This window comes from Cetorhinus maximus, chromosome 8 (genome assembly GCF_964194155.1).
Source record: "Cetorhinus maximus chromosome 8, sCetMax3.hap1.1, whole genome shotgun sequence".
NCBI classification, from domain to species: Eukaryota; Metazoa; Chordata; class Chondrichthyes; order Lamniformes; family Cetorhinidae; genus Cetorhinus; species Cetorhinus maximus.
Window position 1 is genome coordinate 3,504 of NC_135886.1, and position 72,089 is coordinate 75,592.

At 45.8% G+C, this 72,089-nt stretch overlaps 1 protein-coding gene across 2 annotated transcripts; it reads right to left on the reverse strand.

Annotated features, from left to right (window-relative positions):
* Positions 1–8,700: 8,700 nt before the first annotated feature.
* LOC144683350 (acidic mammalian chitinase-like) lies at positions 8,701–44,001 on the reverse strand. 2 transcript variants are annotated; one of them, XM_078546284.1, is made up of 9 exons: positions 43,805–44,001; positions 43,204–43,260; positions 36,811–36,976; positions 34,861–34,985; positions 31,050–31,173; positions 30,740–30,922; positions 25,568–25,684; positions 24,963–25,098; positions 8,701–9,180 (listed from the first exon to the last, which is right to left on the reverse strand). In XM_078546284.1, the coding sequence occupies exons 1-9, from the start codon at positions 43,912–43,914 to the stop codon at positions 8,930–8,932; spliced, it is 1,269 nt and encodes a 422-aa protein (XP_078402410.1). In that variant the 5' UTR covers positions 43,915–44,001; the 3' UTR covers positions 8,701–8,929. The 2 variants fall into 2 exon arrangements, with proteins under 2 accessions (XP_078402410.1, XP_078402411.1); XM_078546285.1 differs by lacking the exon at positions 8,701–9,180 and adding an exon at positions 21,671–21,750.
* Positions 44,002–72,089: the final 28,088 nt, after the last annotated feature.

Genomic DNA, 72,089 nt, shown 5'->3' on the forward strand with positions numbered 1-72,089 from the left:
GCTCTGTTTTGCTCTGTTTGACTCTGTTTGGCTCTGTTTGCCTCTGTTTGGCTCTGTTTGGCTCTGTTGGGCTTTTTTTGACTCTGGTTGCCTCTGTATTGCTCTGTTTGGCTCTGTATGGCTCTGTCTGGCTCTGTTTTGCTCTGTTTTGCTCTGCATGGTTCTGACTGGCTCTATTTAGCCCTGTTTTGCTCTGTTTGGCTCTGTTTGGCTCTGCTGGGCTCTGTTGGGCTCTGTTTTGCTCTGTTTGGCTCTGTTTGGCTCTGTTGTTCTCTGTTTGGCTCTCTCTGGCTCTGTCTGGCTCTGTTTTGCTCTGTTTGACTCTCTTTGGCTGTGTTTGGCTCTCTTTGGCTCTGTTTGGATCTGTTTGGCTCTGTTTTGCTCTGTTTGGCTTTGTTTGGCTCTGTTTGGCTCTGTTTGGCTTTGTTTGGCTGTGTTTTGCTTTCTTCAAGTGATGTTCAACGTAGAGGAACACTGATGCATCAAATGAAGGACGGGTTGAAGGATGAGGTCAAGTCTGTTTCTCCATCTTGTTGGTTCCCTCCCCACTAGCCACAGACCCAGTATAGCAGCTATGTCCTTTAGGACTCGGGCACCTTGGTCAGTGGTGGCACTCCCAAGCCGCACTTGGTGATGGACATTGAAGATCTCACCCAGAGTACTTTCTGCACCTTGCATGATAATCAGCAGGAGGTTTCCTTGCCCATGTTTGACCTGATGCCATGAGCCTTCATGGGGTCTGGAGTCAATGTTGGGGATTCTCAGGGCATCTCCCTCCTGACTGTATGCCACTGTGCTGTCACCTGTGGGACAGGACATACCCAGGGATGGTTATGATGGTGTCTGGGCCTTTATCTGTCAGGTTATGGTTACATGAGTATGACTGTGTCAGGTTGTTGCTTGACTAATTTGTGAGACAGCTCTCCAAAATTGGCACTCGACCCCAGATGTTAGTTAAAAGGACTTTGCAGGGTCAGCAGGACTGAGATTGCCATTGTCGTTGGCCTAGGTCGATGCCAGGTTGTCTGGCCGGTTTGATTCCTTTTCAGGTTTTTAACAGTTTGATACAGCTGAGTGGCTTGTTAGGTCATTTCAGAGGCCATTAAGAATCACCACATTGCTGTGGGCCTGGGGTCACAGGTAGACCAGACCAAGTCAGGATGACAGATTTCCTTCCCTAAAGGGTGTTAGCAAACCAGATGGGATTTTATGGCAATGGTTTCATGGGGCAGAAAATTACGCTCACCGGGCATGCGCGCGCCCGACCCGACTGAGCGTGAAATGGCGTGCGTTAATATCGGCCAAGCGTGCCGACGTCAACGCACAGTCACGTGATAGTTCAATCGGTGGGTGCGCACCAAGGGCGGGAGTGCGCCCTCTGACAATTAAAAGGCCTGTTAAGATTATTAAGTAGTCAACTGAGTTTAATTTATTACTGCCTGTTCAACCTAACAGTTGACGGGCAGGCAAAAAGGCCAAGCGGCCTTTGCATTTTTTTGGATACCTCATCCACGGTCCGGATAAGATTTCCAAAAGCAAATACAAATAAAATAAAAACCTTATTTTTTAATTAAAAACATGTCCCTGCTCATGTGACAGAGTTATAAGAGGGGACATGTTTTATTACATTTTTCTGATGTACAATAATTTTTTCTATCTATTCTTCATATATATTCAGCGCTCTTTTGTACGCATGTGTAAACTGCGTGCTAGGCCTGCTCCCCCTCCTCCCCCTCCTCTCCATGCCCTCACAGTCAGCGCTCAGTGCTGCCGCTCGCATATCATGCTGGGTGGGCCTTATTTGGCCCACCCGCGTAAAATCGTGTTGCGCTGACAATCAAAGGCGGTGGTTGGCTTCCTGACCACCCCAGCCAAGCCCGCACACCAAGGGGAAAATTCTAATGATGGTCAACATTAGACCTTTAATTCCAGATATTTATTTAATTCAAGTTTCACCATCTGCTATGGTGGGATTTGAACCCAGGTCCCCAGAGGATTACCTTGGATTCCAGTGATAAAAGTCACTGCACCACTGCATCCCCACAGCTGTTCTCTCTAATGCCTTCATGCCTTTCCTAAAGTGTGGTGCCCAGGTGGGATGCAACACTCCAGCTAAGGCTGAACAACTGACTTACACAAGTTCAATATAACCTCCTTGCCCTTGTAGTCTATGCCCCTATTAATTAAGCCCAGGGTACTGTGTGCTTTATTCACCATGCTCTCAACTTGTCCTGCTATATTCAATGATTTATGCATATATACTCCTAGATCCCTCTACTCCTGCACCCTTTTTAAAGATGTACTCTTTATTTTATGTTGTCTCTCTATGCTCTTTCTATCAAAATTAATTACTTCACATTTCTGTGCACTGAACCTCGTCTGCCACTTGCCTGCCCATTTCACCAACTTGCCTATGTCCTTTTGAAGTCCTCCACCATCCTCCTAACAGTTCACTATACTTTCAGGTTTTGCATCATCCGCAAACTGATATTGTGCCCTGTACACCAAGGTCTAGGTCATTAATGTATATCAGGAAAAGCAAGGGTCCCGGGCTGATTTCTGGGGAGATCAGTTATATTTGGGGTAGAAACTGCTTGCAAACAAGGATTTGTGAATTATGTGAACCATGTCTTTCAGGCTGAGTGGCTGAAAAAGAGCAACTTTGGAGGAGCTATGGTGTGGGATCTTGCTATGGATGATTTCTCTGATACTTTCTGCAACCAAGGGCCTTATCCTCTCATTAATGCACTGCACAGTAAGCTCGGAATGTCTACAGGTAAATGTCAGGGTTCTTTATGCTCAGAGCTGATTGCTTGTTGCTGCCACAAGGTCAGCATGGACTTCAAGTAATAACTAAAATAACTTAGCAATTATTTGGAGTGCCTAAATGTATTTCAATTTCAATATTGGTAGAGCCACAGAAATCTGACTATTAGAATATTGCTAAATGTCTACAAGCAAAAATTCCTAAAACAGGATGAGCCATACAGTAAAATACCAAAACATGTATATATGGTGTTATGACCCAGGTTGCAGGTGTGAACTCATTCCTGTCTTTATCTCACTCCTAAGTTGGTTATAACAGAGTTTGAATTTAAAAGGGATATACTATTACCAATTTAATATATATTTAACTGTGCATAGCTAAGTGCAAGAAATAAGCCAGCCAGGTTCCTTAAGAAGTAAAGAGTAAAACTCATTGGTAAAACTGACTCAGGTAAAGATGCAGAAATTGCTAACAAAAGGTTTAAAATGAACATACGTACAAATAATCACTAAGGCAAAAACAACACACGCACTGTAGTATTATGTTTGTAATGCTTGACATGTGGGACTGTAAAAAAAGCACTGCCCATAATGATAATGCAAGAGATGTAAGACAAGAGATGACAGTGAGAATTTCCTAGCTTCAGCGAAGTAACACCTAGTTATGTATATCTGTATATAGTTTATCTAAATCTAATAAACCAGTTATTGTTTAGATACACCAATGCCTCAGCAATCATTCCTCAGCCATTCCAACCAAGCTACAACACGCACAATCCAACAACACCCTCCTCCATGCCACAAGCATGAAAATAGGAAGTAAAACTCTTCAGAGTATCATATATTAAAAACTTGGCCAAATCACAAGTCGAGCCAGGGAGAAAAAAAAAATCACAGGTAGACCAGATGCTTGTTTGCAACGGAAGGTTCCTGGTCCACAGTAGCTGATGGTTCCTGGTGTTTTTTTTTTCCTGGAGACAGTGGTTTTGATTCGGAATTGTCCTTTTAGAATGTTTGGTTTGCAGCAATAAGGTCTTCTGGTGGGTTTTTCAAATCTTAAACAGCTCTGCTTTGATGAGAGAGTTTTCAAAAGAAAGAGAGATGGGGTATGGCTGTTTCCCTGAGGCAATCTCTCTTTGTCTATTCAAAATCCAGTATCTTTTCACTGAAGAGCTGGCGTAAGTGGCTTCTTTCTGATATCTCTACGTCTCCATAAAAAGCAACTTGCATCCTTTCTAAATGCAACATAGTAGCTGCTGTAAGCCAGTGTCCTTTGCTTTGAAAAAATACCCTTTCAAAAAAGTTAGATGCAAATAAATGTCCAGCTGATTACATTATAAATTAATGTATTATGTAACACATCTTCAGAACAATATTAATAGGTTTGCATCCAATATGCATTGATAATTAAATACATTGAAGATTTGCAATGCATCAATGTGCCGTTTAAAGGGATAACGTATTGTGATAAAAGTTTACCAAGTTTTTTAACAGGCGGGATTCAATGACACTTGCCACACATTTTGTGTAATTTGACTTAAAATAAAACTATAATTAAATCACACTTAGAAATTTTCTTCCAAAAAATAAAGACTCCAGACAGAATTGGCCATGACACAAGACTTCCTCAGTAGCCCTTATTGAACTGACTTTCCAAGAAGCTTGTTCTGGATACCATAGGGAATTAAGTTTTACCTGAAGATTTTCAATGCAGCAACAGCCTTTGACTTTGCAATGTTTATCTTTGTTTGCTATTAGTTTTGAAGCAAGCAATGAATTAATGAATTTTATTTCCTTCTAGCTTGTGTTCCATCTAAAACAACACAGGCACCAGCTGTTCCTCCTACTCATGCCCCTAACAGTGGCAGCGGCAGTGGCAGCAGTGGCGGCAGTGGCGGCGGCAGTGGCAGCAGTGGCGGTGGCAGTGGCAGCAGTGGCGGCTGCAGTGGCAGCAGTGGCGGCAGCGGCTGCAGTGGCAGCAGTGGCAGCAGCGGTGGCAGTGGCGGTGGCAGTGGCGGCAGTGGCGGTGGCAGTGGCAGCAGTGGCGGCGGCAGTGGCGGCGGCAGTGGCGGCAGTGGTGGTGGCAGTGGCGGCAGTGGCGGTGGCAGTGGCGGCAGTGGCGGTGGCAGTGGTGGCAGTGGCGGTGGCAGTGGTGGCAGTGGCAGCGGCAGTGGCAGCAGTGACGGCAGCAGTGGTGGCAGTGGCGGTGGCAGTGGCGGCTGCAGTGGCAGTGGCGGTGGCAGTGGCAGCAGTGGCAGCGGCAGTGGCAGCAGTGGCGGTGGCAGTGGTGGCAGTGGCGGCTGCAGTGGCAGTGGCGGTGGCAGTGGCAGCAGTGGCGGTGGCAGTGGCAGCAGTGGCGGTGGCAGTGGCAGCAGTGGCGGCAGCAGTGGTGGCAGTGGCGGTGGCAGTGGTGGCTGCAGTGGCAGTGGCAGTGGCAGTGGCAGCAGTGGCAGCGGCAGTGGCAGCAGTGGTGGCAGCAGTGGTGGCAGTGGCGGTGGCAGTGGTGGCAGTGGCAGCGGCAGTGGCAGCAGTGGCGGCGGCAGTGGTGGCAGTAGCAGCAGTGGCGGCAGCGGCGGCGGCATTGGCAGCAGTGGCAGCAGTGGTGGCGGCATTGGTGGCAGTGGCTGCAGTGGCGGCAGTGGCAGCAGCAGTGACAGCAGTGGCATTGGCAGTGGCGGCAGTGGCAGCGGCAGTGGCAGTGCCGGCGGCAGTGGCGGTGGCAGTGGTGGCAGTGGCGGCTGCAGTGGCAGCAGTGGCGGCGGCAGTGGCAGCAGTGGCAGCGGCAGTGGCGGTGGCAGTGGTGGCAGTGGTGGTGGCAGTGGTGGCAGTGGCAGTGGCGGCAGTGGCGGTGGCAGTGGCGGCAGTGGCGGTGGCAGTGGCGGCAGTAGAGGTGGCAGTGGCGGCAGTGGTGGCGGCAGTGGCGGTGGCAGTGGCGGTGGCAGTGGCGGCAGTGGCAGTGGCAGTGGCGGTGGCAGTGGCAGTGGTGGCAGTGGCGGTGGCAGTGGTGTCAGTGGCGATGGCAGTGGCGGCTGCAGTGGCAGTGGCGGTGGCAGTGGCGGCAGTGGCGGTGGCAGTGGCAGCAGTGGTGGCAGTGGCAGTGGCAGCAGTGGCGGTGGCAGTGGCAGTGGCAGCAGTGGCAGTGGCGGAAACGGCTTCTGCGCTGGCAAAGCTAATAGTACATACCCTGATCTGAAAGACAAAAATAAATGTTATGAATGTGCCAATGGAGTGAGCTATGGGGAGCAATGTGCTGCTGGATTAGTCTTTGATCTTTCCTGTACCTGTTGCAACTGGCCCTAATGAGAAAGCAGAAGGTAGGCTTGCTTATTAATCTAAGTAACAGTTCAAAGCAAGCATTCTGTCGAGAATAATAATGTTGAGGTGCTGTAAAATACCAATGTAGCCTTTATTAGGAGTCCTAAAGGAATAAATTAGGAGTTCAAAATATATGGGTAGAATTTAACAAGATTCTGCTCACCAGGTGTGGAACTTCAAACATTCCTAACAATGTGTGTTCCAAACAAATGTAGGTTCATTTTCCCAGTTTCAGGTTGGGTTGAAATGGATGGGATGCTCGCCCACTGGTGTTATTTTTATTTGTTCATGGGATACGAGTCACATGCAATGCAACTTTTTTTGTCCATTCTTATTTACCCTTGATTAACCACCCTCTTGAACCATTGCACTCCCCACGGCAGTCCCCTGGCATCATAGACATCTACAATGACAGCTTCACAACACAAGGGCTGGAATTTTCCAGCCCCCCACCCGCTCGACCACTCCGCAGCCAGGATGGCGAACCATTCCCCTTTCACATCAACAGGACCGGAAAACCCCACCAACATGTGGGGCTGGAAGATTCTGGCCAAGATAACTGAGCTGTAGTTCAGTCCAAGCTGAGTTTACATATATGCCAGAAACTAATGGAATTGGGGAAGCCTTTGCATATAGTCGAGGTCAGTTCTGTTGAGTGCAGATGTGTTATTGAGGGAGAAGAAAGATGAGGAAACAAGAAAGTAATTATAATTAGAAAGAGACCCAAATATCAGTTGTTTATTTTTATGCTGCTGATGTGATATTAAGATATTATTGTTGAATAAGAGAACACTAAAATAGTCTTTATTTTTCCAGCCTGCCATAAATCTTTGTTGGGTACCAGTGAAGCTGTAACTGATCTTCAGTTTAAGTACCCAGGTGACACTACTTTGTGGATAAAGACCATTCCTGTACCACATCAAATTTGTCTCAACTGAAGATATAACATGCAGTTTTAACAGCAAAATAAGAACATTGATTCACTAAGAGTTTATTTTTTTTAATGAATGAAATACAACAATTTCAGTTGAAAGGAATTCAGCTGCATGAATTCATTTCCAACTGTTCAGGGGAGAAACAGATGTTTGAAACTTTGACACAAACTTAAAGCACAGCACTCTAATATCTCCAGTCATTCCAGCACTTCACAGGGAAAGCATTTTGGGTTCAACACAGGAAGGAAAGTGGAGCCAACTGAGTTCTGGTGTCCTGCATCCTACCGACATTTGTTTTCCCAACATAAAATGAAACTAATCATTTATATAGCAGACTAATTCATAGTCTGTGAGGCAGATATGGGGTGATGGAGAAATTTTAATTGGCCGTTCATTTTTGATGGAAAAATGCTGTTTTGAGTTAGATTCCCACCTGCCTGAGGGGGTTACTTTTGTATTTTTTTCTTTCTTTGAATGAGTGTCATTGACAGGGCTACTACTTGTTGCCCATTACTAATTGCCCTTGAGAGAGTGGTGGTGAGCAGCATTCTTGAACTGCTGCAGCCCATGTGGTGGAGGTGCACCCACAGTGCTGTAAGGGAGAGATTCCAGAATTTTGACCTAGTGACAGTGAAGGAATGATGATTTAATTCTAAGTCAGGATGATGTGTGACTTGGAGAGGAACTTGGAGTTAGTGGTGTCCCCATGCATCTGCTGCCCTTGTCCTTCTAGCTGACAGAGGTTGGATGAGTTTGGATGACGCTGTCTAAGGAGGCTGAAGAGTTGCTGTGGTGCATCTTGTAGATGGTATATGTGGCTTCCACTGTGCGCCGATGGCGGAGGGAGTGGATATTATGGTGGCGAATGGGGTGCTGATCAAACGAGCTGTTTTGTCCTGGATTTTTTTGAGCTTCTTGAGTGTTGTGGGGCTTCAACACCACTTTGACGCTGCTTCCTCTTGTGCAGGTGGGACAGAGGCTCAACCTTCAGAGTAGTGCTGCTTGTGCATTCATCACCCCCACAGCTGAACCTTTCTGAGTGATTGCAACTAAGTATGAGACAGGGGGAATTAAATATCCAAAACAAAAGAGCTGAAAATGCCCGATCCAAGACTTTTTTTACTTATCTTTAAATTTATTTTGTTTGCTGAAAAAAAAATACAAAGAGAACAAAGGAATCCAGGAAAAATATGAAAGCTTGAACTTATCAAGCAGTGTCGTCGTTTACTGTGTTTAGGGGCTGATTTTAAAATCACACAATTATCAGGGTCAGGTGCTTTTTTTGCAGAAGATGTCAGTAAGTCAATGCAAAATCAAAGTTCTCAACCTGGTTTTCATATTCCTTCCACGGCCTCAACCCATTCTTGCTCTGCAGCCTCCTTCAGGCCTGTGTGTTAGAATACATGCTCTATTCTGCAAGCTCTTGTCTGTTTTATTCCTTCCCCTGCTCCATCTACAATGGCAGAGTCTTCACCTGACTTGACCCGATACTCTTGAGTGCAAGCTCTAAAACGTTCTTTGTCCCATCCTTCAACAGAGTCCCCTCAAATCTTTCCTCTTTGATTATGGTGTCAGCCATCTAGTCAAATTTTCTCCTACTGTTGTACATTGTACTTTTGCATTGAGGAATAGTCAAATTATTTTCATTTGTGTGATTCTCTGCTAATTTATTTATTGATCACAAAATCATTTTGCTGATAAACAAGTAATTTAACACAACAATCAACTTGATAACATTAGAATTCAGCTGTGGTTACTTCCGACACAATCTTACATTATTACACTGAATTCTTGTTAATACAATGACAAACTAGCATAATAGCAAATTTGTTTTCATTTTACCCGCTTTAATTGCTCATTTATATTTTGAGCCAGTATATTGGAGGCAAATGTATTTATTAACATTACATCAATTAAGGCCAATTGCAACAGTTACAATTTTCATCAAAGATCAAACTGTCAACACAAATCATATGGTGGGTTCGTCCACCGTGACACTGGTAATATTTACTAAGGTCAGCTGGGTCAGTATAGAGCCCATCAGCCCTGCCTTGGCAAAATTCAGGAGCTATAGTTATAACAGTTGTTGTGCCGCTGCTTGCTGAAGTGGTATTGACACTAATGGTTGTGGTAGGTGATGTTATATCTGGTGGTGGCTCACACTCTATAAAACAAAATATAATTAGTATTTTAATGATTTGGATTTTATTCTTTGATTAAGGCTTTCATTTACTTGTCAGACTCAATTGCCTCCACAGATAATTACATTGCCACAACAGGATAAGCGACACAAAATATGACAATATGAGATTAAACTTCATATCAGGAAGTTCTCCTTCACAGCAATTTGCATTTGTGTAGCACTTTGAATGCAAAAAGTGCTGCATGGGGTTGGAAGGTAATAGTGAACAACAGTAGGAGAAAATTTGACTAGATGGCTGACACCATAATCAAAGAGGAAAGATTTGAGGGGACTCTGTTGAAGGATGGGACAAAGAATGTTTTAGAGCTTGCACTCAAGAGTATCGGGTCAAGTCAGGTGAAGACTCTGCCATTGTAGATGGAGCAGGGGAAGGAATAAAACAGACAAGAGCTTGCAGAATAGAGCATGTATTCTAACACACAGGCCTGAAGGAGGCTGCAGAGCAAGAATGGGTTGAGGCCGTGGAAGGAATATGAAAACCAGGTTGAGAACTTTGATTTTGCATTGACTTACTGACATCTTCTGCAAAAGTAATTTAAACCATCATTTGTCATTTTAAATCTCTACATTTTTGGGAGCTTGACATTGCCATTATCTGCATCATATTTACATAAGAACATAACGTAAGAATATAAGAAATAGAAGCAGTAGTAGGCTATTTGGCCCTTCATGCCTATGGTACCATATGGTATAATGGCTGATCTTGTACATCAACTCCACCTTCCCAAGCTATCTCCATATGTTTAATTGCCTTAATTCTCAAAAATCTACCAATCTTTATCTTGAATATACTCAATGGTTGTGCATCCACACCCCTATGGAGTAGAGAATTCCAGATATTCATAGCCCTCTTAGTGAAGAATTTTCTCCTCATCCTTGTCCTAAATAGCCAAACACTTATTCTGAGACTGTGACCCCTTTTTCTATATTTCCCAGCCAAGAGAAGGATTTTCTCAGCATCAGATCAACCCCTTAAGAATTGTACAGGTTTCAAAGAAAGAAAGAACAAAGAATAAAGAAAAGTACAGCACAGGAACAGGCCCTTCGGCCCTCCAAGCCTGCGACGATCATATTGCCTGTCAAACTAAAACATTTTGCACTTCCGGGGTCCGTACCCCTCTATTCCCATCCTATTCATGTATTTGCCAAGCTGCCTCTTAAACACCACTATCGTACCTGCTTCCACCACCTCCTCTGGCAGCGAATTCCAGACACTCACTACCCTCTGTGTAAAAAAACTTGCCCTGCACATCTCCTCGATAGTTTTCTCCTCTCACCTTAAGTCTATCTCCCCTAGTAATTGACTCTTCCACCCTGGGAAAAAGCTTCTGACTATCTACTCTGTCCATGCCACTCATAATTTTGTAAACTTCTATCAAGTCGCCCCTCAATCTCCGTTGCTCTAGTGAGAATAATCCGAGTTTCTCCAACCTCTCCTCATAGCTAATAACCTCCAGACCAGGCAGCATCCTGGTAAGATTCCTCTGCACCCTCTCCAATGCCTCCATATCCTTCTGGTAATGTGGCGACCAGAATTGCACGTAATATTCCAAGTGTGGCCTAACCAAGGTTCTATACAGCTGCAGCATGACTTCCCAGCTTTCATACTCAATACCCCTGCCGATGAAGGCAAGCATGCCATATGCCTTCCTGACTACCTTATCCACCTGCATTGCCACTTTCAGTGATCTGTGGACCTGTACACGCAGATCCCTCTGCCCGTCGATACACTTAAGGGTTCTGCCATTTACTGTATAATTCCTGCCTGTATTAGACCTTCCAAAATGCATTACCTCGCATTTGTCCGGATTAAACTCCATCTGCCATTTCTCCGCCCAAGTCTCCAACCGATCTATATCGCGTTGTATCCTTTGACAATCCTCTTCACTATCTGCAACTCCTCCAACCTTAGTGTCGTCTGCAAACTAATTAATTAGCCCAGTTACATTTTCCTCCAAATCATTAATGTAAACTACAAACAGCAAAGGTCCCAGCACTGATCCCTGCAGAACTCCACTAGTCACAGCTCTCCATTCAGAAAAGCACCCTTCCACTGCTACCCTCTGTCTTCTATGACCAAGCCAATTCTGTATCCATCTTGCCAGCTCACCTCTGATCCCGAGCGACTTTACCTTCTGTACCAGTCTGCCATGAGGGACCTTGTCAAAGGCCTTACTGAAATCCATGTATATAACATCCACTGCACTTCCATCGTCGATCATCTTTGTCACTTCCTCGAAAAACTCGATTAAGTTAGTGAGACACGACCTCCCCTTCACAAAACCAGGCTGCCTCTCACTAATACGCCCATTTGCTTCCAAATGGTAGTAAATCCTGTCACAAAGAATCTTCTCCAATAAATTCCCTACCACTGACGTAAGGCTCACCGGCCTGTAATTTACTGGATTATCTTTGCTACCCTTCGTAAACAATGGAATAACATTGGCCACTCTCCAGTCCTCTGGGACCTCACCCGTAATCAGTGAGGATACAAAGATTTCTGTCAAGGCCCCAGCAAACTCCTCCCTTGCCTCCCTCAGTACTCTGAGGTAGATCCCATCTGGCCCTGGGGACTTATCCACCTTAATATTCTTCAAGACGCCTAACACCTCCTCCTTTATGTTCTCAACATGATCCAGGCTATCTACACACTCTTCCCTAGACAAATCGACCGCTAAGTCCTTCACTTTGGTGAATACTGATGAGATGTATTCATTTAGTATCTATCCCATTTCTTCTGGCTCCACACACAGATTCCCACCTCTGTCCCTGAGTGGGCCTACCCTTTCCCTGGCTACCCTCTTGCTTTTTACGTATTTATAAAAGGCCTTGGGATTTTCCTTAATCCTGGTTGCCAGTGACTTTTCATGACCCCTTTTAGCCCTCCTGATTCCTTGCTTAAGTTTCTTCCTACTTTCTTTATATTCTCCACGGGCTTCATCTGTTCCCAGCCTTCTAGCCCTTATGAATGCTTCCCTTTTCTTTTTGACTAATCTCAGAATATCCTTCGTTATCCAAGGTTCCTGAAACTTGCCATGCTTATCCTTCATCCTAGCAGGAACATGCCGGTCCTGAATTCTTATCAACTGACGTTTGAAAGCCCCCCACATGTCAGTTGTTGATTTGCCCTCAAACATCCGCCTCCGGTCTAGATTCCTCAGTTCCTGCCTAATATTGTTATAATTAGCCTTCCCCCAATTAAGCACCTTAACCCGAGGACTCCTGTTATCCTTATCCACCAGTACCTTGAAACTTACTGAATTATGGTCACTTTTCCTGAAATGCTCCCCTACTAAAGCTTCGACCACCTGGCTGGGTTCATTCCCTAATACCAGGTCCAGTATTACCCCTTCCCTAGTTGGACTATCTACATATTGTGTCAGGAAGCCCTCCTGGATGCACCTTACAAATTCTGCACCATCCAAACCCCTAGCACTAAGTGATTCCCAGTCAATATAGGGAAAGTTAAAATCACCCACCACAACAACCCTATTGCTTTTACATCTTTCCAAAATCTGCCTACATAACTGTTCCTCAATCTCCCGCCGGCAATTGGGAGGCCTAGAATAAACCCCTAACATTGTGACTGCACCATTCCTATTCTGGAGCTCTACCCGTATTGCCTCACTGCATGAGCCCTCCGAGGTGTCCTCCTGTCGTACAGCTGTGATATTCCCCTTAACCAGCAGTCCAACTCCCTCACCTCTTCTACATCCCTCTCTATCCTGCCTGAAACATCTAAATCCTGGAACGTTTATCTGCCAATCCTGTCCATCCTTCAACCAAGTCTCTGTAATAGCAATAAGATCATAGTCCCAAGTACTAATCCAAGCTCTAAGCTCATCTGCCTTGCCTGTTATACTTCTCGCATTGAAACAAAAGCATTTCAGACCCCTAGTCCCACTGTGTTCAGTAATTTCTCCCTGCCTGCTCTTCCTTTTAGTTCTACTGGCCATATTCACTGGTTCCCAGTCATTTATTTCACCTGCTGACCATTGCTCTGGTTCCCAGCCCCCTGCCATGCTAGGTTAAACCCTCCCAAGTGACACTAGCAAACCTCGCAGCCAGGATATTGGTGCCCCTCCAGTTTAGATGCAACCCGTCCTTCTTGTACAGGTCCCACCTGCCCCGGAAAAGATCCCACTGATCCAGATATCGGAAACCCTCCCTCTTACACCATCTGTTCAGCCACGTGTTCAGCTGCACTATCTTCCTATTTCTAGCCTCACTGGCACGTGGCACAGGGAGTAATCCTGAGATTACAACCCTAGAGGTCCTGTTTTTTAACTTTCTGCCTAACTCCCTGAGCTCCCGTTGCAGGACCTCATCACCCTTCCTGCCTATGTCGTTAGTACCAATGTGAACACGACCTCTGGCTGTTCTCCCTCCCCCTTCAGAGTGTCCCGTACCCGATCAGAGACATCCTGGACCCTGGTACCAGGGATGCAACATACCATCCTGGTGTCTCTTTCACAACCACAGAAGCACCTATCTGAGCCCCTGACTATAGAGTCTGCCATGACAATTGCTCTTCTGTGCTTTGACCCACCCTGCTGAACAACAGAGACAGCCGTGGTGCCACTGCTCTGGCTACTGCTGTTGTTTTCCCCTGATAGGCCATCCCCCCAACAGTATCCAAAACGGTATACCTGTTAGAGAGGGGGACAGACACAGGGGATTTCTGCACTGACTGCCTGCCCCTTCTAGCGGTCACCCATCTATCTGTTTGCACCTTAGGTGTGACCACATCTGTAAATCTCCTGTCAATGACGCTTTCCGCCACCTGAATGCTCCTAAGTGCATCCAACCACTGCTCCAACCAATCCGTGTGGGTCTGTGAGGAGCTGCAATTGGATACATTTCCTGCAGATGTAGTTGTCCGGGACACTTGAAGCGTCACAGATTTCCTACATCCCACAGGTGAAGCACTTCACCCCAGCAACTGCCATTTCTACAACTATTTAATAAACTAGTTGCAGGGAGCAGAGTCGGAGGGCGGAGTTCCAGAGCAGTGAGTATAAAAACCTGACCTCGGGGATTCGCGGCCTAGTTCCAGGGAGCAGAGTCGGAGGGCGGAGTTCCAGAGCAGTGAGTATAAAAACCTGACCTCGGGGATTCGCGGCCTAGTTCCAGGGAGCAGAGTCGGAGGGCGGAGTTCCAGAGCAGTGAGTATAAAAACCTGACCTCGGGGATTCGCGGCCTAGTTCCAGGGAGCAGAGTCGGAGGGCGGAATTCCAGGGAGCTGAGTATAAAAACCTGACCTCGGGGATTCGCGGCCTAGTTCCAGGGAGCAGAGTCGGAGGGCGGAGGTCCAGAGGGGTGAGTATAAAAACCTGACCTCGGGGATTCGCGGCCTAGTTCCAGGGAGCAGAGTCGGAGGGCGGAGGTCCAGAGGGGTGAGTATAAAAACCTGACCTCGGGGATTCGCGGAATTCGGGTCTTTTAAAAAAAAAAATTGAAAGTGGCGACACGGTAAATCTATTATCTGATTGGCTGGTAGGGAATCTACACTGAATTTGAAACTAAAACATTGTTAAACTAATTAAACCAAATAAATTAATCACTTAATTAATATGTAGTGGGTATCTAGACCAGAATCAGGGGATTAGTGTTCTTAGAATTTAGCTTTTATAGTGGAAATCTAGCCCTAGGGAATGTATAGTTAATAAGGAGTCAATAAGCAGTTATTAGATTTGAATTAATTTATTAAATAGTTGTAGAAATGGCAGTTGCTGGGGTGAAGTGCTTCACCTGGGGGATGTGGGAAATCTGTGACGCTTCAAGTGTCCCGGACAACTACATCTGCAGGAAGTGTACCCAATTGCAGCTCCTCACAGACCCGCATGGATCGGTTGGAGCAGCAGTTGGATGCACTTAGGAGCATTCAGGTGGCGGAAAGAGTCATTGACAGGAGCTTTACAGACGAGGTCACACCCAAGGTACAGATAGATGGGTGACCGCAAGAAGGGGCAGGCAGTCAGTGCAGAAATCCCCTGTGTCTGTCCCCCTCTCTAACAGGTATCCCATTTTGGATACTGTTGAGGGGGATGGCCTATCAGGGGAAAACAACAGCAGTAGCCAGAGCAGTGGCACCATGGCTGTCTCTGTTGTTCGGCAGGGGGAGGGTCAAAGCACAGAAGAGCAATTGTCATAGGGGATTCTATAGTCAGGGGCTCAGATAGGCGCTTCTGTGGTTGTGAAAGAGACACCAGGATGGTATGTTGCCTCCCTGGTGCCAGGGTCCAGGATGTCTCTGATCGGGTACGGGACATTCTGAAGGGGGAGGGAGAACAGCCAGAGGTCGTGGTAACATTGATACTAACGACATAGGCAGGAAGAGTGACGAGGTCCTGCAATGGGAGCTCAGCGAGTTAGGCAGAAAGTTAAAAAACAGGACCTCTAGGGTTGTAATCTCAGGATTACTCCCTATGCCACATGCCAGTGAGGCTAGAAATAGGAAGATAGTGCAGCTGAACACGTGGCTGAACAGATGGTGTAGGAGGGAGTGTTTCCAATATCTGGATCAGTGGGATCTCTTCTGGGGCAGGTGGGACCTGTACAAGAAGGACGGGTTGCATCTAAACTGGAGGGGCACCAATATCCTGGCTGCGAGGTTTGCTAGTGTCACTTGGGAGGGTTTAACCTAGTATGGCAGGGGGCTGGGAACCAGAGCAATGGTCAGCAGGTGAAATAAATGACTGGGAACCAGTGAATATGGCCAGTAGAACTAAAAGGAAGAGCAGGCAGGGAGAAATTACTGAACACAGTGGGACTAGGGGTCTGAAATGCTTTTGTTTCAATGCAAGAAGTATAACAGGCAAGGCAGATGAGCTTAGAGCTTGGATTAGTACTTGGCACTATGATCTTATTGCTATTACAGAGACTTGGTTGACGGATGGACAGGATTGGCAGATAAACGTTCCAGGATTTAGATGTTTCAGGCAGGATAGAGAGGGATGTAGAAGAGGTGGGGGAGTTGGACTGCTGGTTATGGGGAATATTACAGCTGTACGACAGGAGGACACCTCGGAGGGCTCATGCAGTGAGGCAATACGGGTAGAGCTCCAGAATAGGAATGGTGCAGTCACAATGTTGGGGGTTTTATTCTAGGCCTCCCAATTGCCGGCGGGAGATTAAGGAACAGTTATGTAGGCAGATTTTGGAAAGATGTAAAAGCAGTAGGGTTGTTGTGGTGGGTGATTTTAACTTTCCCTATATTGACTGGGAATCACTTAGTGCTAGGGGTTTGGATGGTGCAGAATTTGTAAGGTGCATCCAGGAGGGCTTCCTGAGACAATATGTAGATAGTCCAACTAGGGAAGGGGCAATACTGGACCTGGTATTAGGGAATTAACCCAGCCAAGGGGTCGATATTTCGGTAGGAGAGCATTTCGGGAAAAGTGACCATAATTCACTAAGTTTCAAGGTACTGGTGGATAAGGATAACAGGAGTCCTCGAGTTAAGGTGCTTAATTGGGGGAAGGCTAATTATAACAATATTAGGCAGGAACTGAGGAATCTAGACTGGAGGCGGATGTTTGAGGGCAAATCAACAACTGACATGTGGGGGGCTTTCAAACGTCAGTTGATAAGAATTTAGGACCGGCATGTTCCTGCTAAGATGAAGGATAAGCATAGCAAGTTTCAGGAACCTTGGATAACGAAGGATATTCTGAGATTAGTCAAAAAGAAAAGGGAAGCATTCATAAGGGCTAGAAGGCTGGGAACAGATGAAGCCCGTGGAGAATATAAAGAAAATAGGAAGAAACTTAAGCAATGAGTCAGGAGGGCTAAAAGGGGTCATGAAAAGTCACTGGCAACCAGGATTAAGGAAAATCCCAAGGCCTTTTATACATACGTAAAAAGCAAGAGGGTAGCCAGGGAAAGGATAGGCCCACTCAGGGACAGAGGCGGGAATCTGTGTGTGGAGCCAGAAGAAATGGGATAGATGCTAAATGAATATATCTCATCAGTATTCAACAAAGAGAAGGACTTAGGAGTCGATTTGTCTAGGGAAGAGTGTGTAGATAGCCTGGATCATGTTGAGAACATAAAGGAGGAGGTGTTAGGCGTCTTGAAGAATATTAAGGTGGATAAGTCCCCAGGGCCAGATGGGATCTACCTCAGAGTACTGAGGGAGGCAAGGGAGGAGTTTGCTGGGGCCTTGACAGAAATCTTTGTATCCTCACTGATTACGGGTGAGGTCCCAGAGGACTGGAGAATGGCCAATGTTATTCCATTGTTTACGAAGGGTAGCAAAGATAATCCAGTAAATTACAGGACGGTGAGCCTTACGTCAGTGGTCGGGAAATTATTGGAGAAGATTCTTTGTGACAGGATTTACTACCATTTGGAAGCAAATGGGCGTATTAGTGAGAGGCAGCCTGGTTTTGTGAAGGGGAGGTCGTGTCTCACTAACTTAATCGAGTTTTTCGAGGAAGTGACAAAGATGATCGACGATGGAAGTGCAGTGGATGTTATATACATGGATTTCAGTAAGGATTTTGACAAGGTCCCTCATGGCAGACTGGTACAGAAGGTAAAGTCGCTCGGGATCAGAGGTGAGCTGGCAAGATGGATACAGAATTGGCTTGGTCATAGAAGACAGAGGGTAGCAGTGGAAGGGTGCTTTTCTGAATGGAGAGCTGTGACTAGTGGAGTTCTGCAGGGATCAGTGCTGGGACCTTTGCTGTTTGTAGTTTACATAAATGATTTGGAGGAAAATGTAACTGGGCTAATTAGTAAGTTTGCAGATGACACTAAGGTTGGAGGAGTTGCAGATAGTTAAGAGGATTGTCAAAGCATACAACAGCATATAGCTCGGTTGGAGACTTGGGCGGAGAAATGGCAGATGGAGTTTAATCCGGACAAATGAGAGGAAATGCATTTTGGAAGGTCTAATACAGGTAGGAATTATACAGTAAATGGCAGAACTCTTAAGTGCATCGAAAGGCAGAGGGATCTGGGTGTACAGGTCCACAGGTCACTGAAATTGGCAACGCAGGTGGATAAGGTAGTCAGGAAGGCATATGGCATGCTTGCCTTCATTGGCAAGGGTATTGAGTATAAAAGCTGGGAAGTCATGCTGCAGCTGTATAGAACCTTGGTTAGGCCACACTTGGAATATTGCTTGCAATTCTGGTCGCCACATTACCAGAAGGATATGGAGGCGTTGGAGTGGGTGCAGTGGAGGTTTACCAGGATGCTGCCTGGTCTGGAGGTTATTAGCTATGAGGAGAGGTTGGAGAAACTCAGATTGTTCTCACTAGAGCAACGGAGATTGAGGGGCGACTTGATAGAAGTTTACAAAATTATGAGTGGCATGGACAGAGTAGATAGTCAGAAGCTTTTTCCCAGGGTGGAAGAGTCAATTACTAGGGGACATAGATTTAGGGTGAGAGGAGAAAACTATAGGGGAGATGTGCAGGGCAAGTTTTTTACGCTGAGGGTAGTGAGTGTCTGGAATTCGCTGCCAGAGGAGGTGGTGGAAGCAGGTACGATAGTGGTGTTTAAGAGGCAGCTTGACAAATACATGAATAGGATGGGAATAGAGGGATACGGACCCCGGAAGTGCAAAATGTTTTAGTTGACGGGCAATATGATCGGCGCAGGCTTGGAGGGCCGAAGGGCCTGTTCCTGTGCTGTACTTTTCTTTATTTTTTGTTCTTTATTAATTTAAATCTAGCAACTGCTTATTGACTCCTTATTAACTATACATTCCCTAGGGCTAGATTTCTACTATAAATGCTAAATTCTAAGAACAGCAATCCGCTGATTCTGGTCTAGTTACCCTCTACTTATTAATTAAGTTATTAATTTATTTGGTTTAATTAGTTTAACAATGTTTTAGTTTTAAATTCAGTGTGGATTCTGTACCAGCCAATCAGGTCACAGATTTACCGTGACGCCACTCTTAATTTTTTTTTAAGACCCGTGGTCCACGAATCCCCGAGGTCAGGTTTTTATACTCACCTCTCTGGAACTCCGCCCTCCGACTCTGCTCCCTGGAACTAGGACGCGAATCCCCGAGGTAAGGTTTTTATACTCACCTCTCTGGAACACTGCCCCCCGACTCTGCTCCCTGGAACTCAATGCGATCACTTCTCAGTCTTCTAAACTCCAGGGAATATCGGCCTAGTCTACTTAATCACTCCTCATAGGACAATCTCCTCATCTCAGGAAGCAGTCTAGTGAACCTTTGTTGTACTACCTCAAGGTCAAATATTACATTCCTTACGTAAGGGGATGAAATCTCCGCACTGTGCCCCAGGTGTAGCCAGTTTAATTGTACTAAAACTTCTTTACTCATATCAATCTGCTTGATATATAAGAGTATTGATATATACTCTTATTTATCAATCTGCAAGAAAAGCTAATGTGCGATTAGCCTTTCTGTAGATGTTTGCAATAACATTACTCAACCTTGCATGACATTTCACTTGAACAGTCAAGACAAAATGTAGCCATTAGGTAGGAGCTGGGTTAGTAACTAAGGAGAAGGGGCTGGTGATCCAAATTACGGGAATGCTAGTCTAGCAGTTATATTGCTAGACTGTTAAACCAGTTGTCTGGGCTAATGATCTGGATGTATAAGTTCAAATCCCTCCATAGCAGCTGGGGAATTTAAATTCAAATAATTAAATAAGTCATTTATATTAGTAATGGTGAGCCTGTAACTATCACATTGTTGCAGAAATCTATCTGGATCACTCATGTCTTCTAGGGAAGGAACTGTCTGGCCTACATGTGGCTTTGGACCCACAGGAAGGGAGGTTTACTCTGAAGTGGCTGACCAAGTCACTTCGTTGTATTCAAGAATTTGGCTTTCCACCACCTGCTCAAGGGCAATTAGGAATGGACACTAAATGCTGGTCTTGCCAGTGATGCTGGGGACCTCCACAGGAGGCCGAGATGGATTGTCCAATTGGCACTTCTGGCTGAAGACTGTTGCGAATTCTTCAGCCTTTTCCTTTGCACTGATGTGCTGGGCTCCTCCATCATTGAAGATGGGGATATCTGTGGAGCCTCCTCCTCCAGTGAATTGGTTAATTATCCACCACCATTCATGACTGGATGTGGCAGGACCGCAGAGCTTAGATCTGATCTGTTGGTTGTGGAACCGCTTAGCCCTGTATATTACTTGCTGCTTATGCTGTTTGGCACGCAAGGAATCCTGTGTTGTAGCTTCAGCAGGTTGGCACCTCATTTTTAGGTATGCCTGGTGCTGCTCCTGGCATGCCCTCCTGCACTCTTCATTGAACCAGGGTTGATCTCCTGGCTTGTTGGTAATGATAGAGTGGGGGATATGCCAGGCCATGAGGTTGCAGATTGTGGTTGTATATAATTCTGCTGCTGCTGATGGCCCACAGCGCCTCATGGGTGCCGAGTCTTGAGTTGCTAAACCTGTTCAAAACCTATCCAATTTAGCATGGTGGTAGTGCCACACAACACGATGGAGGGTATCCCCAATGTGAGGAGGGCTTGGTCTCCACAAGGACACTCCTAATGATACTATCACGGATAGATGAATCTGCAGCACGCAAGTTGGCAAGGATTATGTCAAGTACGTTTTCCCTCTTGTTGGTTCCCTCACCACTTGCCACAGACCCAGTCTAGTAGCTATGTCCTTTAGGACTCAGCCAGCTCGGTCTGTGGTGGTGCTACCGAGCCACTTTTGGTGATGGACATTGAAGTCTTCCACCAAGAGTACATTCTATGCCCTTGCCAACCTCAACTCTTCCTCCAAGTGGTGTTCAACATGGAGGAGAACTGATTCATCAACTGAGGAGGTGCGGTACATGGTAATCAGCAGGAGGTTTCCTTGCACATGTTTGACCTGATGTCATGAGACTTCATGGGGACCAGAGTCTATGTTGATGTCTCCCAGGGCAACTCCCTCCCAATTGTATGCCACTGTGCCAGGTATGTCCTGCTGTTGGGGCAGGACAAACCCAGGGATGGTGATGGTGGTGTCTGGGACATGATCTTTAAAGTATGATTCCATGATTTTGATTATGTCAGGCTGTTGCTTGTCTAGCCTGTGAAACAGCTCTCCCAATTTTGGCACTAGCCCCCAGATGTTGGAGAACTTTTCAGGGCCAGCAGGGCTAGTTTTGCCATTGTCCAGTGCCTAGGTCAAACCAGGCGGTGGTCCGTCCGGTTTCAATCCTTTTTATTGGCTTTTTAACCCAACAAGAAAGGGGGCACTGCTAGACTTGGTGCTTGGGAATGAGGTGGGCCAAATAGATCAAGTGACGGTGGGGGAACATTTACGGAACAGTGATCATTGTATCATAAGGTTTAGGATGACGGTGGAAAATGACATTGGTCAATCCAGGGTAAGAATAATCAACTGGCAGAGAGCGGACTTCAGTGGGGCAAGAACGGAGCTGGGCCAGACAGACTGGAACCAAAGGATGGCAGGAAAAACAGTAGCTGAACAATGCGCTACCTTCAAAGAGGAGATGGTTTGGCACAGTCAAGGTGTGTTCCCTCAAAAGGGGAGGGTAGGACAAACAAATCCAGAGCTCCCTGGATGACAAAGGAGAAAGAAATTAAGTTAAAGAAGAAAAAGTACACTTACAACAGGGGTCAGGTAGCAAATACAATTGAGAACCAAGCTGAATACAGAAGATTCAGGAGGGATGTGAAAAAGCAAATATGAGAAGCAAAGAGGGATTATGAAAAAATAACTGGAAGCTGACATAAAAGGAAATCCCAAAGTCTTCTATAAGCACATCATTAGTAAAAGGTGGTAAAAGGTGGAGTCGGGCCGATTAGGGACCAAAAAGGGAATTTACACATAGAAGCAAGAGGCATGGCTGAGGTGTTAAATAAATATTTTGCATCTGTCTTTACCTATGAGGCAGATGCTGCCCAGGCCATGGTGACAGAGGAAGAAACTCAGTCACTAGAAGGGTTTAAAATTGATAAGGACGAGGTACTTAAATTTGATAAGGCACCAGGACCGGATGAGATGCATCCAAGAATATTGAAGGACGTGAAAGTGGAAATTGCAGAGACACTGGCCATAATCTTTCAATGTTCCCTGGATTTGGGGGAGGTGCCAGAGGACTGGAGAATTGCAAACATGAAGTCCTTGTTCAAAAAAGGTTGCAAAGATCTGCCCTGCAATTACAGACCAGTCAGTTTAACTTTGGTGGTGGAGGAACTTCTGGGAACAATTATTTGGGATAGAATTAATAGTCACATGGAAAAATATGGATTGATTCAGAAGAGTCAGCCTGGATTTGTTAAAGGAAAATTGTTTCTAACTAACTTGCTAGAGTTTTGTGAAGAGGTAACAGATGGTTGATGAGGGCAAGGCTGTTGATATGGTGTATGGGCTTCCAAAAGGCGTTTGATACGGTGACACACAACAGATTTGTGAGGAAAGTTATAAGTCATGGAATAAAAGGGACAATAGCAACGTGGATAAAAAAAATTGGCTAAGGGATAGGAAACAGTGAGTAATAGTTAATGGGTATTTTTTTGGGCTGGAAGAAGGTTTGTAGAGGAGTTCCCCAGGGGTCAGTATTGGGACCCTTGCTTTTCCTGATACATATAAATGATCTAGATCTTGGTGTGCAGCGGACAATTTCAAAATTTGAGGACAAAACTTGGGAGAATTGTAGACTGTGAAGAGGACAATGGAGGACTTCAAAGGGACATTGACACATTGGTGGAGTAGGCAGATAGTTGGTGTGTGAAGTTCAATGTGGAGAAGTGTGGGGTGATGCACTTTGGTGCAAAGAACATGGAGAGACAGTGTAAAATAAAGGATACTGTTCTAAAGGGTGTGGAGGAGCAGAGAGACCTGGGCCTATATGTAACATGAGTCATTAAAGGTGGCACGACAGGTAGAGACAGCTGTTTCTAAAGCATACAGTATTATAGGCTTTATTAACAGGGGCATAGAGTATAAGAGCAGGGAGGTTATGATGAACTTATATAAGACACTGGTTAGACCTCAGCTGAAGTATTGTGTACAGTTCTGGCCACCACACTGTAGGAAGGATTTGAATGCATTGGAGAGAGTGCAGAAGAGGTTTACGAGAATGGTTCCAGGGATGAGACACATCATTAATGAGAAAAGATTGGAGAAGTTGGGATTATTTTCCTTGGAGAGAAGAAGGCTAAGAGGAGACTTGATATAAGTTTTCAAAATCATGAGGGTTCTAGACAGAGTAGATAGGGAGAAACTGTTCCTGCTCATAAATGGATCACGACCCCCAGAGGGCCCAATTTTAAAGTGTTTTGCAAAAGAAGCAAATGTGAGGTGAGAAAAAACTTTTTCACCCAGCGAGTGGTTCAGGTCTGGAATGCACGGCCTGGAAGTGTGGTGGAGGCAGGTTCAATTGAGAGGACATAGGAGGTTATTTCAATAGAAACAATGTGCAGGGTTACGGAGATTAAAATGTTAAGTTAAAATGCTCAGAGAGCCAATGCAGACATGATGGGCCGAATGGCCTCCTTCTCTGCTGTAGCAATTCTGTGATTCTATGATCCATGAAGAACCATGATCACACCTTCAACCTCCACACAGAATTTACATTTTTGGCCTCCAATTGGCTTAGTTTTCCTCTTATTATTTATATATTGATAAACCATTTTTGAGTTTCCCTTGATTTTAATAATCAATCATTTTGATTCCCTCTCTTTGATTTCCTAATTTTCTTTTTAATTTAACTCACCCCTGCATTTACTATCCTCCTCAGGGCTTTCTATAGCATTGAACTCTTGGACTGGGATTTTCTGTGCCCACTGGTGTCGGGCGTGTTCGGTGGGGTGAGCGGACAATATGGCGAGAAGGCCAGAAACCAGTTTCACGACATTGTGAAACCAGTTTGCGATCGTCCGCTGAATCCATCAGTGGTGAGCCATGTTCCTGCTGCCGGACGTTGGGAACCTCATTGTAACACGTCAGCATCTCATTGTAAGGCCAGCCCGCCGGACTCAATCCCCTCCCCCCTCCCCACCGCTGGATCATCTGCCCACGTCGGCTGGAAAACACACCGACGTGTTTCACAACAGCATATATAAGACACGCACTTGGTGGGCTGCACTTTGCTTGAGTCTTCGAGGTTTGTTTTCCTCCCTTGCTTTGGTCAGCACTCTCAGTCATCAGCGCCAGGCTTCACAGACAGCACCACATCACTTTTAGGGGAGCTCATGCGTAGGTCTCTACCTACCAGGTCAGCCATATCTGGGTGGCTTTTCAACAGCTGCAGGGCAAGGTCTTGCCTGGGGAAGGGTGAGAAATGGCCTTAGGCAAGGGAAGAGGCTACAGGGCAGGGCTGTACCTGGGGAAGGGGATACCCCAGAGTGTGTGTGGGGGCACATGTTGATCTGTGCAAGTGGACTCAAGATGGTGAAGGCTTTGTAACAGGAAATAAGTGTAAGCCTAAGGTTTGTTAACATATCGGAGCTTGTAGCAAATTCAAGTTTAGTTGGGCTACATATAATCATTTATTTCCTTTCAATTAAGACCATTGGAGGTCTGCCTGAAGGCGAGCCCTTGGCTTATTGTCGGCTTCGCTCTGAGCCCTTTGCCCTTGGCAGTTTTTTGTCAGTGCTGATTTGCCATTGCCTATCATTCTCAGGGGCAGGGCAAGGAGGCAGGTCCCTAGTCTACCTCGGCTTGGGAATGGGAAACCAACCCACACGGTTTGCATTAATCTGAACCACGTGCTTACCATCTAGCCAATGGAACCATCAGGCCCTCTATAATAATTTATACAAACCATCAATGCTAAGGAGTGTCTTCAATGTGTTGATCAAAGGGTAAACTCCTTGACCGCATTTAGTTCCACTGAAATCATCCAGATCTACAGTCCACACCATGGCACCTCCAAAGCTATTATCTTTCAGCCACTGAGTCTACAGGTAAAAAGGTACAAAAATACAATTAAAAAGCATTAAATAAAATGGGCATTTTATTGGAGACCCTAATGCTTTTCCTTCTAAAAAAAATTATATTGGTTGATAAATATATTGGCCCTCCTATACATCTGAAAAGTACTCAGTTGCTAAGCATAAGGGAGAGATAAAAGGAATTGGAGATCCTTGATATGTTTACATTGCTTTGAGATTTCTGGGTCTCCCTGCAGAAGAGGAAGAACACATCAGTGACTTCTTTAAAAATTGGACAGTCTTAATGAACCAGTTTCCAAGCTGATGATTGAGAAAAGTGCTATCAGTTTACCCTTATTAACAAATAAAGCTATTTAATGGTGATCTGTGTTGATCTCGGCTGGTACTGAACTGTAACTTGAATACTCATGGCATATATATGAAATTATATATGAAATTATATATGAAATTATGGAGACAGATTAATAGCACGTACTTTGGTTATAAAGCTCTGCTGATTGTCATATCCAACCCACTGATTACCCTTGAATGCATAAGGAACCTTCTGGTCTTCAATCACCTCTGAGGTAGCAATTTTCAAAAATGTACAGATCTGCCAATCAAAATCAATAAGCATTGTTAACATAGAGAACAAATTAATCTTGCTATCCCTTAGTTTCAGTCCCATTTATACTCAGTATTTAGTCAATGCCTATTGTTAATTAATAAAAGATATTTAGTTGTAACAACAGCTATTACAAAAAATTAAAGGGATATTGAATATTTAATGGGTTTGGTATTAGATTTTTAACACTAACAATAATAATCAACCACAAAGGGATGGGGGATTTATCATCTTATCAAGTCTTTTTTAAGGTTATATACTGTAAAATTTGTGAATTGTCATACTCTATCATACAAAAATTATCATTTTTTGTGCCTTTCTAATAAATATTGTTACAGACAGGGCAGCAGGGAGCTGGCTGAACCCTGTTCCCTTCCCAACTGTAATTTGTAAGCTTTTGAGAGGAAGATGTGTGTTGTGTGCTTTTTAACCCCTGAGGGTGTTGACTGACTACCCAGCAACAAGCTTCTTGTCGTGGGTGGAAATAAAGAAAGAGGATTGTTTATTGAGACTGACCCCAAAATCTAACGCTACAGCACTCACTCACACAGTCACAAACATAAACACACTCAAGGAGAGTACAGTTGAAATATAAGCTTATATTTCACCCCTTTCCTATTTTTACTTAGTTCTGTTGAAGGGTCATGAGGACTCGAAACGTCAACTGTGCTCTCCTCTGCCGATGCTGCCAGACCTGCTGAGTTTTTCCAGGTATTTCTGTCTCTGTTTTTGTTCTCTCCTGAAGGGTTGTTGAGGCGAATTCAAAGCTGAAGTCATAAGCCAAAGTTGTTTCAGGATTCTCTCAAAGAGATGCACTTTCAAAGTTAGTTGCTTGTCGTCTCATTACCAGGAGGCCCGTTTGCTATATTGGTGGACCGGAAAAGGAACAGGCTTGGAGAACTTACAGTGTTCCAGCCTCCGATTCTTTTAAGGCCCAGGCATTACTGTCCTTTCTGCTCCGCCTGCCTTTCTGTAGACAGGATTTAGAGATTAAATGGGACAAACATGGTTCCCTCACAATGTGACTCCTCACAATTGCAAGTTTTTTTTCAAATATGGTGATGGTCTTAGGCTGATTCAGCACATCCTGGTTTATTGTTGCCAGACATTCACCCTAAGGGGTTTAAGAAATCACTTTTTTAGTTTCAAAACCGACCCATTCTATTTGAGACAAAAACAAAAGCAAAAATAGCTGGAAAAACTCAGCAGGTCTGACAGCATCTGCGGAGAGGAAGACAGAGTTAATGTTTCGAGTCCGTATGACCCTTCATCAGAACTAAAGAGAAATAGAAATGTGGTGAAATATAAGCTGTTTAAGGGGGTTGGGACAGGTGGAGCTGGATAGCGGGCCAGTGATAGGTGGAGGAAAAGAAGAGGTTGCCAAAGATGTCATAGACAAAAGGACAAAGGGGTGTTGTCGGTGGTGATATCAGCTAAAGGATGTGCTAATGGTGACATTAGAAAGCAGGACGAGCAAGGTACAGATAGCCCTAGTGGGGGTGGGGTAAGGGGAAGGGATCGAAATAGGCTAAAAGGTGGAGATAAAACAATGGATGGAAATGAATTTTAAAACAGTAATCGAAATAGGTGGGAAAAGAAAAATATATTTTAAAAATATATAAATTATTAGAAAAAAGGGGAATCGGAAAGGGGGTGGGGATGGAGGAGAGAGTTCATGGTCTGAAGTTGTTGAACTCAATATTCATTCCGGAAGGCTGTAAAGTGCCTAGTCGGAAGATGAGGTGCTGTTCCTCCAGTTTGCGTTGAGCTTCACTGGAACATTGCAGCAAGCCAAGGACGGACATGTGGGCATGAGAACAGGGTGGAGTGTTGAAATGACAAGCGACAGGGAGGTCTGGATCATGCTTGCGGACAGACCGAAGGTTTGCTTTTATCCATTCTATTTGAGAATGTTTTTTTATGGTCTCAGGATGGGTGTAGTTGACGTCTCTTAGTCTGGAATGTATCCCTTTGTCCTTGTGAGACAGTGAGGCAGTTTTCTGATACATAAACCAAGCCTTCTGACCTTTGGCAGCCATCTTTGCAGCACATGGTCCACTTTTTAAAAGAAACATCAACTTCAAAGAGTCCACATTGAATAAAGTTCAGATCTTAAAAGTTAGGAATATGATATATCTTTACTTGCTTATAATATCTTATAATATCTTATATATTGGGGTATATATATTATCACATATATAGAGATGCTACATTTACTTTATTATAATGTGTTATACCAGTGCAGGCATGAAGATATTACAGTTTTAAAAAAAAACATTTTTCCTTCTGAAATTGACTAAGATGCCTGCTGAGAACTCACCTGATGTTTGCAACTTCAACAGTCCAGTTAGCTTTCAGGAAAGTTCCAAATTAGATTATAATGGGCAGGGGTCTTCCTTGCATGGACATGCCTAAACAGCACTCTTCTGTGGAATTTCACACTTGCTATGTCAATGTTTATTCCAAAAACAGGGACAATAAACTCCCAAACTCTCTGACACCAGGTCTGCCATGCAACAAAGGAGAGCCATGGAGACTGATTATCTTAAATTAAGTGCTAAGACCACTATCTACCTTCTACTGGACATCAATGGCTTTTGACAATGTGACTGAAACTTCTTCACTATGAAAGGCCATAATCTGCCTTCCATCATGTATCACTGGCCATTTGCCATGTGATTGAAATTGCTCTCTGATTTTGAAGTCCTTTTGTCCAAAAACTGAGAGACTGTGGACTCTGCAGAACACCAGCAACAACATCGCAGTTGCAAAGAGACCTGTGAACCTTAAAGCCTTTTAAAAGCCTTCTCCAATCTGTTTCAAACGGCTCTGAGTTCATCTGTAGGAAACAGCACCTCTGGTTACAGCAGTCATTAGGGTCTGTCCACACGACCTGCTGAACAGTCTTTACTTGGGAGGAACCCTGTAGTTAATCTGGGTTTGACCCAGCCATCTAAATTTACCTGAAATTCAATTCCAAGATGGGACATGCTCCCTTCTTCACTGAACTGTCAGAGACATGTGAACTGCTAACCATTCTGTTTGGCTTTAATATTTGAAGACGTGCACTACTGTCTTTAATTGTATCTTTCCTGGGTGTGTTTGTTGTGTGATTAATTTAGTGATCAACTGTTCTAGAGTCAGTGTGTGAATAAATAATCCTTCCTGTTGAAATCCGGTCTGCTGCTGTTGACTTTTAAATTGACTGCACACTAACAGGGGTTCGAGAATACTCACCAGTCTGATCACAATTAAACAACACTGTTAAAGACAGAAAGGAAAGGGCATTGGGAGTTTCAGTCTATCTCTCCACCGTCTGTAACACATGTGTTCTGCAGAGTATGAAAACACAAGTGGAATGAAATAGAAAGTGCAGAAATATGACTAGTGCTGTTTATGGGACTGAATGGAGATATTAAGACCAATTTTCTGCTTCCACACATCTGCTGGGGACTATCACATGATAGGGAAACCTTGCCCTTGCTTCCCCATAACGGTTTGTCATTTCATTTGGAAAATTAGACTTGAGTAGTTAAATATTTTTTATTAAAATCATGCATCATGCTTTGTGACACATTGATAACCCTTCAAGATTCAGGTTGGTTCTGCTCCACTGGTGACAATCTGAGCCCAGCATCAGGGCTTAAGCACTTGAGCATTACTGAGAGGCTGCCATGTTGTTGGACGTTCTGCCCTGTAATGAGATGTTCAGCCAGCTCTGTTGGTTCAGATCATCTGGCAAAGTTTGAGGAAGAGAATGCAGTTACTGTCCTCTCATGACCTGACATTCCAATGAACAGCATCGCTGGAGCAGATTAGCTGGACATTTGCGGCATTGCTGGGATCTTGCTGTGTGCTAAATCAGGGGTTCTCAACTTCTTAGCTTCAGAGGCTTCCTCCCACATTATAAAGTTCCACAGATCCCCCTGTAACAGAAGCCACTCTGTCTCTTCCCTCTTCACAATGCTGGGCCAGGGCCCGCTGCTCAGTCAGGTTTTTATTTACAATTTCAAACGCTGGGAGAAAAGGCGCCTCCATCTTCAGGTGCCTCCTCTCTCTCTTATCTGAAAGGGCAGCTTGTACTTCTTCAGTACTGGAGGGCCCGCAGCAGCTTTCAGGCCTTGACCATCACCTTAATTCAATGCTGAGCTTGACGTTTGGCGACTAATTAGCCCAACGAGGAGAAACTCCCAGCTGGGTGATGCTCCCCACTTAGGGCTAAATACTACCGGGGCGGGGGCAGATGGCACATGCACCCTTCACGCCAGCCTGCCCCGCAGACTGAAATCATTGCAGGCCGGCTAAGTAAGGGCTGCGTGGGACTTTTGCCCCTCACTGGGGAGAAGCCCTGCCCTCGGGAGCTGCCAGCCAGTCCGTTTGCCGGCAGCTTTATCAGCCTAGAGTATGTTAGTGGGGACTGCGAGGGCTGCAAGAGGAGGAGGGAGAAGGTGGGAGAGGGGTTTGCGCTGTGGGTGAAAAGGGTGGGGTCCTATTTTAGAGGGGGTGCCCATCCACCACGCCCCCCACTGATCGGCAAAGGACAGCCCCCGAACATAGAACTCCCCCCTTCCTTCCCACTCTTTGAAAAGATTATTGAAAAAATTGGGCTGCCCACTCCAGCCCGACTGCCCACGCCAAAGGTTTTCTGGCCTGGGCAGCGTATTTTCAGGGTCAATTGGCTTGGTAACAAGGCTAATTGGCCCTTGGTTATTTATTTAAATATGGCGGGCAGGCTGCTGATTTCGGGGGAGGAGTTCGGGTGTGTGTTGGAACGTGGCATTGCTGGGATCTTGCTGTGTGCTAAATCAGGGCTTCTCAACCTCTTAGCTTTAGACCCTACCCCCACAACTGGCGGGACACATAAAATGCAGCCTCTTGTCTGGGGTCCTGACCCCCATTGGACTCTGACACTAGCATTTGGAAGCCTGTGGTGAAAATCCTGGCCTACGTTTCTACTCAATTTGATCCTGAACACGTTCAACTTAAGATAAACTTCAGAGAATTGATCATGGGATAAATAAATCACATTTGCTGCAAAATTACCTCATAGTAGGCCCAGAATCCAGTCTCCCGGGTTAATTGGCCCGCTTGGCCAGCCCCAGTTACTGGAGCTCCAACACCTGTTTGGGAAGTGCTAAGGGTGAAGCTACGTCCGTATGTTGCAAATCCAACAATTAGCTTATCTGCTGGGGTACCACCGTCTCTCCAGTATTTTACAGCATAGTCCTGCAAAATAATTTAACTTGATAGCTTTATTGAGGTTTTGCAAATTAAAAAAATGTTTTGTTCTGACTTATCAGTAAAATATTACAGCAATAATGAAGAACGTTGAGATATAGTTTCACATACTTACAACATTAAAGTAGATAAATTTTCCTTGGTCTGCAGAGCCGTGATACAGAGGGCTATTGTGCCCAGTGACATTATCCCAGGCCCCATGAAAATCATATGTCATCACACAGATAAAGTCTAGATATCTGTTGGAAGAAGGTCACTGCATGAAGCATTACAATGCAAAGTTCTTTTTAATCATTAATTGTAATAATAATTATAAATTTTACTAGGTCAGCGGTTCCAATAGACTGATTACTAGTCAAAGCTCCAGGTTTGATCCTATCCTTTGACGATTGGAGCGAAGACAACTCGATGACAGTTTCTCATTAAGCCACCAGATGGCAGTGTCCACCAGGTTGGTGAAGAGTATCTCAGACAATGGGAAATATCAAGCGGCCTCATTCTCCACCCTCCAGCCTCCATGTTGCTTCATTCAGAGAAGCACAGGGAATCTGGACAGCAGTTACAGCTAAAGCAGAGGAGTGTGACATTGAGAAGTTTGGCATACTGAGACTAAACCGGAACTAAGATAAAAATAACTAACATAGGGCTAAAAATTGGCATGCGCTGTTTTTAGGTGGACGTGTCAATTTGCCAACTCCCTATACCTGCTGCGGTGCAGGTAAGCAGCACTTAAATTTGGTGTTGCCTTCTCATGTACCTGGTTGTAGCCTTGGGCTGAGTGGCTCTTGTGCTGTTGGCTGTCTGAATGCTCAGCAGGGGCAAAGATCTGCACTATTACAATACACCTGGTGCAGTCAGCCTTTTCCTTCCTAAAGGCAGTCTGTCCCTCTTAAAAGCAAATACTTCCCTGATTTACAGGCAGCTGGTGCTGAATATTATTGCTGCAATGGTAAACAGTCTAGAGGAAGGGCTCCAGGTTCATGAATGCAGCACTGGAGTCCTTAGTGGAGGAGGTGAACAAGGGGAGAGGTGTTACAGATCCCCAGGGATCAGGAGACCCTCATGGACCACCCTTCACTGGGACTGGGAGCAGGTCACCAGGGAGGTCAATCCCTGGTGTCTTGCCGAGAGGGACCGGCCTCATGTGAGTGAATGCGTCCTCCAGTGACAGCTCCTAGCCTGTAACACTCGTCTCTCAGGCTGCTCAATGCACCAAACCTCAGTCACTCGCCCATCATCAGCCCCTGGTACTCAGGACTCATGCCTAACATCCAGAAACTCCACGTCCACCATCACAAACGTTCCAATGATGCCTGTCTCATCCCCAGCTCCAGCTGCGTTCCCATCACCCCAAATATTCAGCGTTGGGAGATACATCACTCAAACACAGGTCTACACAATGGCTGATATTGGGCCTTGTCCTCTTGCAGGACACAGCGCCTGAATCTGTTGATCCCAATGGAGGAGAAAGTTCTGTGCATCATGGGGGTCGGCTGGGATGGAGACTGTGGCATTTACATAGCTGAGAATATGATGAATGATGCCATGTTCCTGCCTTTTGCCCCTTCTCAACTTCGAGTTGAGCCTTATCCTGCTGTCTGGCACGGTGTGCGGGCTGCAGGTTGTGAGCTCATTAACCTTTCGCTTTCCATCCTGCCCCCACCCCAAACTCTCTCTTCTCATTTTCAACTTCCAGACACCCAAGAGCTGTCAGGTGCCCAGACTCAGCAGCCCCAGGTGGAGGAGAGAGAGCCACCCTATCACCACGGCTGACCTGCCACTCACAGCCACCAGCTCAGCCACAGGCACTGTACTGCTACCCCAAAAGCTTGGAGAGAGTTAGGATCTGCACGTGGTGAGTCTCCGTGCATCAGTGGGCTGCAGTCGTGCCAGGCAGGAAGGATGGTCTGCGTGCCAGCTGGTCAGAGGACAAGGTCACAAACAGGTTCTGCTGCAGAGGATTGGAACATACAGGAGAACACCGATGGACGTTCAGACTGAGAAGCTGGGTGGATGGGCTGACCTCCAATGCAGCTTCTTCTCACTGTCAAGGGGAACAGACAAGCCCGGCTGTAACTTGGCAGAGGGCATTGTGTGCTGTTTACCCTCTTGGCAGCCCCGGTACCATCTCCCCTGCTGTTTTGCGGAAACAGAGGCAGTGCCACTGAAATCCCCTAATCCTCTGTGTCCTCCTCACGAGGACACAGCAACACTCTGCCAAATCCAGTAAAGCACCACAATGACACTAGAGAACTTCTCCAGCACAATGGCAGGAGATATTCCATATTACTTTATCTGAAAACTGGGTACCCGGCCCTTTAAGAAATGCCAGTACAGCACCTCCACCATCACTGCACCCCCCACCCCAGCCAGTTCTTTGCTGATTGGCAAGTGAATATATACTTATATAGTCCAAATTTGAAAGTTGAGTGCCATATTAGCCGGTAGGTTCCTAATTTTACACCCAATATCCCATGTATTGTACAGAACGCTGTGTTATTTCTGCTTCATGTTAAATTTCATTTAGGAATGTGTCACTGGTGCTGCTGGTTGTGAGCTAGGCAATAGTATAGGAGGTATTGTTCAAACTGGTCACTTACTTGAAGCCTTGATGATATGCATGACATCGGTAAGAAGCATTGCAAAAAGTCATTAAAAAGGCCATCATTGGGAGGAAGGGATCCACCTCAAAAGATTGAAAATCTGCATCATTGAAAAACTTTAGCTGTTTTTCAGATGGCAAAGGAAACTCCTTCAATTGTATTATTTATTTATTGCGCATCCCTAGTTGCCCTTGAGAAGGTGGTGGTGAGCTGTCTTCTTGAACCACTGCAGTCCCTGTGGTGTGGGTACATCCACAGTGCTGTTAGGGAGGGAGTTCCAGGACTTTGACCCAGCGACAGTGAAGGAACGGTGATATATTTCCAAGTCAGGATGGTGAGTAACTTGGAGGGGAACTTCCAGGTGGTGGTGTTCCCCATGTATGTGCTGCCCTTGTCCTTCTAGATGGTAGTGGTCGTGGGTTTGGAAGATACTATCAAAGGAGCATTGGTGAGCTCCTGCAGTGCATCTTGTATATGGTACACACACTGCTGCTCCTGTGTGTTGATGGTGGAGGGAGTGGATGTTCAAGGTGGAGGATGGGAACCAATCAAGGGGCTGCTTTTCCTAAATGGTGTTGAGCTTTTTGAATGTTATTGCAGCTAGGCTCATCCAAGCAGAGGATTTCATCATAATCCTGACTTGTGCCTTGTAGATGCTGGACAGGGTTTGGAGAGTCAGGTGGTGAGTTACTCGCCAGAGGATTCCTAGCCTCTGACCTGCTCTTGTAATCGCAGTATTATATTGCTAGCCCAGTTCATGTTCTGGTCAATGGTAACCCCAGGATGTTGATAGCATAGATTGCTGAAGATGGTCATTGTCTGGCACTTGTATGGCTCAAATATTCCTTGCCCATTATCAGCCCAAGCCTTAATGTTGTCCAGGTCATGCTGCATATGGACATTGAGAAGTCTTGAATGGAGCTGAATGTTGTGTGATCATCAGCAAACATCCCCACTCCTGACCTTATGATGGAAGGAAGGTCATTGATGAAGCAGCTGAAGATGGCTGGGCCTAGGACACTGAGGAACTCCTGCAGTGATGTCCTGGAACTGAGATGATTGACCTCCAACAACCACAACCATATTCCTTTGTGCTAGGTATGACTCCAACCAGCGGAGAGTTTTCCTCCTGATTCCCATTGACTCCAGTTTTGAGTTTTGAGCTTTGCCCCGGCTCCTTACAGTCACATTTGTTCAAATTCTGCTTTGATGTCAAGGACAGTCACTCTCACCTCACCTCTTATTCACAATATATTAAATAATCCATAGTGATAGCATTTCCCAAAGGTCATAAATTTCAATCTCTTGACAAGTTTCACTTACTTTGAAATCTCAGCTATCTCATATCCAGCATCGATGGTCTCTTTACCAGCAGCAACAGCAGCTGTGAGCAGGAGTCTGTCCTTCCCTGTAGATTCTGCCTCTGATTTAAAGGCTTGTAGCAATTCCTACAAATAATGAGTACATTTTGATTTTTAATGATGATAAACGTCATTCAGAATATAATTACTGTAGCCACAGCTCCTGTGGTATTCTGTCTGTCTTAACTTGCTGTCATTGGATATGAATAGGACTTATTGTATATGATACTGTGTGTACTTCCCTGTGAAGGTACTGTCTAAGGAGGCCTGTGGGGTTCCTGCAGTGCATCTTGCAGACGGTAAACACTGCTGCTACTGTGCATCAGTGGTGGAGGGAGTGAATGTTTGTGGATGGGGTGCCAATCTAGCAGTCAGCTTTGTCCAGGATGGTGTCAAGTTACTTAAGTGTTGTTGGAGCTGCACTCATCCAGGTAAGTGGGGAGCATTCCATCACACTCCTAACTTGTGCCTTCTAGGTGGTGGCCAGGGTTTGGGGAGTCAGGAGGTGAGTTACTCGCTGCAGGATTCCCAGCCTCTGACCTGTTCTTGTAGCCACAGTATTTATATGGCTAGTCCCGTTCAAATTCTGGTCAGTGGTAACCCCCACGATGTTGATAGTGGGGGATTCAGCAATAGCAATGCCATTGAATGTCAAGGGGCGATGGTTAGATTCTCTCTTGTTGGAGATGGTCATTGCCTGACACTTGTGTGGTGCGAATGTTACTTGTCACTTGTCAGCCCAAGCCTGGATATTGCCCAGGTCTTGCTGCATTTGGACATGGACTGCTTCAGTATCTGAGGAGTCACGAATGGTGCTGAACATTGTGCAAACATCAGCGAATGTCCCCACTTCTGACCTTATGATGGAAGGAAGGTCATTGATGAAGCAGCTGAAGATGGCTGGGCTGAGGGCACTACCCTGAGCAACTCCTGCAGTGATGTCCTGGAGCTGAGTTGATTGACCTCCATAATATAAAATAAAAGCAAAACACTGCAGATGCTGGAAATTTGAAACAAAAACAGAAAATGCTGGAAAAGCTCCAACAACCACAACCATCTTCCTTTGTGCTGGATATGACTCCAGTCAGCAGAGAGATTTTCCCTTGCCTCTCATTGACTCCAGTTTTGCTCGGGCTCCTTGATGCCACACTTGGTGAAATGCTGCCTTGATGTCAAGGGCAGTCACTCAAACCTCACCTCGGGAGTTCAGTTCTTTTGTCCATGTTTGAACCAAGGCTGTAATGAGGTCAGGAGCAGAGTGGCCCTGGCGGAACCCAAACTGGGCGTCAGTGAGCAGGTTATTGCTAAGCAAGTGCCACTTGATAGCACTGTTGATGACCTGTTCCATCACTTAACTAATGATTAAGAGTAGACTGATGGGGCGGTAATTAGCCAGGTTGGATTTGTCCTGCTTTTTGTGTACAGGACATACCTGGGCAAGTTTCCATATTGCCGGGTAGATGTCTGTGTTGTAGCTGTACTGGAACAGCTTGGCTAGGGGCATGGCAAGTTCTGGAGTATAAGTCTTCAGTACTACTGCCGGAATATTGTCAGGGCCCATAGAACTCAATTTTAGATTCCTCACTTTCACCTGAGAGTTCTGAGGAGAGGTCATTGACCTGAAATGTTAACTCTGTTTCACGCCCTGCAGATGCTGCCAGACCTGGTCAATGTTTCCAGCAGTTTCTATTTTAACTTCAGATTTCCAATGTTCACAGTATTTTGCTCTTGGGAATGCATGATTGATTTTCGGGTCTCCCAAGCTGATTTGTAGTTGTTTTCTTGTACCACACGATGTAAAGCTTTTAGCAGAACTATAATCTTGTCTTAATGAAAGAAATATGAGATTTTGTTGCTGAAGAAACTGTCTTCTATAATGTTATACTAGAGATGATAGTTTTAGACCTTTCACCTTAACCAGGACTGTGAAACGGCTTTTGTCTTCCGGTGGACTGTCTCGAGAGCCGGGATACTCCCAGTCCAGGTCTAAACCATCAAACCTGTGGTTCCGCAGAAAGGTGATTGCAGAAGTGATGAATGTTGATCGCGTTTGCTGTGTAGCTACCACACCAGTAAATCTAATCACCGGAACAGATTAGAAATAGAGAAAGGATTAAATTCATAAATATCCTTTGCAGAACTGATGGCACATTTATTTCTGACCAGTTGATCCTCATACTAAACTCCAATGTTTAACTGTTGAATCCCTGCTCAGAACAGCTCACAGAAATTTAGTATTAAAACTTCACCTCGGAATATTGTCCTAAGTTCTGACATTTCTGTCACTGCACCAAAATCCTTACTGAATAATTTTATACTTAAGCGTGTATCATTTTACATAATTGAAGGTGTGCAGTGGTAAATCTGTACCTAGGATTTATTTTACATTATGTTATGGGGATAAATTTCTGGTATATGGGAACATGAACTTACTCACATACCCTGGTTTCAACATGAAGTGACAGTGGTTTCAGTTTGTTGATTTCCAGGTTGTTACGATCTGGTTAGGTATAGTCAACATTTAAAAAGAAATTCAAATACCTCATTTTTACCAGCAAAAATACCTCACCAGATTTCACTTTCGAAAAAAAGACAAACTATATTGTATAAAAGACTTAAACAAAACAAGCACAATTAACTTAACAATATGGTTTATAACTATATATGTTATGTGTTCAGGTTTACTTTCTACTACCCCCAAGAATCTTCTGAGAAAACGCTTCAAATCCTAAAGTGATATCATTTCGCAGGGGCCACACTTAAATATGCCTCTGGAGATTTTTCCTCAGCTCCAGATATTCTTAGCGGCAAAACTTTCTTTCACCCTCCCTTGACTGTGGATGTCTCAGTCCTTTGTTCTGGTTACTTTTTCAAAACTTCCAAACTAATCTGCTGGTAACTTTCTTGTTCAATAAGACGCTGTGTGGTCTACTGTAGATTATCCCATTAGCTTCAAGTTAGGCAATATTCCAGCTTCTGTTCCTCACCAGATTTAAACTGCAATTAAGCCTCACCCGCCTTCCACAACCCTTAAAAGCAACATTTAAGTGTAATAGACTCCAAGCTGCTTTAATTGCATTTAACCCATTTTTTATACTGTTAATCTTTAGGTCCTAAGGCAAAGAAAACACATGAACCATGAACTAGATATTTGTAACAAGTTTTTTTCATTTATTGCAGGAAAAGCCCTATTAATTGCCCATCCTTAACAGCCTCGAGAAACTAGTGCTGAGTCACCTTCATGAACCACTGCAGTCTAATCACTCGCACAGTGCTCTTAGGTAGGGGACTACATGATTTTGACCCTGCAAAGATGAAGGAACAATGATTCCGGTCCAATGCAGGATACTATGTGACTTGGAAGGGAGTTTCTTTTTATTTTTGTTCCTGGGGTGTGGACATCACTTGCTTGGCAACCATTTATTACCCATCCCTATTGGCCCTTGAGAAGGTGGTAGTGAGCCACCTTCTTGAAATGCTGCAGTCCATGTGGTGTTGTTCTCTTGACTCTGCTGTTTTTCCAGGTGGCAGAGATCATAGGTTTGCGAAATGCTGTTGAAGACACCTTGACAAGTTGCTGCAGTGGACGTCTAGCCTCCAATGTTGTGGTCATTTGTTTGCTGTTTGTGAACTTTGTAGAAAGGTGAAGGTGAATGAATGGCTTACCATGGAATTGTACAGGGCCCCAGGCAGCTCGGAAGCAAGAGATATGATGGACATACAACCAGGTAAGATGGTACAGGGACACTGTGCCCATTGCCATCCTGCCTGTCCACCCTTAGGCCAATTGGCATTGAAGGACCACTTAAGGGTCTCTTCCTGCCACTACTGGTAAAATGCCAGTGGTAGGTGGGCACTTTGGCATGTGGAGGTGGTGCCTGGTATACCTTGGCAGCCTCCCTGTGGGCTTGGGTAGGGGGGTGCCCCTCCTAGCACTGTGTGGCCCTTGGAAGTCCCTCCCAGTGGCAAGTGCCACTCCCACTGGGGGACCCTCACATTCATGATAACCCCCAAGGCCCCCCTTGCCAGTGCCTGCCTGGTTGGCCCTGGTGAGCCCCGGCGTCACTAACCTGCACTTGCCTTGAAGTCAGAATGTGGTGAGTTCCAGTCCCACCATAGAGACTTAATGTAGACTGACACTTCACTGCAATACTGAGGGAGTGCTGCACTGTCAGAGGTGCTAACTTGCCAATGAGACATTAATTCAAGGCCTCGTCTGACCACTCAGGTGGATGTAAAAGATTCAATGAGACTATTTTGATAATAGTGAAGGGTTCTGCCCAGTATCCTGGTCATTCTGTATCCATTATCTCTCAACAAAAATCAATAAAACAGGTTATCTGGTCAACTTGCTGTGTGCAAATTGGCTCCAGCATTTGCTATATTACATCAGTAAGTACATTTCACAAACCCTTCATTGGTTGCAAAGCACTTTGGGGTGTCCTGATGTTGTGATAGATGTTTTATAAATGGAAGCTCTTTCATGGAGAACACTCTATTCCTGCTGTTTTCCTTTCCTGTAGTATTAAAGTCAGTAATTGCACATTTTTAGTCCTGCCGAAGTCAATGGGCTTTTGCTACAGTTTTTGGCCCTGCCCCCACCCCCCTTCACAGGGCCAGAGAATTCTGCCCCTAGAGTCCAAAACTGCACACAACCTAAAACTGGAAGACAGGAATTACAATCGTGGAACAGGCACTTTTAATTGGTCTTGGCAGTAATAAGTTAATAAAGAACCAGCTTCTAACTCATAAATGGCAAATGTTTGCATTGATATAAGGACATTCTTCTCTACATAAAAAGGAATCAAACTTTGGAATAGGTTTTCAGGGAGAGTGAAAAAAATAAAGCATTTCTATTTTTATAGCGCCTTTCACATCCTCAGGACATCCTAATGAAGTTGTTTCTAACTGGAGTCACTATTTTAGTTTAAGGTATGCTAGACATGAAATATTACAATCATTTAAGCAGCCACCAGATGTTCCAAAGGGGGACTTAACGGTCTTTCTGTAAGAATATATGAAGAATGACCTTCTTCATCTTTCATGATCTTTTGCACTTCTAAAGTACGAAGAAAGTGTTGGGTGAAAATTCTCCATTAACTAACTGGACAGATGATTCTCCCTCTCCTATTCACATGGTCAGTGACAGATGGTGTACACTGAATTCTTGATGATTGAAAATTTGTAATTTTTCAAAAGGGCTCTTCAGAGCGATTGGCTCCTCACAGCAATTCCATAAACTTCACTGTTCTGCAGATGCCAGTTGGAAAACCAATAGCCTGGGGTTAAGTTCTTGCAAAAGTCACCATATGATTTGGACTGTCTGTTTGCTGGAGCAATCTCCATTTCTCAGCATTGTCATGCTGAGCAGGCATGAGAACATTACAAACTTTAAAAAATCCGTATGCCCTTTTTAAAGGCTGTGTTTGCAGCTAACGCCATGCACACACAATTGTATGCTGATGGTCAGCCCAGGTTAACAGCCGCCATCTTTATAGGGGGCAACGTGCGACATGAGCTCAGCTTGTTTACTTTAAGAACTATGAAGCATGCAGCAAAATAAAGTGACTGTCAGTTCTTTACAAAATCAAAATTAGTTCTGCAACATTATTAACTCATAGATTCTTCTTAAACTGAAGAGATTTGAGAATTTGACATGTATGCAGACGTTTTAAGGCAGGATTCTGCCTCTTTCCAAAACTGCTAGAATTAGTGAGCTCAGTATAACATTGCACCAGTGTTCTTTCCTGTGTTGACTGAATCTTTCGGATCACTGAATATTTGTCAATATGTATTCACAACGCTTATAAATTGTGAGGGGGCAGAAATCATTAAAGTGATTTAATGATGGGTGTTTATTAATGCTTCGGGATTGTCCATGTCACTCCTCGTAGAATATCACAACACCTTCCAAATGTCAATAAGATGCTTGTGGGACACATAGAATCCACAAGCTAAGAGCATATTGTAATAACCAAGTTAGAAAGCAAAATGAGTTGGTGGTGTTCGGGGTAAACTGATATGTACACATCATCGGATTTCGGCGTATGCGTGGACCTGTGTGCACGTGCAGACAGGTATTGCCAGCCATCTTGCACGGCCATATTGCATTGGCAGGAGACATAGTGCTTTTTAAAAGAGGACCTGTTGATCTTTAAGATGGCTGACCCAGGCCACCTGACATTTGAAACTGCAAGTTGTCCAAGCTTCTGGGAGCTTCTAAAAGGTGGATTACAATGAACATGTCCAGACCACATTCTCGTGGAATGCCGCATCTGCTTTTGTTTGGACTTACCCCAAAATAACAAGGACAATAAGGCCTCAGACTTTGTCTCCAGGACTACGAGGTAACAAAGGAGAGCTAATGAAACTGACTCTTCACAAGGGGAGTGCTAAGGACCCCTATACCGCTCTCTTCTCTCCGCTGGAATCCAAGATGGGCCGTGTCACGACTAAGACGGTCAAGAAAGCCGCCTGAGTGATTATTGAGAAATACTACACCTGCCTTGGCAATGACTTCCACACCAACAAAAGGGTCTGCGAGGAGATTGCCATCATCCCCAGCAAGAAACTTTGCAACACTATATTCGATGGTTCTCACCATGGGAGGTGAAAGCCACTTCAATATGAACAGACTATAAATTCCATAGTTTATCCTTAGCCAGTCATCACCTGACTGAAACTCTTTGATTTGGGAAAGCCTTTTATTTTAAAGTCGTGCTTGCTTTGCAGCACAATGCAGAAGTAACAACAGAAGAAACATCACTGCAGAAACCAGGCTACAACATTGGGCCCTAACAGAGCCACAAAGCTTAAAGTTTAAAACCTCCTTGAAACCTATAGTGGGACTGGAACTGAAAGATTCCAAGTTTGCCTGGAAACTGGTTCTCCAGCTACAAGAATTACCAAGGCTGCCTACACTATCTGCTGTGCATCTCTGATTCTGAGGAAACTCCGTGAAATCCTGTCTTCAGCTACCTCCGATTATCTGATCTTGAAGTCCAGAGTGGGAAAGCTCCCCCTCTCACTGGACTTTTACAAACACGTGAACTGTTAACTATTCTGTTTTCATTTCACATCCGGAGAAGTGAGACTCCTTTCTGTTACAGTATCCCTCTTGTATGTGTGTGTTGTGTGTGAAATACAGGGAGTGCTTATTTAAAGTTGTGGTTTTGTTGCCAGGATTAGGTTCCTTTGGACATTTCTCTTGACAATATACAAGTTGAAATACTGTACTGTACATGTGCAGCACTGTGCATTCCTAGCTGAGCTAGCTTGTAATATAAAGTATATAAATATAAAAGAAAGACAATATCCAATGTGAATTTTTAGAAGCATTTCAGTACATTCACCTACATATCAGCACTTTTAGAGTGATCAGGATCCATCTAGTGGCTGACATGAGCCAGTGCAGGTAGCAGCTGTAGTCATGACTAACTGTACCGACTGACCTGTGCCACTCGATGGAGGCCAGGACTTCAATGCTCATTTAGCAGTGGAGCCAAGATTGGAGTAGCAAGAACGGAACCCGGGAACTGAGGTGAAAACAGAGGCTGGGAGACGAGGGCAGGAGTCAAGATGGGGCTGGGAGGCAAGGCTGGGGTGAGGCAAGGTTGGGAGGATACAAGGCTTGGGAACAACACCAAGAGGTAAGGCTGCAGTGGAAGGAAGAAGGGCTGACATTGAGAGCAATGCGCTGGGGGTAAGGTCATGTGAGCAGGCTGACCACAGAAGAGTGGCAAACGACGTTAAAGTGAAATTAGCAACATTAACTGGATATACTGAACTAAAATACTGTTTTATTAACAATGTTAAAGTGAAACAAAGTTGTGAGTCAACATTAAGGGAGGACTTACTGTAATGATAAACATTTCTGGAAAAAGTGTGTGTGAATAAATAATGCACCTGGTTTAAAAATTCAGGAAAGTCTGCTGCTAGTGACTTTGTAAAAACTGACCACACATAAAGGGGGGTGGGTGGGGAGGATGTAGTTTGGGCACACATCTTAGCCTTATCTAAGTTAAACCACACTGATCACGGACAGAACGATAGTAGAATTAGGGGGTTCAATCTGTCTCTCTCCCCTGTCCGTAATAGCATCAAATGGAGAAATCTGTAAGAAGCCTGGAATTACTTAAACTATGTGTCTATTGCCGTAATCTGTTTCACAACTGAAAATTGCCAACTTCATTTCTCTAGTTATGGTTAGGGTTAGAAATGCTGATATTGATATTTACCAACTCTCAGCTCACTGAACTTTGAGAATTTTGCTATTTTGTGAAAATGAAAATATTACAGATATTACCTGGCGGTACCAAAATTCCAACCTCCAATAGCTATAAGTGTTTTCAGATTATTATTTCTGTTAAGAAAAAAAAGACAAACTATGATTTTCAATATTGCAGTCAGATAGGGGCATATTACATGAACATTTGCTTTCTCTACCATATGAAGAATACACAACAAATATATCAGTTATCACGGTCACAAAATGTTTAAGTAGTGTTGGATCCAGTGCCCTTGGTTTGCTGGGACTAAAATATCCGTGTTGCTCGCTTATTTCGGGGTGACTGAGTTGGTACAGAGACAGAGAACATCAGTTGATGGTTGTTAGAATAAACACATGCTGTTTATCTACAAACGAAACTCAGTAGTTACACTTGTGTGCTCACAGCTCAAAACCCTGCCTTCACTCTTCAGTGTCGAACTCAAGACTCTCACAGAGAGGTAGCCTGTGCGACTCTGCTATTGCGTATTAAGATCATGTGATCTTACATTGCAACACTTATCTTAAAGGTATATTACACATCAGATTACCACAGTCGTACAATGTGAGAAAAGTGTAAATTGCAAAATGCATCGAAGGTTTGTGACGAATGCAACTCAATGCGAATGATATGGCTTACCTATTTTTCAGATCATTGAATCTCCTGTACATAGGTTCATCATTCCATTCATAGGTGGCGATTTCATTGTTTGCCAAGCTGCCAAAAGCATAAATCAGGTGGGTGCACATGCAGGGGTCAACATTTTCTGGGAAGAATTTACCGCCTTCTGGTCTGTACTGAGCCCAGTTTGTGTAGTAACAAACCAGTTTGTAGGAGGAGACTAAAGTGTGTGAAGAAAATGTTGCAGTTTGAGCAAGGCAGCTGCAAATCACAAATCACTGTTTATCACAAAAAGACTCTTTTACTCACAATGACAATTCATCATTTTTTATTCATTTATGGGGTGGGGATGCTGCTGACTAGTGTTTATTGCCCATCTGTAATTGTCCTTGTGAACTAAGTGACTTGTCATTTAGGGGTTAACCACATTGCTGTGGGTCTGGAGTCATGTGCAGGCCACTACTCACTAGAAGTGAACTTGATTGTTTTTACAACAATTGATAATCATTTTTTATTGAATTCAAATTTTACCATCTGCTGTGGTTGGGTCTGGACCCAGATCCCCAGAGCATTACCCTAGATTGCCAGCCCAGTGACAGTGCCACTACACCACTGCCCTCACCCCCTAAGTATGGGAGTTTTAAATCCCTGAAAATAATTTGTAGTAAATATACAGAATCATTTGGGTTTTTTTGGGTTATTGTTGTCAATTCTTAGTAAATTAAAAAATGCATTCAGAAATTTTCAAAACATTAGTATCCTTGCGTCCAAAATAAAGCTTAATTTTCAGACCCTGCATGAAGGGGCTGCAAATGAATGTCATTAGTGGAAAATCCCAAAGCTGATTACTTCATCCTGGGACATGGCCAGTATCCTGGATGGAACTGGATTCTAGCACACATTTTTAAAAAACTTGCACAAGAGATTCCGAAAACTCGAGCTGCACTGAACGTAATTTGGGATTAAAATTCCGTTATCTCTTGCACTGATTTTGTCAAGTTCGACTGGATTCCAGCAAGAGAGCCGGCATTACCAAGTCAAAATTCCACCTGTCAGCCAAAGTCATTATTCCAAGGCGCTCAGTAAGTACTGGATCTATCTGTTTTAATGATGGTTAGGAAAACTTAGAGGGTAAATTTGACTTTGGGTGATGGTACAAATGCAGCAATATTGATTCAGCGCCCGTTATATCTCCCTCCCGATTTTCATGAACTTCAATGCTTAAACCAACTTCCAATTCAAAAACTGCCATGGTGGGATTTGAACTCATGTTCAATTGGATTAACACTGCAGTAAAATAACCACTGCTTTACTGTTCCATGGACCAATGAAATGCAGTACTTTGTATAAACGAGAAATGAACAATGACTTACCCAGTGATATGTGCAGAAGGAAGATCAAACTCACTGAAATAAGAAAAAATACACTTTGTTATTTCAGCACATTTGTAAAAATTGTATTAAATGCCGGTAGAATTATAGGGTCAAAACAATAAATTACAAACTAATTTAAATTTATAAGTTAATTTGATTATTATGTGATAGAAATTAGATTATACAGTATAGCAATTGATTTAGACGTTAGATTATAATTTTGTGTGCTTTGATATGGTTTTCTTTCAGATAAATTGACTCCGGGACTTAAACTATTTGTGTAGGTTGACAGTTTGTGAAAATCTAATCAATCTGGATATAAAAGAATAATTTCCTGAGAATGTACTGGCATTGCAAAAACTCACCCAGTCCCAGCACATACTAAGATAAAAGTGAAAAACTGCTGACGCTGGAAATCCAAAACAAAAATAAAAATACCTGGAAACACTCAGCAGGTCTGACAGCATCTGCGGAGAGGAACACAGTTAACGTTTCAAGTCCGTATGACTCTTCAACAGAACTAAGGAAAAATAGAAGAGAGGTGAAATATAAGCTGGTTTAAGGGGGGGTGGGACAGGTAGAGCTGGATCGAGGGCCAGTGATAGGTGGAGATAACCAAAAGATGTCATAGACAAAAGGTCAAAGAGGTGTTGAAGGTGGTGATATTATCTAAGGAATGTGCTAATGGTGACATTAAGAGTAGAAAGCAGGACAAGCAAGGTACAGATAGCCCTAGTGGGGGTGGGGTAGGGGGAAGGGATCGAAATAGGCTAAAAGGTAGAGATAAAACAATGGATGGAAATACATTTAAAAATAATGGAAATAGGTGGGAAAAGCAAAATTTATATAAATTATTGGAAAAACGGGGGATCGGAAAGGGGGTGGGGATAGGGGAGAGAGTTCATGATCTAAAATTGTTGAACTCAAAATTCAGTTTGGAAGGCTGTAAAGTGGCTAGTCGGAAGATGAGGTGCTGTTCCTCCAGTTTGCGTTGAGCTCCACTGGAACATTGCAGCAGGCCAAGGACGGACATGTGGCCATGAGAGCAGGGTGGTGTGTTGAAATGGCAAGCGACAGGGAGGTCTGGGTCATGCTTGCAGACAGACCAAAGGTGTTCTGCAAAGCGGTCACCCAGTCTGCGTTTGGTCTCTCCAATGTAGAGGAAACCGCATTGGGAGCAGCGAATGCAGTAGACTAAGTTGAGGGAAGTGCAAGTGAAATGCTGCTTCACTTGAAAGGAGTGTTTGGGCCCTTGGACGGTGAGGAGAGGGGAAGTAAAGGGGCAGGTGTTGCACCTTCTGCGGTTGCATGGGAAGGTGCCGTGGGAGGGGGTTGAGGTGTAGGGAGTGATGGAGGAGTGGACCAGGGTGTCCCAGAGGGAACGATCCCTGTGGAATGCCGCCTTGGGGGGTGAAGGGAAGATGTGTTTGGTGGTGGCATCGTGCTGGAGTTGGCGGAGGATAATCCTTTGAATGCGGAGGCTGGTGGGGTGATAAGTGAGGACAAGGGGACCCTATCATGGTTCTGGGAGGGAGGAGAAGGTGTGAGGGCGGATGCGCGGGAGATGGGCCGGACACGGTTGAGGACCCTGTCAACCACTGTGGGTGGAAAACCTCGGATAAGGAAGAAGGAAGACATGTCAGAGGAGCTGTTTTTGAAAGTGGCATCAGTGGAACAGATGTGATGGAGGCGAAGGAACTGAGAGAATGGGATGGAGCCCTTACAGGAAGCGGGGTGTGAGGAGCTGTAGTCGAGGTAGCTGTGGGAGTCGGTAGGCTTGTAATGAATTTTGGTGGACAGTCTATCACCAGAAATTGAGGCAGAGAGGTCAAGGAAGGGAAGGGAAGTGTCAGTGATGGACCATGTGAAAATGATGAAGGGGTGGAAATTGGAAGCAAAATTAATAAATTTTTCCAGGTTCAGACGAGAGCATGAAGCAGCACCAACGTAATCATCGATGTACCGGAGAAAGAGTTGTGGGAGGGGGCCTGAGTAGGACTGGAACAAGGAATGTTCCACATACCCCATAAAGAGACAGACATAACTGGGGCCCATGCCGGTACCCATAGCCACACCTTTTATTTGGAGGAAGTGAGAGGAGTTTGAAGAGAAATTATTCAATGAGAGAACAAGTTCAGCCAGACGGAGGAGAGTAGTGGTGGATGGGGATTGTTCGGGCCTCTGTTCGAGGAAGAAGTGGAGAGCCATCAGACCATCCCGGTGGGGGATGGAGGTGTAGAGGGATTGGACGTCCATGGTGAAGAGGAGGCGGTTGGGGCTAGGGAACTGGAAATTGTTGATTTGATGTAGGGTGTCAGAGGAATCACGGATGTAGGTGGGAAGGGACTGGACAAGGGGAGAGAGAAGGGAGTCAAGATAGCAAGAAATGAGTTCCGTGGGGCAGGAACAGGCTGACACGATCGGTCTGCCGGGACAGTTCTGTTTGTGGATTTTGGGTAGGAGGTAGAAGCGGGTCGTCCGAGGTTGGGAGACTATCAGGTTGGAAGCTGTGGAAGGAAGATCTCCAGAGGAAATGAGGTCAGTAACAGTCCTGGAAACAATGGCTTGATGTTCAGTGGTGGGGTCGTGGTCCAGGGGGAGGTAGGAGGAAGTGTCTGCGAGTTGACGCTCAGCCTCCGTGAGGTAGAGGTCAGTGCGCCAGACAACAACAGCACCACCCTTGTCAGCGGGTTTGATGACAATGTCAGGGTTGGACCTGAGAGAACGGAGTGCAGTAAGTTCAGAGAGAGACAGATTAGAATGGGTGAGAGGAGCAGAGAAATTGAGACGGCTGATGTCACGCCGACAGTTCTCAATGAAAAGATCAAGGGAAGGTAAGAATCCAGAGGGAGGGGTCCAGGTGGAGGGAGAATATTGGAGGTGGGTAAAAGGATCCGTTGAACGGGGAGAGGACTCCTGCCCAAAGAAGTGAGCACGGAGACAAAGACGGCGGAAGAAGAGTTCAGCATCGTGCCGAGCCCGAAATTCATTGAGATGAGAGCGTAAGGGTATGAAACTAAGTCCTTTGCTGAGCACTTAGTTTTATCTCTACCTCTTAGCCTATTTCGATCCCTTCCCCCCACCCCACCCCCACTAGGGCTATCTGTACCTTGCTTGTCCTGCTTTCTACCCTTAATGTCACCTATTAGCACATTCCTTAGATAATATCACCACCTTCAACACCTCTTTGTCCTTTTGTCTATGACATCTTTTGGTTATCTCCACCTATCACTGGCCCTCTATCCAGCTCTACCTGTCCCACCCCCCCTTAAACCAGCTTATATTTCACCTCTTTTCTATATTTCCTTAGTTCTGTTGAAGAGTCATACGGACTCGAAACGTTAACTGTGTTCCTCTCCGCAGATGCTGTCAGACCTGCTGAGTTTTTCCAGCTATTTTTATTTTTGTCTCAGCACGCACTGGACAATCACAGGGATGATGTCCACACAGACAGTGGTGCCACATTCTGGAAGAGATGTTAAACTGTTCCATCGTCTGCCTGTTACTGTGGATGTAAACAATCCCATGGCACTGTGTGAACAACAGCCACACGAACAGATAGAAGGTGAAAAACAGGTGACCTTCTGATGAAAATTACTACCCAATTATCTGGCTACATTTGTAATTTGATTGAGCGCAATGTGAAATTAAAATGACACAAAATATACAAGACTGACCAGTCAAGAAAAGTGCTTTCCTCATCCTAGAGCTTTGGAGCTGTTCGGTCACTGGCTTTTCATTCCGTGACACCTCTGATAACAGCTGCACAAACAACACTTAAAAAAGGATCTGTAGAATAAATCATGGATAAGTAATTTTGCAAGGCAATATTATCTTAAATCAATTAAGTTTATTTAATTCAGATGGGACAACATGGGAGTGGTGGGGTGTCGCAGGATGGGAGCAATGGTGGGGGTCACAGAGGGATGTGGCTGGGATGTGAGGGGAGTGAGGAGAGGAGGTGGCAAGGAAGTGGACAGATAATGGCAGGGAAGGGCACTGCGGGGAGGCAGCATGGGAGGTAGGAAGTTGGGAAGATAGCGTGGGAAGTGGGTGGATGGGGAGGAGGACAGCATGGGGTGGGTGGGGGTTGAGGGATGGCATGTGAAGGAGGGAGGGGGGTTGGCATGGGAGGCAAGGGACAGTGTGGGATGAGGAGCTGGGATTGGGTATGAGATCTGGAATGGTGATTGGAGATGGGATGAAATGGGGGATATGGTAGCATGGGAAGAAGGGGTGGGTAGGGATGGGATGGGAATGTTTTTGAGAGGGATGAAAGGAATGTGATAGTTATGGCATGAGAGGGAAGGATGGAATGGCATGGAATGGGGATTTAAAGAAGTATTGTTGCAATAAAGACACTGATTTCACCACAAATATCTTACACTTTAAGCAATAGTTATATTAGTGCACCTGCTTTCTGTGTTTCAAAGTGCTTTATCAGTATAATATAAATGTAATAATTCAGGAACTTGCAAGGCAACATCTCAGTTTCCTTCGGAAAGTATGTAGGCAGTGTTGCACTATGGGGTGAATTCTGCCGCATTGCAGGTATAACTGTGCTGTAATATTTTGATCATGTTTGGCTTGGCTGAAAAGCAGAGGAGCCTCAGCTGAATGGGCGATGTTAACTGTCTGGAATGTTGGACTTGGTGAAACAGGAGGCCACTAAAGTTAAATTAATGCTGACAGTTGATACATGTAGGTGATAGGTCGGAATAATTTACAAAAGGCCTTGCAACCTTGTCTTATCAACATCAGCAGGATGCAACACATTTCCCTTAACCTATCAGCTGACAGCCAAAGTTGAAGGGTGGAACTCCAATGTCTTGAGGAAACACTAGTCAAATTGCTGAGCACACATTCTGCTAATTGGCTCATAGCTGACATTGTGAAAGGTTCCCTCTCCTTGGGTACTATCCCCATCTCATTTAATACCATTGCCGTCATCTTTGCCCCTCAGTTCTTGCAAGCTACCAATCTCCCACATCCTTGAATGTGGTGATGTCTCCACACCACCTTTCCTAATCAAGTGTTTATTCTATCACCTTCCAAAATTAAGGAGCTCATGAGAAGGCATATGATAAATTAAGTGTGCTGAATCCAAGAACCAAGTGTTTCTGTTTGACTCCTGGACTCACTACAATTATCCAACTATCTGGCAGACAAAGGCACACAGCTATTTGTGAGGAGCAAGACTGCTTCTAGGAGTCATCTTTGACAAGTACACATGAGGAAAGTATCAAAGATAAAGTCCAACATTGCAACAGCAGTAGTCTGGTGAACTGGATAAGGACGAACAGGTGGTGTCATCCCTTTGTTGTACATTAATTGTATTCTTGAAAGGTTTTCTTGCAGCAAACAACACATCTCTGCATCTGCCTCCATGCTGGCCCTGTGTCAGTGGGCATTGTTCTATGTCTGCCCACTGTCAGCAACTCAGTACTTTGGAGGCTCGATCAGTGACAAATAAATGTGTAAGTTGTCCTTGTCGGATAAGGGTGTCCGGCAGAGCAAAGGTTAATGTTCAACTGGAGATCAGTATCACCTGCAGTAGTGATGTGGAGAGTCACATGATGGTAGATTGCCTGTGGGGTAAAGTCTGGAAGAAGCCAGCACAGAGGCAGCACATGGGCAACATTTTCCCCCCACCAGGGGGATGTGCGGGCGCGGGCAGGCGGGCTTCCAATCGGCGCCCCTAGTCGGGGGCGCGCTGCAATTTTATGTGGGCAGGCCAGTTAAAGCATGTCCAGAGTGACATCCACGGGGGTGATTCCCTCAGCCGGGAATGGGCGCGGGAATGGGCATGGGGATGGGCACGGGAATGGGCGTGGGGATGGGCGCGGGAATGGGCGTGGGGATGGGCGTGGGGATGGGCACGGGAATGGGCATGGGAATGGGCGTGGGAATGGGTGTGGGGATGGGCACGGGAATGGGCGTGGGGATGGGCACGGGAATGGGCGTGGGAATGGGCGCGGGAATGGGTACGGGAATGGGTACGGGAATGGGCACGGGAATGGGTACGGGAATGGGTACGGGAATGGGTGTGGGAATGGGTACGGGAATGGGCACGGGAATGGGCATGGGGATGGGCGCGGGAATGGGCGCGGGAATGGGCGTGGGGATGGGCGCGGGAATGGGCGTGGGAATGGGCGCGGGAATGGGCACGGGGATGGGCGTGGGGATGGGCACGGGAATGGGCGTGGGAATGGGCGCGGGAATGGGCATGGGAATCGGCATGGGAATGGGCACGGGAATGGGCACGGGAATGGGCACGGGAATGGGTGTGGGAATGGGCGTGGGAATGGGTTTGGGAATGGGTGTGGGAATGGGCGTGGGAATGGGCGTGGGAATGGGTGTGGGAATGGGCACGGGAATGGGTGTGGGAATGGGCACAGGAATGGGCGTGGGAATGGGCACGGGAATGGGTGTGGGAAGGGGTGTGGGAATGGGTGTGGGAATGGGCGTGGGAATGGGCGTGGGAATGGGTGTGAGAATGGGCGTGGGAATGGGCGCGGGAATGGGCACGGGAATGGGCATGGGAATGGGTGTGGAAATGGGTGTGGGAATGGGTGTGGGAATGGGTGTGGAAATGGGTGTGGGAATGGGTGTGGGAATGGGTGTGGGAATGGGCGCAGGAATGGGCACGGGAATGGGCGTGGGAATGGGCACACAGATCTCATTGAGGCAAAGTGCTGCTTCAGGGAGATCGGCTCCCATTTAAAACTTTCAATAAAGGTGATTAACAAATGTCTCTGCTATGTCCCCTCACGTGACACTGTCACATGAGTTGGGACATACCCATAACTTTTATTTAAATATTTAATAAAAATTTAAATACCCTCATGAAACCTCAGTCCGCCCGTGGATGAGGTTCCATGTTTTTTCTGAGGCCCCTGGGGCTCCCAGCCTGCCCGCTGACCTTAAGGTTGGACAGGCAGGCCCCTCAATTATGCTCATTGGTTTTTTAATGGCTGTAATAGGCCGTTGACAGTTCACCAGCACATATCCCATTCGGCTGTGCACCTGCTGAACTGAAAATCTGAATGATGTAGGGTGACATCGGGATGCATGCCTAATGTATCCTAACGTCATTTTATGCATCAGTGAGTGGGCCCTGCCCCATTCACTGACCGGAAAAACCTGCTCAGAGTTAAGGATCAACCATAAAAGCCCCCAGACCTCTCTGTGAAACACCAAACAACCTTTACAACAGCCCTGCCATCAAATTCAGCGGTGAATGCACCAATCAGGCTTTCCTTCATCACTTCATGCTGATCTCTGCACTCAGGGCCCAGATTGCCATTTCTGTATATTGTAGCATCAGAATTGCTGCCTGCAGTTTACAGAAGTGAGAGTGTTTGCCATTTGCACTGGGTGTAGCAGGAATAGCAGCATCATTGCAGCACTTAGGCCATTGGACTCTGGAGGAGCAGCTGCGAGGGGAGGGGCGGGGTGGGAAGTGAATGCCAAGGGATAAAGAGAGAACACGTATCATTGGAAAGGGGAGTGGTACCATACTCTACGAGAAGGGATGATGAGTGATGAAGGGGTTTAGAGTTTCAGCTCACTGTGTCTAGAAAGGATAGAGTGCAACTATGAACTAGACAAGTGAAGGACTGGTGGGAAGTGGTGGATGTGAGAGCATGAGGTTGGAGGTAGCATTAGTTAAAAATTGATCAACCATGAAGTGTATAATTGCTGAAAATTAACTGGAATGAGTTATGTTTAATGTAAGAATTCATGGCAGGAATGCTTCTGAGTTCCTGCCAACAGTTATAGTAGCTTTAATCGCCCTCTCTTATCACAAGGACTGACTCTGAAGCCAGAATGATTCTTTCTGGTCCGTTAATACAGTACTAGGCAGGAGGGAGACTGAGAGATGACGGAAGAACCATATAGAATTTCAGGGCCATTGTCCTTTCTCCCCATGACTGAGGTTTTGTGCTAACACGCACTGTCAGCTGTGAGGCGTACTTGGACAAATAGGCTTGGAGTTTCCACAGAACAAGGTTTCCACAGCACTTTGGACAAAGTTACACCTTGGGATCAGGAGCAGCTCCGAGGAAATTATAGCTCATAGTTATTGGGCTAAGGGTATGGTGTTCCGACGGAGAGGTGATGACCCCTTTCCCCTAAATGAAGCATTCCTGCCTGGTTATATCTTCCACCACTTGGCCTGTCAGGATTGTCACGGTGGATAAGCAGTGGCATTATGTTCATTTCTTCAGTTCTTCAGTGTTTGACTTTGTGTCTCTGTTGACTGTTCATTTGCTGTGAGCTGTCAGTTAAGCCTGTAGATGTGATTAGACAAACAAAAACTAGGCAATAGGAATGAGGCTGCAGAGATTTTAAAAGCATTTGTAATAAAACTCCTGATCACACACACAACCTGGTGAATGTCATCCCCGCATATCATTGAGGCACAAAACATGTGATCGATGGATTTCAGGGTCAAGACCGACTTGGTAAAGTTGTGTATGGTGGTCCCAGGTAGCTGTAACCTGCAAGAAGGCGATACTCATACATTGTCTAGGGGCAGAAGGCCAGCGAGTAGAAACATAGAAAATAGGAGCAGGAGTAGGCCATTCGGCCCCTCGTACCTCCTCCACTACTCAATTCAATAATGGCTGATCTTCTATCTCAATATTATTTTCCTGCACTATTCCCATATCCCTTGAAGTCTTTACTATCTATCAATCTCTGTCTTGAACATACTCAACAACTGAGCCTCCACGACACTCTGGGGTAGAGAATTCCAAAGATTTACCACCCTCTGAGTGAAGAAATTCATTCTCACATCAGTCCTAAATACCTCCTATTCTGAAACTGTGTACCCTGGTTCTAGATGCCTCCCTCCACCCAGTCAGGGGAAAACATCCTTCCTAAATCTACCCTGTCGAGCCCTGTAAGAATTTTGTACGTTTCAATGCGATCGCCTCTCGTACTTTTAAACTCTAGAGTACACAGGCACAGATCCCTCAATTTCTCTTCATAGGACAATCCCACCATCCACAGAATCAGTCCAGTGAACTTTCATTGCGCTCCCTTTATGGCAGTATACCCTTCCTCAGTAAAGGAAAACAAAACTGTCGGCATTACACCAGGTGTGGCCTCATCAAAGTTCTCTACAATTGCAGCAAGACATCCTTACTCCTGTACTCAAATCCCCTGTGATAAAGGCCAACATGCCATTTGTCTTCCTAATAGCTTGTTGTGTCTGCGTGTGAGCCTTCATAATTCATGAACAAGGACATCCAGGTCCCTTTGGACATCAACACTTCCCAACCGCTCACCATTTAAAAAAACACTCTGCCTTTCTGTTTTTACTGCCAAAGTGGATAACTTCACATTTCTGCACATTATATTCCATCTGCCATGTTCTTGCCCACTCACTTAGCCTGTCTAAATCCCCTTGAAGCCTCCTTGCATCCTCCTCATAAATCACATTCCTATTTAGTTTTGTGTCATCAGCAAACTTGGAAATATTACGTTTGAACCCCACATCCAAATCATTGATATAGATTGTGAATAGTTGGGGCCCAATCACTGATTCTTACGCTACCCCACTAGACACAACTTACCACTCTGAGAATGACCTGTTGATTCCCACTCTCTGTTTCTGTCCATTAACCAATTCTCAGTCCATGCTAGTTTATTACCCCAATCCCATATGCTCTAGGTTTGTTTACTAACCTCTTGTTTAGGACCTTATCAAAAGCCTTCTGAAAATCAAGATACACCACATCCACAGGTTCCCCCTTATCTATTCTACTTGTTACATTCTCAAAAACTCCAACATGTTTGTCAAACATGATTTCCCTTTCATAAATTCATGCTGATTCTGCCCAATTCTATCATTATTTTAAAAGTGTGCAGTTATTACATGCTTTATAATTAATTCAAGCATTTCCCCTACTACTGGTATCAGGCTACCTTGTCTGTAGTTACCTGTTTTCTCTCTCTCTTCTTTCTTAAATAGTGGGGTTACATTTGCTACCTTCCCATCTGCAGGAACCATTCTAGAATCTATAGAATTTTGAAATGTGACCACCAATGCATCCACTATCTATCTCTACAACCACCTTTTTCACCACTATGGGATGTTGATCATCAGTGCAGGGGATTTATCAACTTACCCGTTCCCTCCTGACATCACAGTTTGAAATGTTCTCAGAACACAGCCGGTCCACAGACTAAGGCCCCTTGGTCTTTTAAACTGGACCGCCACTACCTGCACTCTTTCAAACTTAATGTTAAGGTAGCTGCTTAAGTGAATGACACGTCCTCTCACACTGCACCCAATTCCCTCATTCACCAAATTCCCTAGCTTACAGTCTGTGACTAGCTGTACCTAGTAACCAGCTACTGCCTTCATGCTTGCTTACTTGAATCAGCTCACAGAAGACATGCCTATGTTTGATTCGGCTGTAAACATCCCAAAAAATACTTAATTCCAGAAAAAAGTGTAATGATCAAACCACATGCATTCCACCAGATACACCAGGGAAACGGCGAGCCTATGAAACAATACATGGCTGCATAATTTTCTAACTGTACAGTTATGACATCCTTCATAATAGGTTCTAGCATTTCCCCTACTACACAAGTCAAGCTAACTAGCCTGTAGTTCCCTGCTTTCTTTCTCTCCTTTCTTAAATAGTAGGGTTATATCTGCTACCTTCCAATCTGCAGGAACCATTCCAGAATCTATAGAATTTTGGAAAGTCACTACCAATGCATCCATTATCTCTACAACCACCTTTTTCAACACTCTAGGATGTAGATCATCAGTCCAGGAGATTTATCAACTTTTAGTGCCATTAATTTCTCCAGTACTGCTTTTTAACAGATACTAATTTATTTCAGTTCCTCTTTCCCTCTCTGCCTGTACCAATTGGTTTCCACATGCAAATTTGGCATAATAATCAAGGAACTAATCCATGACCAAGTTGTTGAAAAATACAATGCCATGAATTAGAGAATGCCTCCTCATGGAGGATGATGATTTATCCTTGGAAGAACCACGACCTTGGCTGTCCAAATCTAATCTACTACTGTTTTATTTGAAGAGGGTACACAGAAATGTACCATCAGTCTCAGGATCGCAGGCACAGCTTTCCCAACCAGCTCAAGTGCAAGAGTTACGGAGAAAGAGACCTTAGCAGTCTCACCAACACTTGGCCCATAATGATCAGGTACCCTCAAAAATGTTCCCAAATTGTGGAGGTGTCCATCGATTCACAACACCTATGTCCAGCTCAAGAGGCAAAGTGTAATTAATCCTCAAAAATAAACACTGCGCAAAGGGGTGCAAGTCTTCAAATAAGACTTCATCAGTTCGACACGTGGGGGTATCTATTTGTGAGAGTGAAATACGGCATATGTAAACCATCACAAATGATAAAGCATTGGGACATTTTAAAGATCGGACAGTCAATATCATGGACATTTCAGTGTCACTCAGCATTGATGTGGACACAAAAGTATTGATATTGAGCAACAAATTCTACCATTTTTTGCAATTTTCTCTCACTCCTGCAACAGACACTCTTCAAGCTTACAATAACTTAATTATTCTGGTTTTCGGAGCAATCACAGTTCCAGTGCTGAACAAAAACATCACCTACAACGAGTTCACGTTCTACTTGGCCAAAGACAGCCTAATGGGGGGTAAACCTGTTCAGTAAGCTTGGCTTCAAACTTGAAGACCCCACCGGAGCTTAGAGTAGTGTGATTGATGACACAGACTATGTACAACAGTTCCTTCCTTATTTACTGGATTTGGGGAGATTAAGGGATATTGCCATGTCAGCATTGCGAATTTCACAAAATTTGAGATGGTTGTCATTTGTGATCCGTGCCAAAGTGTCGCAGGAGAAGAAACAACTTGAAGCAGATGGTATCATTCAGCAAATGAACTAATCTCCTTAGACATTGAACCTAGTCATCAGACAATGTAAAAATGGTGAATTTAAATGCATCAACCTTGAAGCAGTCAACAAAGCTATCATTCCAGGCAAGTATCCACTTCCTACAATCTAACAACTATGAACATCATTTCATGACTCCAGCCTTCAGGAAGCTCAGCATTGAACTGAGTTATCTCCAGATACAACTAATGGATCAAAACTGATATCTTACAGCTTTTGTTACTAATGAAGGAGTGTTTCAGTACCACAGAATGTCCTATGGACTAAGCTCAGTACCTGGCGCATTCCAGAAGATTGTTTCTTTAGTATTGTCAGACATTGAGGGGACGCTCAAGCTCCTTGATGACTATGTTGTCCGTAGGAGGGGCAAAGCAGAACACGATCAACAATTATCAACAGTGCTGACTTGACTTACAAACTACAATTTGATACTCAACATGTATAAATACATATTCGTGGCACATAAGATTGATTTTCTAGGGTACAGAAAGACAACTGCTGGAGTAAAACATACAAAAGACAATGTCAAAGCCATTCATTCTCTTCCAACCCCGTCTAATGTGAAAGATTTGTCATTGTTCCGTGGTACTACAATTTTTTAGCACAAATTCATTCCTAAGCATGCAGAGATCGTACAGCCTCCTGGAAAGCTACTGTACAGAGATGCTCAATGGATATGGACAATTGCACAGTAGTGTTTGATATGTTAAAGATGAAGATAGCATCTCTGCCAGTATTCACGCATTTCAACCCACATGCGGAAATGTATGTCACAACAGGTGCTTGAGGAAATGCAATTGGAGCTGTACTCTCACAGTCCTTTGAAGGAAGCAAATGACTTTCTACTTATTCTGTTGTCAGAAACTGAACGTAAATACTCTACTGGAGAGCTGGAAGCACTAGCCTGCATCTAAACTTGTGAACATTGGCACCCGTATCTCTACTTTATAAAGTTCTCTCTCCACACACAGCACTGACATTGTTAGCTACATTGGGATCTGGTCATTGACATCTATGCACTTACAGATGGTCATGGCATCATCAACAGTACAACTTCGAGGCCAAGTATGTCTCAGGTTCACACTACTGAGTAGCTGACTTGCTTAGCCATATTACTATCGCAGACTGCGTTGGCAATAGTGAAATGACTTGCACCATCAAAGACTATGTGATCACAATGTTTTGCAAATGATCATGAATCTTGCTGCGCAAGAGTCGAAGGCAGAATCGGTGACAGACAGAACGTTAGCCAGTACCTAAAAACTGAGTGGCCTCACAAAATAGAGGAAGAACTGGCCCCATATTACTGTCATGATGATGTGATGTGTGCATGCGGAATATTAATCTTTAGTTTTATTGACTGATCAAATATATATTAAATTTCTTTAAAATTACTTGTATAGCAAGGAAAAACACTGACTTAAGATGGCTGCCACAGGTCACCTGTCATTTCTGGAATTGCAAGTTGGTCAAGCTTGGGAGTTTTCAATGTGGATTAGAATTAGGGCATTCCTAATTTGCCAAGGCAAACCACCAATGGAATTTCAGACCAGCTGATGTCAAGAATTGCTTCAAAGATGAATTGGCTCTCACCATTTGTATTCCTAGAGCTTACATCTCAAGCTATCAGACAGAGGCAGAAAGTCTACCGGGACAATGGCTATATAGAAGGTGCTGTAATGTTCTTCCTCGCTCATTGCAGGGTAGAATGGTCCAATTAGAAGTGATTTTTAAAAAAAATCACCAAGGCCAAAGCACACTAGCCAAGGTCTGACCAGACATGAGCTAGTCAATTATCTCTGTGGGACTGTGGGACACTCAAATCATTACGGAGAAAGAGGCCATGTGACCAGAATCACCCTTTTGAAATGTCTTTTATTACAACACCTGGTTGCTTTTAACAGTCTGTAAGAAGATGTCCGGAAATGGACGAGTGACACTATCTCTCTCCCTGCTGTGTCAAGACCTATCATCTTTCTTGAGCTTCTTGCAGCCTTTGACATGGTTGACGACACCTTCCCCCTCCAATGCCGCTCCAACATCATCCAGCTGCCTGTGTCTGCTCTCACTTGATTCTATTCTTATCTACCTAATCATAGCCAGAGCATCAATCTCTTCCTGCTCCCACACTGTTACCTCTGCTGCCCCAGGAGGGTCCATCTTTGGCCCCCTCTTTCTTCTCATCTACATGCTGCCCATCAGTGACGTCATCTGAAAGTACAGCATTAGTTTCACACATTGGCTGACAACACCCAGCTCTATCTCACCACCACTTACCTTGACTCTTCCAATGTTGCTAAATTACCAGACTGCTTATCCTACATCCCCTATTGGGTGAGCAGAAATTTCCACCAATTAAATATTTGGTAGATTGAAGCCTTTGATTTTGGCCCCACTTCAAACTCTGTTCCCCAGCTACAAAGTCTATCCCTCTCGCTGGCAAAATCCTGAGAATAAACCAGCCTGTTCACAACTCTAGAGTCATGTTTGACATCAAGATGAGCTTCTGACCACATATTCACGCCATCACTTAGAGTACCTATTTCCACCTCCATAACATCGCCCAACTTCTCCGGTGTCTCAGCTTATCTGCTGTTGAAAGCCTGATCATGTCTTTGCTACCTCTAGACTTGGCTATTCCAATGTTCTCCTGGCTCGTCTCCCATATTCTATCCTCTGTAAACTTGAGGTCGTGCAAAACTCAGCTGTCTGTGTGTTAACGCACACCAAGTCCGTTCACTCTTGTGCTCGCTGGCCTACACTGGCACCCAGTCAAGCAATATCTTGATTGTAAAATTCTTATCCTTGCTTTAAAATCCCTCCATGGTCTCACCACCCCTCCCTAACTTTGTATTTTCCAACGCCACAACCCTCCAAGAGATCTGTGCTCCCCTCCATTTCTGGACTCCTGAGCATCCTGATTTCTGTTGTTCCATTGTTACTGGCTGTGTCTTCCGTTGCTGACACTCCAAGCTCTGGAATTCCTTCCCTACGCCTCTCCACCTCTCCATCTCGCTTTCCTCTTTTAAGACACTCCTTAAAACCAACTTCTTTAACCAAGCTTTTGGGCATCTGACCTAATATCTCCTTATGCGGCTCGGTATCATACTTTGTTTTATAATGCTCCTGTGAAGTGCCTTGGGATGTTTTATTATTTTAAAGGCACTATACGAGTATAATTGTTTTTGTTATGGGACAGGCACATAGGGGCCTCCGAACTACAATATAGAATGTGGTAGAAGTGTTGCAGAGATTAAAAGTGCATGTGAATCCTTCGTCTTGACTGCATATTGTCAGTTGCCTGTATTTGCTGACTTGTCTCAGTTTTACAGTGACGTGGAGTTCACATTAAGGGCTGAGGCTACGTCTTGTGCAGTACATTGTTTGCTACAAGCTTAGTGATCTGCTTCTGCTGTCACTCTGCAGGGCGACCTAGAGCAGGTTTAGTAAAAAGAAGCTTTACTGTACACCCAAAATCCATCATAAAAATCGTGAAATCCAATGCAATAAAAAAAGTCAACTATTTAGTCATATTAGAGCATTGTGTTACCTTATTAATAGGCTTTTATCAAAGGGACGGAGTTTTCCATTTTTCAATCGAAGTGTGGTGGCGGGTGGGTTCTGTGGCACATATCCCACTGCTCGGAATGGCGGGAAATCACACCCCATTCCTCTCTTGGAAGCTCATTAATTATGGACAGGCAAGAATCTCTCCGAATCGCCTGGTGGGTTGGGAGCTGAATCGCCCATCCCACCATTACATGGTAGGCCTGAAGGTCCAGGCGTGTATTTAAACACCAGCCGAGCACACACATCTCGCTCTCGCCAGCCCATTTGCCTCCAGGAGACTGTTAGTGATGTTTGTGACCCAAAAGAAGAAGACAGCCCCTGTCACCCTCCAGGCCTTGCTAAGATGAGTGCAGACGCAAAGGGGTATGCTTTATCCCAGGGACGGCTCTAGAAAGCACACTAGCTTCACCTTTCTGGCCTGGGAGGCCATCAGAGAGGATGTCAGCACAACTGGCCACCCCACCCGAAACACTATCCAGTGCAGGAAGAAGATGAATGATCTCATCTGCTCCATCAGGGTGAGTCACCCTTCAACCCCCTCCAATATCAAACTCTCATCATGGCATCATGTACTCAAAGGGCTTCTCTCTAGGGATCTCACACAACCATTAGCGGGGAACACATATCAGCACTGATTGTCTCACGGAAACATTCACATCACCACCATCTCATCTATCGTGCGGTCCACACTCCATTCTCAGCCCTCCTGAGGAGGACTCACCACGCACAGGGGACATGCATCTTTCCCAATCTATGCTCCATCGCTTCTCATCACCTGCCTTTCTTTTGTCTTCATCCAGGGCAAGCTTTCCCACAACAGGCGGGAAAGATCGCAGACTGGGGGAGAAGGGGATGGCTGACACTGTACCCTCTCATGGAAATCAAGGAGGATGTCACTGAGATCGCTGGGAAGGACAGGGATCGGGCCTGTGGGAAAAGGGAGATTGGATTGTCTCAGGAACCTAGCACGGATCACTCCTCCATCAGTTTATCGCACCCTGACAATCACAGAGGCAATCCTGTAATCCACCCCCTCATGAACTAAAACTTTCTCCTCTCTCTTATAGGCACCAGCAGATTGAGGTTCACTAGGCTGGTCCAGCCCACAGACCATGTCCAAAGAGGAAGCTGAGGAAGAACTGTCACATCCCTCACCCGCGCCCTACTCAGTCAATCAGCAAAGTGGAGCAAACGATGGAGGAGTCCATCCATGTTCTGTCTGATGTCATGGCTCCAACATGCAGGTGCCTCGAGATCATGGGAAGCTTGACAACCACCTTGGAGACCTTCATCCAGACGATTTTGCTGGATTTGTGCTTGGCTGTAGATTCCATGGCCTCACACCCTGGTGGGCACCATTAATGTGTGGGCCAGAGAGGAAGGCGAGGCACCTAGACCTCCCTCCAATTGCACCCTCTCCTCAAAGAGTCAGGGTGGGGCCCTTGGGCACCTACATGGAGGATGAGCACAGCATGGCATCCTGGGCACCTCCACTCAGGAGACTCCAAGGTGTGCAGGCACTCAGAGTCCCGATGGCCTGTGACCCCATCCACTCCAGCTTCTCAGGCTGAGGAGGATGCATCTGCCTCTGAGCAGGAGAACCTTATCAGGCCAGGGCTCTCCAGGCCTCAGGCTACTAGAGGATGTCTGCCAAGGTCATCAGAGACATCAGAACATAGCAGTCAACAGGCTACCTCCACCTCTGTCAGGGCTGCACCCAGGGGCAGTGGTAGGGTAAGGAAAACTAAGAAATATTGAAATCACTTTTGGGTCATGGGTGTGCTATAACTGTAAAAATAATGTTGATGTGAATGGCTTGGTCGACTGAAGGTATGATTATGTACACTTGAATACTCCTATTTCAAGGTTTAGCCATCCCCCCAGTTACAGTGTCCCTCTGTGAGATTAACATTCATGTGATGTCAACCTCACTGAAGATAGTTTCTGCACCCTTGTGTGATGTCAGGGAGATGTATTAAAAGCTTTATTGGAAGTGTGTGACTAAAGCGCTTGTAACCCTTCTTCCTCGCGACACACCATTGTGTGAGGGCAGCTCAGCAGCCTTGATGGATTAGCAGCAGTTGTGTCTCCTCAGTGGCTGTGCTTGGCTGGACAAGACCTGGACAGGAGGAGGAAATCCTCAACCACGTCCTCATCTCAGTGGCCGCTGTAGTTTCTCGTTAATGTGGCGACGACTGCCTGAAGCGAGTTTTTGCAGTGTTCTCCCTCTTGAGTAGATTCTCACTTCCCAGAGCAAGCGCACCACAGAGCTTCTTACAAATCATGATCTGGTGATTTATGAGGCTAGAAGGTGTGAGTGTGAATGCTGATGTAGCTCTCAATGTGACAGGTTCCAGTGAAATGGAATGGCATTCAGAGCCAGGAGAAATGTGGTAATCTCCCCTTGCCTTCACTTTAATCCTCCTGGAATCTGGTGGCAATTAACATGTCACAGGCGCATCTCCCATGTATTGCTTCCTCTATGGCATCATCACATTCAAACTGACCCTCATCGCCCTCGTGAGGTTCCTGGGCCACCTGATCTTCATCCTCTGATGAGGTCTTATCCTGCTCCATTGCATCCTCTTTCAAGGATCACCTCTTGCAGTGCCAGGTTGTGAAGGGCACAACACACTGCGATGATGTGGGAAACCCTGTTGGGAGTGAACTGTAGTGTGCCACCTGAGTGTTGCAAACATCTGAAGTGCATTTTCAGAATGCCAATGGTCTTGCCTGATTAGGGACGGTGTGGAGCTTGGAGCTGCATTGTACCCGTCTTCCAAACCACTCTAAGGCCAATGCATTAGAGTCATCAGCCAGCGTTTTCCCAAGCAGCCAACCCTGCAGACATTAAGGCCCTTCAAATATGTGAGACACCTGGGAGTGACTCAGGGTGTATGAGTCATGGCAACTCTCAGGGAACCTGGTACAAACATCATTATGTGCTTCCGATAGTCACACACCAGTTGAACATTGATGGAATGAAAGCCTTTCTGACTGATAAACATTAGCAGCTGATGCCATGGAGCCCTTAAAGCCACATGGGTGCAGTCGATTGCACCCCACACTCCCAGGAAGCCTGAGATAGCTGCAAACCCATTGAATCTCCATGGTCGAGAGCAAACCTCACATAGTGATGTGCCTTGCTACAGAGGGCATCTCCACGGGACATTGTGTCTTCACGAAGAATGTGGCAGATGTGATCTACCAGATCTCAGGACAAGCACAGACAAACATGGCATTGTCTCTCACTCATCTGTAAATAGGAGAATCTTCTTCGGTATGCTCTAGGTCTGGTGAGTCACCTCCATTGTCTCGGTCTCTCTTCCTGACTCTGATGTTTTTGTTGTGTCTCACTTCACCATGGCCTCAGGCGGGGCCTCCTCCTGAAACTGCTCCCGGCATCACATCCCCCTACTTCTCCTCCTTCATTGAATTAATTGCTTTATCCTTCTCTCTGAAATGAAAGATTGAACAGATTAATGATTGATGGGTGAACATAGTGAAGCTCACAATCTGTTACCAATAGCAACTGTGATGTTCTATCATGGTTTCGGCCCTACTAGCCATGCCGCTGATGCAGCCTTGTATCAGAGGCACTAACAGACATATTGTGGTGGCTGAGATGCCATCACAGAGACTTATCACCTTAATCCCACAGAGGTTGGGGAAGGTTTGAATGACATGTGTGACCTGACCTAGCTCAGTGCCCCCACTCAGTGAGTGGAAGCCTTTCGGATTGCTGTGGTTGATCGCTTGTTGCCACGGAGATCTGAGCGCCAACCACAGGTATCCCATCCACCCCCTTGTTTGACAGCGTTTCAGTTTGACTTGCGGGCTCCAACTTCCCACCCCTTGGTCTCCCCTCTACCTGGCATCGTTCCCCCTCCCTCACCATCCCCTTGCAAAGCCTTCCTGCCCCTTTGCTCTCCATGTATGTGTTATCCTTTCCTCTCCCCCCACTGCACACATACAAATGCTGGCCTCTGAATGTTCAGCTCTGTCTGAGTACCACTGCACAACGTTGTCCTTCAGGGAAAGGGTAGCACCGACCTGGAGCAGACCACCCCTTCACCCCCACCCCCGGTTGCAATACTGGTCTCTGTCTGAAAGTTGAACCCTGCCTGAGGACCGCTGCACAGCGGTGTCCCTGTGACCACGGAGGTAACCACTGGGAACAGGCCAACCCTACAGCCCCAGCAGTGTGGTCTCATCGCAGTGAGACTGGTGCGGCGCTGTGGCATGTAGACTATGAGTGCTGCACTCACCTTGAAGCCACGAGCGAACTGAGGTCTGACTGCTGTACGCCACTCTCTCCAAACGAGGTTCAGACTGTCACGATTTCCCGCTGGCTTAGCACAAGATTGGAAGGTGGCGCCTGATTCCCCCAAGAAGCAAATGTAAAGAGCATTCATGAGATGGTAATGGTGCAAATGGTGTCCACATCACTAGTCAGCGGGATACCCGACCTGCCATTCACTGGCCACCGGGTAAATTGCAAACTGATTTTACACTGGCGGGTTTCCGACATTTTGGTTCCCGCTAGATTCTCCGCTCACTCCCACTGTGAAACTCGCCACAGGCAGGATGGAAAGATTCCGTTCAGGGTTTCTTTCAATCAGCATCTTTAAGGTTGTAACAATATTTTTGAAGTTGTTCACCAGCCATGCTGTATTTGACAGATTGACAAGCAGGTCATTGGTTAAAATTATCTAGAAACTTTTGATGGTTTGTAAAAATTCAACCTTTTGCGGAAGCTAGTCAATTTTACTCCCTCAAACATCATTATCCAATTTTTGCCTTTAACATTTAGATTTTTGTCCAAGCTTTCATGTACTTACTTTTTTCCCTCCTTCCAATACTGGTGAACGGAAGTTGTGTATATCTACAACTTAAATTCCAAATGCTTTGTAACAATCCACTTTCTCATGTCATAATCAGAGCCATTATTGAGTCACCTGCTTTGGGGTGAGCGGGGATGGTGAGGTGCACATGCCTATTCTTCCAGAGCAGCTGCTCAGCAATTGGATAGTTTTGCACATTTTTAGAACACCCACGTTTCATGCCATGGACCAGAATTTTACATTGATCGGGCGGGTGTGCACCCGACCCAAACCCACGTGAAGCTGCATGAAATGACGTTGGGCATGTGCCCGGATGTCATCGTGCACACGAGCAACACTGAGGTCGGTTGTCATACGTGGAAGTCCGAGCTGCCACCACCGACAATTAAAGGGCCAATTAAGGCCATTAAAAACCCTATTGTCCAGGATGTTATGTTGCCCGTGTGATTTCGTGCTTGCTGCACGGGCAAAACAGGCAAAACGGGCAGCCCGTTTTTAATGAAACCTCATCCAAGTGCTAGACAAAAAGGGCCTGGAGCGTTGCCATTGTGATTAGTGAGGAGATTAAGAGATAGTTTCCTGCTGGTTGCTTAGTGAAACTCGACAGTGTTACCTCTGTTTTGAGCTTTGGCCTTTGCATTGCATTTGAACTTCATTTCAGGAATTATTGGTATCTCCAAGGCCCATGGAAGATTTAAACTGTGTGGATCCTTCCAGCAACCAGAGAGTCTTCTGTTACTCTGGTAATGGAGACTGTCCACTCCACTGGTGGCACCTCCTCTGAGAAGGAAGAGAGGGGCAGAAGGGAGAGGGGGCCACAGGCGGTGTCCAAGGGAGTGACCTGTGGGAGGACAAGCCCAGACACAGGTGGTGCAGGGCCAGGAGGAAGTCCAAGGTGGAAGGGGCTGCAGAAGATGCCACTATCCTGCTGCCAGGGTTTACAGGCAGCGATGTAGCTACCTCAATATATCCGAGGCATAATGCTGAAGGGGGATCCGCCTCTCCAGGGAGACAGTGACCTCCATTTGTCAGATAATTGGGCCTGATATTACCTCCAACTGTCTAGGTGGCCACCCATTCCAGTGGCTCTGCTCAACTTCTATGCCTCCGGCTCTTTCCAGAGGTCAGTGGGGAATGTGTGTTGTGTGTCCCAATCAGATGTCCACAGCTGCATGAAGCTGGTGACTGATGCTCTGTTCAGGTGGGTCATGACATTTATTTATCACTGGATGGATGAGGCCAGCCAGGCTGAGCGAGCCAAAGGCTTTGCTGTGATTGCTGGGTTCCCCAGTGTCCAGGGTGCAATCGACTGCACACATGTGACCATCAAGGTGCCAGTGGGTGAGCCCAGTGCCTTCATCAACTGGAAAGGCTTCCACTCCATGAATGTGCAGATAATTTGTAACCACAAGACACAGATTCTGCACGTCTGTGCAAGGTACCCTGGCAGCTCCCATGACACATATATTCTCCGACACACACAGGTGCCGCGACTATTCAGTGCTCCAGCTTGAATGTATGGATGGCTGATGGGTGACAAGGGCTATCCATTGAAAAGGTGCCTTATGATGCCTCCCACCACCCAAGAACAGAGGCAGAGCAGAGGTACCATAGGAGTCATGCCTCCACAAGGGTAGTGATAGGCCATAGGTCTGCTGAAGAGGAGATTCAGAGGCCTGGACCATTCAGGGGAACCCTTCAATGCCCCCCAGAGCGGGTGTCACTGACGGTGGTTACATGTTGCTTTCTCTACAATCTGGCTCTGGCAAGGAGGGATCCACTGGAGGAAAAGGATCTTGAAGCAGCTCCACAGCCAGAGGTGGTGGTTCCAGTGGTGGATCAGAAGAGATGCCCGGGGAAGAACATGGTGAGGACGTGGAGGCAGACATCTGGAACCTTCAGGGAGGCTGGGACACTAGGGAGGCCTTGATTCAACGCTCCTTCAGCTCAGCTGCCAAGGCACTGCTTCTGCCTCATGCCAGGGGCGCCGCCTCCTTACCAAATGTTTGAAATGACCCATTCCAAAGTCCACTCAGTGCCTGTGCAATAAAGTTGAGAGCCACTTACGCGCAGTATGCGACACTGGCGTACCTTGCACTTACAAACAAGTGAAGCATACTCAGGCCATTAACACAAAAGGAACATTTATATAACATTGGCGCTCACAGAAAATGAGCATTAACAATATACGGTGCTAATGGTCACAGCAGTAAACATATGACCAAAGCATGGGAGAACAGAAGATCACCTGTGAAAAGTCCCTCTTGTGTTCACGGTGCCTTAAACTTGCGCTTGTGAGTGCTACGTCTGGGTGCCCTCCCCTCGCTGGCAGCGGCATTGGAGACAGCTGCTGACTCTGCTGTCTTATTAGCCTTGGTGACCTTGGCAGCCATCCTCTGGCCAGTGGAGACTGTGCTGGCCCTGCCTGGGGGGGAGAGGCCAGTGCCACAGCTGGGCACTCCTCAGTCATTGCGGCCTCATCAGATGCCACTGTCACTGGCAGAGGAGAGGAAGAGCTGCTCCTGTCAACCACCGTGACCTGAGAGGAGCCCGCAGAGATGACAAGAAGCTTGTGCGCTGATGTGAGGTCAGTCTGGGCTTCCTTGCTCACCATTGATGGACGGGCATCTAGTAGAAAAACTGGGTGCCTCATCCATCACTCACACTGGCAGTGCCTCCTGAGGTCATTGCCCGTGCAAGCCTTGCAGGTCCAAGCGCAACCCCAGGAGCCCCTGATTCTGTTCCTGGAACTGCCTCTCCATGAGAATCACCACTTTCTCATTGGAGGAGCCAATGCGCTCGGCCATGAGGTCACTGCAGTACTCATGCTCCACAAGGACTCCTCCAAGACAGAGACCATGGCACGCAAACCCTCAGGAATCTCCATCAGATCATTCCACACATCCCACTGGACATCCAGCATTTGCTGCCTAATGGATGATTCCAGAGGCTCGTCATCTGCCTTGGATTCAGCATGGTCCTGGTCTCCAGCAGTTCTCTGACTGCTGGTGCCCTGGACACTCTCTGCCTCCACCTACTCCTCATGTGAGTGTGCCATGCCCTCACCACTGTGCACCAACATTGTAGCTGACAAGGTGCTGGTATCTGCACTGGTGCCTGATGCAAAAGGGGGATGTGACACAGATGCATCTGGCAGACACTGATCATCCAGCATCAAGGGTGGTTCATCGGGGTCCTGCAATTGTTTGCTGCATGGCGATTCCTGGGGTAGGAAAACAACATTTCCTTAGTATTAGCCATCACACTTTCACAATGTATGCTCGGTGAGCTAGTGAGACAATGGAGACCTGCATCATGGCGCCATCGTCTTTTCAAGTTTGAGGTCCATTACAGATGAGACAACACAACAACGTTTACACACTACGCACATCTGTGCACTGCACTCTTATCTTCGTTAGAGACCCCTGCCCCTCCAACGACCGCTTCAATGGGCGTGGACATGCCATTTCTAAGGCATACATCTCGTTCCTTGTCAATATGAGCAGGTTTGTGGGACCTCTGCCTGTCCTTGACCTCTTGATGTTGTTTTCACTTCTCTTCTCCTGAAAGGACAGAGAAGCATGGATTAGTCCACTCTCTATCTGCAGCACCATTGCAGCCTGGCCAACCCCACCTGAGGGACCCCTTGCAGGGCACATCCGAGCCATGGCCCTCAACCTGCAAAGCAATCATGCCAAGCAGCCAGAGCTCACTGCCTTGGCTGGCGCCGATATGATTGACAGTTGGCATTCAGACTCTTACATACCAGAGATCCAACAGGAGGAAGACCATCCAACAGAGGATGGTAGAGAGAAGTCACTGAAGCATTCTGAGAGAAGTCACCAGTTCTTTGGGAACTGGGCTCACCGATCCTTTGTCCCTTTCACTGTCAGGGCTGACGGCCTGAAGGTGCTGGGGATATGGTTCAGAAGGACCGGGGCATGCGTTAGAAACTGGAAGGAACGAGTGTCTATGGTGCAAGGAAAACTGGGCATGTGGGAGCGACGCTCCCTCTCCATTGCGGGTAAGAACTTGGTCATCAGGTGTGAGGCACTCTCGCTGTTGCTGTACGTGGCGCAGGTCTGGCCCATTCCAGACTCCTGCGCGATGGTGATCACCCGAGCCATCTTTTGCTTTATCTGGAGGTCGAAAATGGATCGTGTTCGCAGGGACGCGATGTACAAGCCTCTAGATAAGGGGGGAAAAAATGTGCCCAACATCGCCCTCATACTGATGACCACCTTTGTGTGCGGCTGCATCAAGCGGTGCGTAGACCCTCAGTACGCAAACACCAAGTGTCACTACGTGCTGAGGTTCTACCTGTCCCCGGTGTTGCGAAGGATGGGTCTGGCCACGCTGCCGCGGAACGCTCCAAGTAGTTGGACCGTGCCGTACCACCTGTCCCTCATGGAAAAATTTATGCAGAGAAACATCTTTGACCACAAGTCCATCAGGCAGTGGTCAGCACGTAACGTCTTAGAGGCCCTGAGGGAAAAGGAGAGGGTGGACCCTGTGGGATGGTTCCCCGAGCAGACTGTCAAAGTCATTTGGCAGAATGCCTCATCGCCAGAACTTTCCAACAAGCACCAAGACGTAGCTTGGCTGGTGGTGAGAAAGGCCCTCCCCGTCAGATCCTTCTAACATGCGAGGAGTCTCACCCCCTCTGCACGTTGCCCTCGAGGTGGCTGTGGTGGGGACGAGACGGTTATTCACCTCTTTGTGGATTTTGCCTTTGCAAAGAAGGTCTGGAGAGAGATGCAGTGGTTTCTGTCGAGGTTCATCCCAAGCAGTTCTGTGACACAGGACTCTGTGCTCTACGGGCTATTCCCAGGGACACACACCGAGACTAACATCAGCTGCAGCTGGAGGATCATCAACTCGGTGAAAGACGCTCTTTGGTCTGCCCGAAACTTGTTGGTCTTCCAGCGCAAAGAGTTGTCCCCGACCGAGTGTTGCAGACTGGCACATTCCAAGGTCCAGGACTACGTGCTGAGGGACACACTAAAGCTTGGGGCAGCCGCCACAAAGGTGTAATGGGGAAAGGTCGCTGCCTAAGACCTTTCTGCCACAGTGCACCAAGGGACTGGGAACTGTTCAGAGCCCCTCGGGCTGTACAGCTCAAAATGAATGTCTGCAATGAATACTAATTGTATTTTAATTGTATTGAAGCACCTCAGAGTGCAACATGATGTATGTTGATAACTCCAATCCCATTGTCTGATTGTCTGTAATGACCATATTGAAATGATTGTAATATTCATTGATTGTATTGATGCACCTTGTGATCCATGTGTAAAAGCTGAATCTGATTGTACTTTTGTGATGGTGATTCTGGAATGTTTTGGAATGTTTTTCCAGATATTTTATGAATAAAGTATATTTTTCAAAAAAAAATAAATAATTCTGGGAGAATTCACCGCGAAAGGGATTGAGGAGAAGGACTCTTGCACTCAACAGGAGGAAGAGCATCCAACAGAGGATGGTAGGGAGAAGTGACTGAAGCATTCTGGGAGATGTCACCACAGACACCGCGACTCTGAAAGGGATCGAGGAGGACCCACTGTCAAAGAACAGAATAGCCCGAAACATTACAATGCTGTAGTGTTTCCATCCCTCCCTCCTCAAACCAAATAAAAAAGAGGGAGAGGCAGTACCTTCAGAGGTGCACCAGACCTGTAAGGGACACTTTTAAAAAGCAGCTGGTGAGTTTTTTTTTAATATATTAAAGTTATTCATTGCTTAATACTGAGGAAGGAGCTACAAAAAAAATATAGAGTAGTACTGTGCAAGTATAATTAGTCAAGAAACAAGGTTTCTAACTAACATAAATAAGGCCCCGAGCTAGCGTATTTTTTTAAGGGAGTAACTAGCTTAATCGAGAGGGACGTCATGACAGGAGAACTCAGACCCGTGATAGGTTCCTCCTGCAGGATGTGGGAAATGAGGGACGCTTCCAGTGTCCCTGTTGACCATGTGTGCGGAAGGTGTGTCCAAATGCAGCTTCTAGCTAACCGGATTTCGGAGCTGGAGCTGTGGGTGGACTCATTGTGGAGTATCCGCGATGCTGAGCAAGTCCTGGATAGCATGTTTAGCGAGGTGGTCACACCACAGGTGAAGATTACACAGGCAGAAAGGGAATGGGTGACCATCAGGAACAGTAAAAGACTCAGGAAGGTAGTGCAGGAGTTCCCTGTGGTCATCCCCCTCTCTAACAGATATACCGCTTTGGATACTGTTCGGGGGCAATGGCCTCTCAGGGGAAAGCAGCAACAGCCAAGTTCACGGCACCATGGGTGGCTCTGCTGCTCAGAGAGGCAGGAGGGAAACAAGTTGCAGGGCTATAGTGATAGGGGATTCAATAGTTAGGGGCACAGACAGACGCTTCTGTGGCCGCAAACGTGAATCAAGGATGGTATGTTGCCTCCCTGGTGCCAGGGTCCAGGATGTCACGGAGCGGCTGCAGGACATTCTGGGGAGGGAAGGTAAACAGCCAGTGGTCATGGTAAACATTGATACCAACGACATAGGTAAACTAAGGGATGAGGACCTGCAAGCTCAGTCCAGGAAGTTAGGAGATAAGTTA

Coding starts and splice junctions, on each gene's coding strand:
- LOC144683350 (XM_078546284.1), bottom strand. CDS start 43,914: ATGTGCACCCACCTGATTTATGCTTTTGGCAGCTTGGCAAACAATGAA. Junction 36,977..43,203: donor TGGAATTTTGGTACCGCCAG/GTAATATCTGTA, acceptor TCCGGTGATTAG/ATTTACTGGTGTGGTAGCTA. Junction 25,099..25,567: donor AGCAGAGCTTTATAACCAAA/GTACGTGCTATT, acceptor TTTTACCTGTAG/ACTCAGTGGCTGAAAGATAA.